We start from the raw sequence: 64,284 nt of genomic DNA on the forward strand, positions 1-64,284 counted from the left end.
AACCAAAAAAATCAAACTACGAAACTTGAAAATACTTGCAAAATAAGGTAAATTCATATAAATGAACGTGCATCCATAAAATATACGAAAAAAATTAAAAAATAGGTAAAGTTGAAAAAAAAAAATCTTCCACCCAAGAATCGAACTTGTATTATATAAAAATAGAAAAATCAAACTACGAAATTTGAAAATACTTGCAAAATAAGGTAAAACGAACATGCATCCACAAAATATACAGGCAAATTCAAAAATTGGTAAAGTTGAAAAAAAATAAAATCAAATAAATCTTCAAAACTTACAATTTGTAACCCCCAGATACAGTTAACTTGAATTTTGCCATGAAAAAAGGGATTCAAATATGGAGGATATATCGGGTGTGTAGTGGGAGCATATGGGGGAGTAGAATACGGAAGACAAAACCCTGTTGTGAGATGTATAATGTTTAAGAGAGAGAAAGTTGAAATGAAAGGGATTTATGTAAATAGTTTGGGATATGTGTAAATACTTTACCAAATTGGTATATAATGTAATAAGGTAACTTTAGTTAGTATATATATGTAAATTTTAGTATAAAAATTTGTTGATGTCCGTTTACTTGTGTTGATGTCAGTTTACTTGTGTTGTCTATTTCAAGCCCAAATAAAAATGAGAGTTGCAATAGATCAACATCAACATAAAAAATTGTTACTTTATGATGAATCTTCATAACATAGTGATATTCATATGCTCTTAAATGATGAAATGAAAATTTCTATAGCATATCTCAAATTATTTTAGATTGACCCGAAGTATCATTGGGTCGGACTGTTGCCTAATTAAACACTTTCAAGTTCAAAAGATGAGAGTGACAGAAATGAGAATGTTGAGGTGAATATATACAAGGATAAAATTAGAGTATCATTTGTGGTGGACAAGACGAAGGAAGCGAGACTGAAATAATTTGAGCATTTGAAAAATATGAGCGCCACCCAGTGAGAAGGTGTGAGATTTGGCCATAATGACTTTTAGGAGAGGTATATGTAGGCCCAAAAATTATTAGAGAGAGGTGACTAAACAAGGAATAACATAATTTTACTTTTTGGAGGACATGACCTTAGATAGACTGAGGATATGGAGGTCGCGAATTAAAGTAAAAGGTTCGTACGTAGTTGAGCGTTGTTTAGGCTTAGTGATGAATTGGTGCATTGTACTTTTTGATACCAGTATCAATGATTTTTTCTCGTAGTTACTTCTTTTACAGCTTCTGTTATTCCTCGTTAGTTACTGTGCTTCAGTTATCACATTAGTTGGTTATTGTTATTCCTCCTCTTTTGAATATTACGTTATGTTTTTCTTATTATATTTTACGTCGACTTTACTTTTTGTATTTTTCTCTTCAGTTTTCACTGCTCTGATATTTATTACTCAAGCTGAAGGTCTTCCAAAAACAATCTCTCTTTCTTACATCTGCATACACTTTAATCAACTTATAAGGCTAGACTGAAATTGTTATTGTTGGATGTAACTGGTAAGATAACTCATTCTTTTTTAAAATATTATTTTTAATTTTTATTTATTAAATAAATTTAAAAATAATTTCTACCTTTTCCTTTTACCCAAAAGACCAGGGGAAGTTTGGCAAAAGTCCACTTCCCAAACATTTTTTGACATTTATCCACCAAGTTTTTTTAATTTGAAGAATGGACACTTTTATGGGACCACAAAAATAAAATGCAAATCTAACACTCAACTTACAAAATCTACACTTTAGCCCCCTTTCCTATTTCAGCCCTAATTTTGTTAAAACTACACTTTAGTCCATCTTGAAAAATATAAATATTGGATAAATAATTTAAAAAAAAATCCCAAATCTTCTCAACCAATCCACTAGCAACCACCCTATTTTGACATCATTTCCTATTTTGACATCATTTCCTCAATTTTTCGACCATTTTTCGGCCATTTTTCGGCGAATTTTCTGGCATCCATTGGAAAATGACATTATCTCCATTGTTATAAGCCTTTTTCGATTATTTTTAGCTCCAATTTTTCTTCCATTTTCATATAAAAAGCTCGAAATTCAGTCCCACATTTCGAAATCGATTCTTGGGTCAATAGCAAATTTCAATACTCCTTAGGTTGTTTGTAAGCTGAAATTCGTCGGATTATTCCAGTGGTCGTCGGAAAAGGTCAATCGTGCACTGTACGGCCAGCAGGTAGGAAGAAGACGACTTCAGTCTATTAAGTCTAGGCGCATAAACCACTATTCAAGTCTATTGAATACTATTATCGAGGTATATTATGTCTATTATAGATTACATGGTTGTTGGTGGTATATTTTCTGGTGAATGGGAGGAGAGTCCTAAATGTTGGGTTTGAAAAATCGCGTCTAAGGAGACAGTGTACATTGCCCTTCGTCGCAATGATTCATACGCCGACATAGTTAAAAGCGTAATGGAGAGTGGTGAATTAAGTTGTGATCAAAGCGAGCTGTTAATTAGTTACTTGATGAACGGGAGGGAGAAAATCCATCCAACATTCATAAGAAATGATAGACACATAGAATTATATATGCTTTGCATTGATTCTGATAACTCCAGACTTATATTGCGGGTTAAAGTTTTTAAAAGATCCCGAAAAGAAGCTTCCACATCAGCCCCACCCTCACCCTCACCCTCACCCCTACCCCTACCCCCAAATATAATGATACATCAACGGAATACGATTTCATGGGTTGTAATGAATGGGATAATAGTGAAGATTATGAAGAAGAGGAGTGTGAAGGAGGTGAGAACGGGCAGCTCAAACCACAAAGAAGCCACTCTTTCTCAGACGGCACCAATCTTTTTTTAGGACAAACATTCAAGGATAAGAAAACATTAAAACTTTTGTTGAAGCAGGCGTCGGTGAAAATGTCGTTAAATTACACAACTCTGAAGAGTAATAAGAAATACTTGAGGGTGAGGTGCGTAGATCGTACTTGTCGGTGGATGGTGCGCATGTGCTATCGGAGAATCGGGTTGGTTTCACGTCCACAAGTACATGGGAGAGCATACTTGTGGCGTTGATCATGTCATCGGAAAGCACAAGAATGTCACCGTGGAGGTCATTGCCTCACTTATTTTGAACTTTTTCGTCAACAACAAAGGTTCAAGCCCAAAAAAAATCGAGAGGATCGTATTTAGGGAGCTACATTACAGGCTAAGCTATTAGAAGTGTTGGATGGTAGGCATCATTGCGAAGAACATAGTTCGAGGTACGCTCGAGCATGGATATGCAGTGTTTCCCGTATTTTCATATATTTTCAACGGCCTCAACCCCAGGTCTATTAATTCCCTCAGGGTCGATGAAGAGTCTGGCAGGTTTATTTACTACTTTATGGCATTTGGGGCTTCCGTCTGTGGATATACACACATAAGAAAGGTCGTTGCCATTAATGGCACGCATTTTTCTGGCAAATACGAGGGCATGCTGTTGTACGCTGTCGCTCAAGATACGCAGAATCATATCTATCCCTCACCGTATTGTCTGGTGGATAAGGAGAACGATACGTTGTAGGGCTTCTTCTTCGAGAAGTTTAAGGCCTTTGTCGTCGATGAACCAGAGTTGTGTGTTATCTCCGACAGACACGTAAGCATAGCCAACGGCCTCGCAAGGCATTATCCACTTGCGCATCACGGTGTTTGTATGAGGTATCTCGATAAAAATCTTTGAATAAATCACCATTGTTCCGATTCTATCTATTTGTACTACCATGCGACCAAGGCGTACACATTGGAAGAATTTGATGACTACTTCAACGCCCTTAAAGAAAGATGCCCCAGCGCAGCAGCTTGCCTCCAGCATGAAGTAGGATTTGAAAAGTAGAGCCGGGCTCACTTTCCAGGTAATCGATTCAACGTCATGACCTCAAACATCGCTGAGTCGCTCAACTCAATGTTGCGCAAAGAAATAGAGTATCCAGTGGTGACCATTTTCAATTTAATTGCACATAGATTTGGATAAATATTCAGGAAGAGGTATGCGGAGGTGGACAATTCAAAGACAACCTTCGTTCTCGTAGCCGAGATGATCTTGTGGGAAAACATGACCGAGGGGGACAAATAATATGAGAACAACATAATGGAAGCACCGACGAACTCACCGTGCTTAGCTACGGTCGTTCCGCAAAAGTTAATTTTTTGAGACGGTCATGTTCTTTCAGAAAGAAAGACTTGGTGAAATTTCCATGTGCTCATGCAATGGCAGTGTTGCGTTTGAAGCACGGGAACGAATACGGCACTAGCATTTACAACTACTCTTCGCAAATATATTCGAAAGAATCATACCTCTTTGCATATTTGGAACCTATTTGTGTAGCACCACTTGAGTTGGAGTGGAGTGTGGCGCGAGAGTATCTTGAAATGCAAGTTCTTCCACCAGACTTCGATCCCAAACTCGGACGGAGGAAGGTGAAACACGTTAAGGGTGTGTTGGAGCCTTCAAGGTACAAGAAAAGAAATAAGTGCTCCAAGTGCAAAAGGCTGGGACATAAGAGAACAACATGCAGCCTTAACGTAGGATAATATAATTGGCATTGTATTGAATGTTTTTGTTTGTTGAAATGCACTAGACAGTATATGTAATGTGTATTCTGTTTTGAAAACCACTGAACTGCAATTAAAATTGACTTTCTTTGTTGTGCATTATCGATTCCTGTTCATATATTATATACTACGTACTTAATAGATTCTAGACTTAAATAATCAACAAGACTCATAATATATAATATATCAGTGTTTGGTCTACTAAATAAATGTTTAGTACGTAGTGTATAATAAACCTACCTGGTTGTCTATTGAACAAACCCTTTTCTTCATACAATGTTGAATTAGAAATAATTACGACGCATTGGAATGGGTGGCAATTCGAAAACTGTCTTTTCAAGTTTTGAAATCGACTATACACATTACACATCAACTAGACTTAAAATATATAATACATCGATGCATTGTCTAGGGGGTATAGTGTAAAATACATAGTTTATCATCAATCATTCGTGTAGTCTATTACAGAAACCCTATTCCTCATACACTGAACCTTTTAATGTAATTATTACACTTTGGAAAACGGCAGGATTTTAAATGCCTCGACTGCCACAACCACCGCAACTTTTCATTTCTTATTCTCACACGCCTTCTCCCCTTCAATCAACACGCGTAAAGCTTCTATTGGTCGATTTTCTCATAGTCTGGTCTATTTAAAGAGACCATGGTCGATTTTGAACATAATTTCAGAAGAAAAAAGACTTAGGGGAGAAAAAAATGGCTAGGAGGACGCACCCACTATGGCCATTGCACAAGAATGTCAACAATAAACAACATAGAGTTGCTAAGGCTTCGGAGTGACCTGGATTTCCTTTTCGAGGGTATTGCCGTAAATCAATGACGACTGGATAGAGAGCTTCACCGGATGGCTCATTTTTTTTGGTCCATAGCCGAGAGGCTCAACCTGGACCCCCGTGAACTCATCACCACCCCCTTCGTCCCCCTAGTGTAGTGTTGGTTTTTTTTTGTTTGGTTTGTAGTTCATTGCTTAATGACGCTTTCATGGTAGGATTATGTAAATGAAAGCTTTCATTGTTAGTGTTTCTTCAGTAGTCCCTGTTTTAAGATTTGCAAACTTTATTTACACTCTGAGTACAGTAGGAATAAATAATCGACTACGGTAAATACACATTCTATAATCGACTATGTCACGGGTGAATTATAGAATGAAATCAGTGCTCATGATCCTGTATATTGAGAGATTATCGAATTATAAACGAGTCTATTAGTGACCACTCATATAGTCTATGATCAACTTACTGAATATATTGACGGCTTAAAATAATGGGAAAAAAGGAGAAATTAAATTAAATTAAATTACAGTATGTCAATTAACACCATTAAAACATTGTAAAGAAATTTTGATGCATCAATTGTGACCCTATCACTTTTGGATGTGATCAAGTGTTATCTTAGACACGATGTAGTCATAGATCATTGAGATGACATAAAAAGGAGAAGAAATAAAATAAAATAAATACTAATCATCCAAGCACTAATGAACGACCACTTATCATGACAAGAGATTAGACTTGTGTGATGACCATAGGATGAGTGGTGGTTGTTACTTGTGAGTGTTCAATGGACAAGTAGTGTATGAGAACAAGGAGTCCTTCTCAACAGAGACGCTTGTTCTAGGTAATTGGTTGTTACTACCATTGCCCTCCCCTATACCCATTTGATCGAGTGTCCATTTAATTTGTAATCTTATATTATGATATTTAGTCATTTTACATTGCGTGAGTGATGTTAATTTAGTTTATTTTATATTATTTCTCCCTTTTTTTAATCTCACCTCTTTTGAAAATAGACTTGTTATGATATCTTGAGTATATTATAGATAAATAGCTTTATCTATACCAGACTTTATTATTAGTCATGTATCGACCAAAGAAGTCTATTTTCAAAGGATATGAGATTAAAAAAAAGGAGAAATAAAATAAAATAAAATAAATTAACATCACTCACGCAATGTAAAATGACTAAATATTATAATATAAGATTACAAATCAAATGGACACTCGATCAAATGGGTATAGGGGAGGACAGTGGTAGTAACAACCAATTACCTAGAACAAGCGTCTCTGTAGAGAAGGACTCCTTGTTCTCATACACTACTTGTCCATTGAACACTCACAAGTAACAACCACCACTCATCCTTATGGTCATCACACAAGTCTAATCTCTTGTCATGATAAGTGGTCGTTCATTAGTGCTTGGATGATTAATATTTATTTTATTTTATTTTATTTCTTCTCCTTTTTATGTCATCTCAATGATCTAAGACTACTTCATGTCTAAGATAACACTTGATCACGTCCAAAAGTGATTGAGAGTCACAATTGATGCATCAAAATTTCTTTACAATGTTTTAATGGTGTTAATTGACATACTCTAATTTTATTTTATTTAATTCCTTCTTTTTTTTTTTCCATTATTTTAAGTCGTTCATATATTTAGCAAGTTGATCATAGACAGTATCAAAGGTCTATGATCAACCGTAGTCTTAATCGATAATATTCTAATACACATGATAATCAACACTGACATCAGTATATAAGTCATAAGTCACCCAGTCGATAATAGAAGACATATACATTCGTTAGAGAACCTTTGAAGTAAAATATAATCCATTTAAATTTTCTCCAACAGTACAATTCTAACGGGTAGAATTTTTCAATGGTCAGATTTTAATAGTCTTACTATATTAATTAAAGGGACCCTTTTGGACTCCTCCATGTTCATTTATTCATGACTTTCAAGTTTTGCATCAACAATAACAATGTCGTTGTCATCTCAAACTTCCAAAAGTTCTTATATTTGCTATTGTGGTAATCCTGCGGTGTTGAAAATATCACGCACCGACAGAAATTCGGGGTAAAAATTCAACAATTGTGCGGTTGGAAAGGTTTGTTTTAGTTTAAATAAAAATTTATTTGTGTTCATCTTATAATTCAATTTACTAATTTATCCTCGTTATTTTAGGATAATGGTGGATGCTCTTATTTCAAGTGGATTTCATCCGATTCCGAGGTGTAAATATTTTAAGGCATTGCAAAGTTTGAAATGTTTTAAAGGCTTAGAAATTCCGAAGAAAATAGGGATCTTCTAATAATATTATATAGAGAATCGGAACACAAGATTGATCACTTAAAGGGATTGTTGAATGATATCGAAATTGAGAGGGATGAACTTAAGCATAAGTTGGCTATGGCTGAAGAAAAAGAAAAGGGCATGAAATTTATGGTCTTTGGTTTAGTATTAGTTTTAACTTTTTGGAAAGGTGTAATGGGGGTGTAGTGGGATTGAATGTATTCTAAATGTTTTATTAATCGACTACTTGTTACTTATATTATAAATGGTTTACCTTTTTCATTCATCGACTACACATCACTCTACTCTATATGCTTTACCTTTTAATCAGAGTCTATAATCAACGATGACAATTCATGTAAAAGCAATGATACGTTGATTATATAAAATAAAAAAATATTTATCATAAACAATAAAGGCAGTTTAGAAAACAAAATTGTTCAGTTCTACGCATCCCGAGCTGAAAGTTAGAAGTTAACATTATATAGTCAAATAAAAATAATCATCAGCCACAAAAATTTAATAATTGTCTAAAGATTCAACATTTTCGGTTTTCACCATCATCTTGTCGATTTCCTGACAAACTTCATTAAGAAATTCATCCGATTTTGGAAATTCATTCTTGTTATCCTTCTCCGCGATGCCTTCTCTTTCTGGTGCATCACTTTTTCCTTCTTCTTTATGCTATTCTTTCTCTACTTCCTGTGCATTCTTCTCTTCTGTTTTCTCTCCATCTCCTTCATTATTTTCTTCTTTACAACCATTTTTTTCATTTTTATCATCTTCATCCTGTCCGCCTTCGTCATGATCCTCCTTCTCCACACCAGCTGATTCATCAACTTTGTTTTCTTCTTCACAAACAACTTTTTCATTTTTTTCTTCTTCTTTCTCTTCATCACCTTCATCCAGATTTTCCTTCTCTACAACAGCTGCAACCTCAGGGATCATCACCTCATTAGCATTGATGGAGGCATGTTCCAAAGCTGCTACCGCAATGAGGGCTTCTTTGATATCGTTGTCATCACGATGAGCGGCCAGCCCTCGCCGCTGAATGCCGACTTTACACCTGCACACCTGAATTTTCAAGTATTTACCCACACCCCGAGTGACATGCTTTGAAACAATATTTTCACCTATATCTCGGTCATCATCCCCATCCTCACCATTCTTCGATGAGGTGATGACAGTCACACCCTCCAGAAAGGCCTTCAAGCCATCGATGAATGCTTTGTTCAGTTCGTCTGTAAATGTTTTGAACTTTTTCATGTAGTGCTGCTTTATTTCACGGACTATGGAGATAAGGTACGGGTGCACTTTCTACAGATAAATAGGCAAATATGATTGATTAGCAACACAATATTGGTAAAATTATTCATCAGAAGAAATGTTTCCAACCTTTGTGCTCCATCCGTTCAAATATGGATCACCTTCGATTAGTTTATCGCCTTTTGAGGTGTGCCATCTGAGCAATCAGGGAATGGGCTGCGGGTCTTCAGTTGATTTACCATTTCCCCTGTCGAGCGCGGGAAAGGCTTCGTACATCCAAATTTGTGATCAAAAGAAAAAACAAAAACATAAAACTGAGAGTAAGTATATTATAGACACCATAAATGAATTACAGTATATAATAAAATACTTCAATGGTTTATAATCAAATACCATAAATGCCCAGGAAAATCCGTAGAGCGCGTACGATGAAACTCCTTTTATCTCAAATGTCTTCTTCTGTCTGTTGAAGTCTATCTGCTTCTTTAGATAGTCTAGAGTCAAGGAAAATGACTCCTTACCCCAAGGGTATTTCTCAAAGAAGCCCAAGTTATCCACCATCTTGATGGTGTCTATGTCCATGATTTTTGACAAGTCCCATGCAAGCAATATGCAGTGTACGAACCAAACCAAGCAGCATTTGAACTTGTCCTCCTTGTCCAGCCTCCCACCTCTAATAAGCTTCAACAATCTCTTTGCGTTTACACTCCTTGCTTCCACAATCTTTTTGAAAAAAGCTTCACCCTCCTCCATCGCTTTGACATATCTGGAATCACGGGGATAACGCCCACAATTTAAACCAGTGATTAGCGCAAAGTCCTTCAGGCCAAAACATGCAGGTCTGTCATTGATGTTGAACCACATTTTATACAGCTTATTGTCTGGTTTGACTCGGCGCAGAAGTGTATAGTGGACAAGCTGTCCGTTGAACTTCATATGTTCTGGCAGGTCCCATAAACCACCAAAACAGGAATTCTTAAACCTTGACTTCAGACGTTAATCAACCACGACTTGTTTGAATTCATTAAACATCTTCAAATGGGACCTAACGGATATCTTAGCCGAAAATGATCCGACATCATCCAGGACTGTGGCGAGGTCGTACCTCTCAGCCAAAACAAACCTTGCACAGTGGGGCAAGATCAGTGCTTCCTCATCTATCCTAGCCTCGAGAGGATCTATTTTCTCTGAATTATCTCGAACCGAAGCTTCAACTGCTTCCTCGCTGCAATTTCTATTCTCCAATTGATCGACTGCTCGTTTTTTTCTTCTCTCACACCTATCACCTTCTTCAGCCTTGCGTTTATTACCTCTAGCCATTTGTATGATCTACAGACAAAAACTACTATTTTTCAGCTATAACAGCAACTACAATACCTAATCGACCTAGCAGTCTATTAACATGGCAGCAGTTGCAGCACCAAAAATTCTAATTTACAGAATAAGTTTCTTCGAAAACAACCTCATCACCCACAAGAACATGCAACTAAATCACCGATTTTAAGCATGCAAATCGAGAAAAATTCACATAAAAACTCAATGCAATCGTCGAGGAAAGTTAAATCCAATGAGAACAATGCACAAACAAATCAAATACCAACTTAAAAACACAAATTATAAGTAAAATCAATCCCTATTTTTTCAAAAAAAAAATTCAATTGACAGCAGATACAATACCTAATCGACCTAGCAGTCTATTAACATGGAAGTAGTTGCAGCACCAACTCAATGCAGCAGTTACAAAAAAAATTAATTTACAGCACATTTTTATCACGCAAATCGACAAAAAGTGGTAAAAAAAAATCTCAATGCAAGCGTCGAGGAAAGTTAAAATTCAACACAAACAATGCACAAACAAACCGAATATCAACTTAAAAACACAAATTATAAGTAAAATCAAGCCCCATTTTAAAAAAAAAAATTCAACTTTTCGAGTCTAATTATCAAATACGCAGTGAAGAAATCCCCAACATGAACATAGTTCTACAACACCCTTACATTGGAGAAAAGTTTTAACAAAAATCACATATCTTGCCACATTCCGACGAAATTAGTGAAGAAATTTCAACATGCAATCACAAAGGATAATCAATACACACCAATTATCCATAAAAAATAAGTAAATACCAACTAAAAACAACCACTTTCACTGAAATCAAGCCCCATTTTCAAAAAAAAAAATCAATTTATTTGAACTCCAACGACTTCACCCGCCACAAATGAGTACGAAAAAAAATGAAAAAAAAAAACCCATCAATATGGAGCACAAATTAACCGGAACAATAATATAGCTTACCTGAAGTTGAAGATCGAAGTTGGAGCTGATTTACACGAGCTCAAAATTGAAAATGGTGGAAAGGGAGAAGAAGCGGTTTTGGTAAAGAGAGAGAAGATGAGAGAATTTTTTATTTTTGTATTTAATGGAAGAGTAGGGCTAAGTATGTATTTAATAAATACATAAAGGGTTCCAAAAGATTTTAAAAATACATAAGGGATGCCAAAATGTTTTTTTCTTTTACACTTAAGCACATGGCCCACCAAACCCTAAAAAATTAGGGTTTGCCAAAATGAGTGTCCATTTGTTAAAATAAGTTTTCAAAGTGGACCAACAACTAAATCCACCCGCCCCCCCCGCCCCACGGACCCCACCATTCTTCTTCTTCAAACACCCCTCCCCCTACCTGTCACCCCTCTTCCGCCCTACCCCACCCCCACCCCGCCAGTTTTTTCGTCAAATAGCCCACCCACGCTGCCACCCCCACCCTACCAATCTTCTTCCCTTCTTTATCTTCTGCAAAGACCCCACACCCCAGTCATCTTTAATTTTTTTCATCGATTTTGCTTTGATTTTTATTTTTTCTTCATTGATTTTACTTAATTTTTAGATTTTCTTCATGAATTTAGCTTCATTTTTTTTTCAAGTTTGCTTCATCTATTTTGCTTCAATTTTTAATTTTTTTAATTAATTTTGTTTGATTTTAATTTTTCTTCACGGATTTAGATTTATTTTAAATTTTTTTTCATCTATTTTGCTTCAATTTTTAATTTTTTTAATTAATTTTGTTTGATTTTAATTTTTCTTCACGGATTTAGATTTATTTTAAATTTTTTTCATCGATTTTGCTTCAATTTTTAATTTTTCTTCAGTGATTTTTCTTGTCTTTTATGCATTGATTTTAAATTATTTTGTTTGATTTCAATTTTTCTTCACTGATTTAACCTTATTTTTCATTTTTTCTTCATCGATTTTGTTTGATTTTTAGTTTTTCTTTGTTGATGTTGCTTATTTTTTATTTTTCTTCATCAATTTTGTCCTTAATAATTTAAAAAAAGGTGCTTATTATTTAATCTTCACGAACCTTTAAATGCGTATATAAATTTCTCTCAATAATTCTTACCGTTAAATAAATTAAGATTGACAAAACTAACAGATAAAAATGTGAAAGAAGTATAAATTAGTGAGCATTGAGTTAATATATTATTTTTGCCAAGACGAACTCCTAAATGCATATATAAATTTTAAATCACTCCCAATAATTTTCACCATTAAATTAGCTTAAGATTAACAAAAATAATAGATAAAAATGAGAAAAAAGGTATAAATTAATGAAAATGAGTTAATATATTGTTGGTGGACTAAATTGGATGCCACATCAGCCAAAAAGGGCTTTCACGCGCCTTCATGAAGGTGTAATACACGCACCTTGCCAACTCAGCAAAAGGTGTCAAGATGACACACTTTATGGCTACTTGAGGTGCCAAAAGTGAGCGACGTCTACTTGAGGTGCCTAAGTGAAAGATGACGCATATTTAAGGAGTTTGACGATGGATTTTGCCTATTAAATAATTATGTTGTGCCTGTTTAAAAAAGAAATGAATTTTAAGTGCATGTAAGCTTTTGGAACATGCTATATTTTATGATAAATTTGTTTACTTCCAATCTGGGTTGGAAGTAATGATGAATTCTATGCAAGAAAATATCAGATTACAAATACACAGAGAGAGAATGGAATATATCTAAAAGGAAGCAAAAAAAATACGTGCCTATGGAGCTGCACATGTTTAAAGACACGTTGCACACGAAACCTTATAAAAAGTCTAAAATGCCCTTAGTATACAATTTTCTGACATATAAGGTATCATGTCGAAACTCGCATTTTAATCAATGTAAGAAAAAGTTCACATATCTTCCAACACTTTCCAAATGAGCAATATTCATGCTATGTTTGTGGTTGTGTCTTTGACTTTCCCTTCCCTCTAAGTCAATATGTTCAGTTTTGAATTATAACAAATATGATCAAACCAAGTTGCATCCTCAGAAAGCCAAAGCACAAGAGTCTATTGTACACAACCTCAACTTACATTTCTGTAAGGAATTATTTTCACAGCTTTAGACCCATGACCTCCTAACTACGTGATTACAACTTTATCAGTTACTCCAAGGCTCCCCTTCAATCATCCCGAAACCAATGTGATCATAAATTCCAAATGACTAACATGCTCTTTGGAAACAAAAGCAGGAAACAAAGTTTAGCTGCCCTACTTCTCATAAAAGAAGCATATTCTTGTTTAATAATCTTATCCACATTACAGAAGCTTTACAGTTGGTAAATCTGTGGTCACAAAAGTGTCTGCACTCTACCTATGTAGTCACAACAAGAGAAGCAATATTACTAAAATAAGAATTGTAAGATCTATGTTTTAATAGCACGATGACCAAATATTACTCTAGTTCAGCTGATTCTTAACAAATATACCAAATTATCCAACTTCTCTTCATGTTCACTTAACTCCTCCTTTCGTTTTAATTTTTTGTCTTATTTTCTTTTTTAGTTAGCTTCAAAGAGAACGTTTCAACCCTTTTTTGACAAACTCTTTAATTTCAATTTTTCACACGATATGTTTAAGATCACAAAATTAAAAGATATTTTGATACATTTTACATATTTATAATTTAAGACCAAAAGATTCTAAAGTTTTCTTTACTTTCTTAAACTCCGTGTCAAGCCAAAATCAGACAAACAAATTGAAACAGAAGGAGTGTACCTTTCTGATGTATTAGTGATATCGTTTGTGTTTCTCCAGCTGTTACATAACTTTCCACCCCACAATGCCGAATGCACGTCGCCCCTACAAAAAAGGCATTTAGAATCATTACATTAATGTAAAGATGAGAGAAGGAAACCACATGAGCATTTATTAGGGAAGAAGCTGTCACCGTTCATAAAGGTTAAAGTAGATGGGCCTTCCAACATTCATTATAGCTCTCTTCATGAGGGTACCTACAGAAGAAAGGATCCCCATCAACAAAAGAAGTTTGATAGACAACTAAAGGAATCTATCCCATATGATTTCATGAGTTGATCAGAAACCAGATATTTAATGCAAAATTGGTTTTGTTCCATCATGGTTGCAATTTTCATACTTCAAGTAATCAATACCCGGAAGGAAAATATCATTATTAACAACTATGTTCCAGTTGTTTTTATGATCAATTCTTTAGATTTATCGAGAGACTTATACTTGCCCATGCTGAATTTTTGGCACCTTGTTCCTCGTGACCAAGTGAACCAGGCATTTTCTCGCTACAAGTATAATACCTGTAGATTCCTTAAATGATGAATATCGAAATCAGCAATATCTTTTGAAGACGAATTTCATGTACAGGTTCAAGTTACCCTACATCGGAGTAGATTCCTAGCTTAAGTCCTTTACTATGAACATAATCAGCTAGAGCTTTAATTCCACAAGGGAATGTGGAATTTTTAGCTTCAAAATTTCACTGAAATTTGGATTTCATATAAAAAGATAAAATTAGTAACGAAGATACTGAATAAATTTATAAACACAGATTCCAATTGGGTCAAAAGTACCTGATCATCGCATTGAGGTTCAGCCTAGCACATCTAAAAAGAAAGTGTCAAACACATGATTAATAACTATCAGTTTCAATTTTAGTGATAACTAAGGAAGGTGTCCCGTGCTCAGAAGCATAACTCCTATTTTTATTCCATCAAGAATTGAGCAACAATGGGTTGTAACTGTATAGCGGTATCTGAAAATGTATCTTGAGGACGCCTTAAAGTGTTCATGGCAACATTATGAATATACAAACCGAAACTGTAGCTGCAAATGGGTTGTAATTGTATACGGATATCTGAAAACATATCTTGAAGACGCCCTAAAGCGTTCATGGCATTATTACGCATATACAAACCCAAACTGTAGCTTCTAGGATACTCGAAGCATATGTTTACATTCTCTTCTAGCCGTGGGTGCTAGTGCACATTCTTATCTATGTATATAAGATCTAAAGGAAAATCCTAAAAACTGTGCTCTTAAGAGATTCACACACTGTCTCTACATTCTACATCGACATTTAGTCAAAGAAAAACGTACCTATGTTGACATACTGATATCCAAGCTTATTAAGACCGGTTGAAACCAAGGCATCAACTATCAATCAAAAGAACACTCAATAATATACAGTTGAATATGATGGCATAATTGTTAAATCTAGGATTAGATTACATAAAACAGACAAAAATCAATTCATTTACCAGTTTCTCTTATGACTAAAAACAAGCACATGTTCAATCTATAGTACTTAAATAGATCATAAAATTAATTTTGAACTATCTAGTTATCTACTTACGTTGAAAATAGGCGACCAAATCCAATTTGGCGTCGATGGGTCTTCTTCTTCTGGTTGAATCAGAAAACCTCAAAAAAGCAGTTTAATTTGCATATCATATTAGGTCCTCTCTTCTGTTAGACTAAGAAACCCCAAACGAAATTCAAAATAAGCAATTTATTTAACACATCAAATTAGCTCTTCTTCTTCTTCTACTACTTCTTCCATTAGGAATCAAAAAACTATACCTGATTCAACAACAATAGAGGCAGGAAAAGGCAAAAACAGAACAACTTTTTCTTGCTATTTTAGTATGATTTTGACAGAGAAGAATCTAAAAAAAAACCAACATTTTTCCTCTAAATTCATAAAATTGAACTTCAATCTTTCAAATTGAACCCAACCCAAAAAGAAAAAACTACCTCGGTGTTGTTCTCTGATGGTTTAAAAAACCAAACTGATGTTTTTGATGAGAGAAAATTTTAGATTACAACATACACAGACAGACAATGAAATATATCTAAAGGAAGCAAAAGAAATACGTGGCTATGCAGGTGCACGTTGAAAGACACGTTGCAGTAGAAATTTTACCAAAAGTCAAAAATACCCTTAGTTGGACCACTTTTGACGTGTGGTACCATGTCGAAGAAGGTTGGAAGAATGATGATGTGGCACCTCTTATATGCAAGGAAGCCTATTTATCATTTTTCTTAAATTTTTGAGGTTTTTCTCTCTTTTACTTTCCTCAAAATGTTTTGTTAGAAATAATAATATATTTAATAATTATTCTCTAATTATTTATATCATTATTCAATTAAAAACAACAAGAATTTAAGAATATTAAACGATCATTAGTTTAAAACCTTTCCTCACTCTAATAATTTATTTTAATTAAATTTATTTTTAAAGATTAAAAGGGGGAAGGAAAAAACTGTTACTTATCAAACTTCCAAAGCATGAAATAAAAACGTTCAAATGAAAATTCAAAAGTCACACTAGAAAAAAAATATTTTATGATATTAATTAACATTAATAATTAAAACTTAACAATCAATCAATATATATATATATATATATATGAGAGGATGATGTGGCACCTCTCTATGGCCTCCAATACTATTTATCTTTTTACTCCTTTTATTGAATTTTTTTCATCATTCTTTTTATTAATTAATTTGTTTATAAATTAAAAAAATTATATCATATTTACTACATTTAATTATATCTCATGAGTTATAAGAAAACCTCCAACTATTTGTATTTTCTATTTAATAAAATATCTTCTCAACTACTTGATCGATCTATAAATAACAATAATCTATAAAGTTTTTTTATGCTCATTTCCATTTCTCCTCCTTCTTTTTTGATAGTATATATTTTTTTCTTCTTTTCAAACTTTTTTTTCATTGTTTTCATCAATCATGTGTTCAATAACCAAAAGAGAGGGCATTGAAAACGTGATTCACAATATGGCTACTATGATGAAGATTATAGATATATTATTAAAGTTTCTTCTTGTGTAATAAGAACCAAACACAAGTTCACCAAGGATGAAAAAGGAAGTTTGATGGCGGTAAAAAATTCATCAAAGAAAGAATGATCAAATTAATTTCGTGTAAGTTTATCGTCAAGATGAAGAAGAATGTATAATGCATCTAGAGAGATGACCAAATTAGTTTAGAAAAATAGAAATTTTTTAATGATTTATTAATAATAGAGATACACGAATTTGTGGTTATTGTAAATTTGTCGAAGAACTATTTCGCCAAATACAAGATGTATTATTCAACAAAAAAAATTATTATAAAGTTTTACACTTTGTTTATATTAATTATTTTGTTTCTAACATAAAACTTAATTGATATATTATTATATAAGTGTTTGTCTTTAAATATGCAATCTTTATTTATATATAAATGTGGTTTATTAGAAGATGATGTATATAGTTCTTTGACCAAAAATTTATATTTTGTGGCTTTTTTTTTTTTTCTGCTTTTCAATTTTATTTTATTTTAAAGGAAATTTTGTCTTCTCAAATTTTATTTTTTATTTTATGCTTCATTGAAATTTCAAGAACTACTTTGTTAATCCTCTTAATTACACCTCATCTTTTCCTTTTCTCTTTATTGATCCATTTTAATAATATTTTTGTACGATCATAATAATAATCATCTTAACAATAATTTTCTATCATCATGTATTTCAGGTACAAAAAGAGGAAGGAAAGTTTCCTACCAATTGGTCTATAAATTTGTGATAAAAGAGTTTAATTTTATATTTTTTTATTTTTTCTGATTTCTTTTTTAAAAAAATTTTAGATTTAGATTTTAAAGAAGATGAAAGTTATGAAAGTATTAAAAAATCAAAGTTAAATACTTATAAACATCTAAAATAAGGTGATGTAGTATATACCTTTTTATCGCTTAAAAGATCTTGTTTTTTTCTTTTTGGATGTTTTTCTTTGTTTTATTAAATAATAATAATCTCCTAACTATTTGAATTAAAAAATACGTCATCTTAACATTTAATTAAGCAAAAAGTATATATTGCATTGTCGTGACTTGTAATAATTCGGCTAATAAACACTTAGGTTACAATTATAATCATTGCGAATAATTTTATGTAGGCTTCCCTATAATGAATGTCAAGTGCATTTATGCTTTTGAAACTTTTTAACTTAAACTCTCTTAATTACTATTCTTTATCTTCCTCTCCTGTCGGTTATTATTGTAGTTAAAAGAGAAAATGAAGAGTTTTGAAGACTATTAATAATTACTATTAAAGATTTGAAGTAAATAAAGAAAATGAATAATCATAGCAATTAAGTAGTCATTTTACAGACTTGCCCACATGAATAAATAGTTCAAAAACATTCGGTTGGTTTTCATTGAAATCAACATTGTTATTTAATTGAAATTACTTTCAAATTTCAATCTCAATTATGATGTTTAAAAAAAAACTGTATTTATTGAATTTCTGTTATTGTTGAAGGAATTTGAATATTCAAGATTTATGTCAAAAAAAGACTTTAAATATTTTGAACTTTTAAATTTAATTAGATGTTAAAAAAATTAATTCATAAATTTAATGAAGTCTTTTATGACTGCATGAAGCATAAATAATTTTATGACCACGCGAAGCACGACTAACTTCACTGGTATATATATATATATATATATATATATATATATATGTGGCATGTCTTAGAGGCCTCCAATACTATTAATCTTTTTTGTGGTTTTTTTTGGCCATTTTCCCCTTACATTTGAATATTTTTCTTCTTTTTATATTTAATGTCTTTAATAAAGATAATTATGTATAACTCACACCTTCAATTATACTCTTAATAATATCAATAAATCCTACCTTTTAATCTTCATAACCCCAAAATTTAATTTATAAGTTTATGGCACCTTATGGTATTCCTCCATTTTGCCTATATAAATTCATAGTTTGTTTCATGAAAATTTCATTCAAGATTATCCTTTCTCTTCTCCATCACCACATCAAGTTATGCTTAACAAACCATCACCACATCAAGTTATGCTTAACAAAGTTGTTGTTCCAGTTGTTGCTTTCATCAAGTAACTTTCGACGGTCCTTGTATATATTTACCTTATTAGCCTGATAATAGTATGTCTTATAGGTTCATAGTATTATAGACGTGTAGTTTTTCTTGTAAATCATGTCTCCATCTTTTAAAGTTGTTTTAGTTTTCTTACTTTCCGCTCCCCTGTCTTTTTCGGGTTTATTGTTATTTTGATATTAGCCATTAGATAGGATGGGGCTGCTAGATGAAGAGTTTGTTTTATGCTTCTGACTTAGGAGGTTCAATTCTGTGTTTTCTTACCAGATATTGCTATACATGTATATGTAATGCTCACTGTTTAATTCCATTCATATGATTCTAATTAGTATGTGTATTTAAGCTTGAAAAACACAAGTAATCACATTTTGAAAGTAAATAAGTAACTTACACATCTGAAATATGGAAAGTAATGGGTATATAGTCCCTTTTAGAACTGCTAATTAAATTTTAGTTGGCATTGCAAATTGAAACCTAAAGAAGATATCTTTAAATTCAAAAGAGCTATTATAACTAAAAGAATATATTTCGTTTGTGATAGTTATTTTGAACTCCACGAATTTTTTTTGGATTTTAACGTTTAAAAAGTTTACACTAATTTGTAATAAATGGTTGGCTGGGGCTGTCAGCTAAGTTTTACGGCAGGTTTCTTCGCAAGTCAACTCTCACAGCCGGAATGCAGTGGCATTATTTCTTAAAAACATCAAATCCCATGAATTGTTTTGGTGTTTGAATCAACAAAAATATTGAATTTCATGAATTGTTTTTGAAATTTGAATTAATAAAAATTTAAACTTCTGGATTTGTTCCTAAACATTGCAATCCGGAATCATATTGAAGTTTCACTTATTAAACTTTCAAATTCAAGTAAAATTGTATCCTTTTTAAGTTAGAGATATATATTTGTCCAAATTTTATTTTAGAAACAGAGGGTCACTTAATATTCATGTCATGAGGCTAGCCCAACCCTCAAGGTGAGTTGTTCCATGAAGTTCTTGATGCAGTAATAATAGGGAGTTACGGGTTGCCATTTATTATCTTACTATTTATCTTTTTTGTGATATTTTTATTTATTTTTTCTTTATATTTGAATTTTTTTTCTTTTTATATTAAATATATTTAATAAAAATTATTTATAACTCACATCTTGTTATAAATGTATTTACATTATAGTGAATGTATATCAAGATCTAGCTGATATCTATCGGGATTTGATGTATTTGTCTTTTAGTGTGAAACTAGGAACAAATTCCCCCTATAAATAGAAGGACTTTTTTCATTGTAAATTATCCCTCAAGAGAAGAAATAAGAATCACCCTCTCTATTCTCTCTACTCTCTTTCTTTATTCTTTCTTGTTTTATAACACGTTATCAGCACGAGTCTCTATACTCTATCATATTAGGGTAGATGAAAGGTAAGTAGCTTTATTTGATCACTCATGAAGGGTCTGTGTGTGTGAAAGCTCTAATTGAAACCGAATTCCTAATTCTACATACTAAAGCAATAATAAGTTGTCAAATATGTATTTACAATATTAGAATATGTAGTTGTGATGCATTATTCTGATCTCAATTCTAAGTTTTTCATCTATTTTATCTTCTAATTTCCTCTCCATGTCCCCTCTATGTCTGTGTGTTTAGCAACCTGTAGCATCATCATTCATTTCTTTTTGCTTGTGCTTTATACCATGTCAAGTCTCAGAGGCTTTTCTGAACTTCCTCGTTCCAATTATAGTATGGAGCTAAGTTTACTTAATCGAAAATCATCAATAATTACCTTTAATGGTCTGTAAATAATGCATGACAAACAAGGTGAGATTACAAATCTAAAGCTAATTTCAAGGTTAGTAAATCCTTATATTATTGTCTTTTGCTACTAATAATATAATTATTGTTGGATTTGAGACTAATAATATAATTATTATTGGATTTGAGGAAAAATAATTGGTTTGGAACCATTTACGTTTAAAATTTATTCCTCAAGAACAATATTATCAAAAAAAATGATAATATGTTGGGTTCAAGTCCCATCGATTCATGCCTAAAACGCTTTTATATGAATAAGATGTTGAGTTTGAATCTCAATACACCATATTGATGATATTATGATGGCTAAGGCAAAATAATGGGTGTTTAATGAAAATTCATGAAATTTGACCCATTGAATATGCTCCATTCCATGAAGTAAATGTGGTAGCAATATATGATAAGTCTGAAATATGATAACTTACTTCATTCTTGAGGTGTATGTGGTAGCAGTGTATAATATGTCTGAAAGAAGACAAGTGATTGAATGCACGAATATACGCGTGGAGGGAAAATATGATAATGATCATCAAAAGTGATGATATTTTCATACACTTATATGATTATAAGATATACTAGAGAAAAATTCTCTACATTATATGTATGCCTCGATTTGCTTCCGAAGTAGCAAAATCTTGAAAGAGGCTATAAGCTATCATAATTTGATAGGCTTAAGGAACGATTATATTCCTTTCCTGGGGAATGAGAAACTTATTAATGCAAACGTGCACTTGATTGTGATTGTATCACAACTCATCTCTGAAAGAGGTTGAATTATTTTGAAATCTACTTCTGAAGTAGTAAATCTAAAATTTATTCATATAATAGTAAATCTGAAATTTGCTAAAGCAAAAACACATATCATGGTAAACTTGGAGTTTACTAGATTAAAAGTTCATAAGTTGACATAAACGATTGCGATATCCCAAAGATGTGCATACTGAGTATTGAACATATATTGAAGAATTGAAAAATTCTTCATGAACTTTAATGTTGCTTGTTTTCATGATAAGTTGGTTGGACCAACTAATTTTGGGATTGGATCCCTCAAAATCTGAAAAGAATAAAAGGTAAATAAGGGCTCGTTCACCTATCATGTGATATATTGAAAAGATGCATCAATAAGATGATCACATGTACATTCATTGTCAACTTGCGTTTGACATTCATAAAGTTGCTTTTTCAATAAAATTGAGTTAAGAACATAACTTTCAGATTGTGCAATCAAGACAATTTATCTTGATGATGATGGTTTGTCATTGAATACCTTCAATAAATAGTTAAATCATTGTTAATGAGAACAAAGCTTCATGTGTTGGTTTGAAATACGATATGTTGCATACAATAGCACTTGTATACATTAGACCAATAAATTATGATTATTTCTTCCCTCTCAATTGGTTCAAGGCCAGGAACCAACTATTCCATCTAATAATTTTAATGTGATGTACAAAGATGGATTCCTCAAAGAAGATAGAGGATATATGTTAGCTTTCCTAACATAAGGAGGAGATTATACGCAACTATGAAATATTTTAGGAATTATCATCGGATCCTCATTCAAAAGATAATTCAAGTCAAATGCCGAAAGCATCTCATATTTAGCTGCAAGTGCTCCTATTTTGTGTCCTTAAAGGATAAAGTCTATGCATGCGTGAAGCATGATAGACCAATCGGTTCCAAATAAAATAATCCTTGAAAAGGATAAGGAGCAAATAATCATCATAAGAAGGCAATGTGCTCTTGAAGAGCCTACAACATAACACTTCATGAAACCTTATGAGAGGTTTAGGTACCTGAAAATAATGAGGTGATGAGATCTCAAAATATTATGTCACATTGTGAACCAATACAAAATAAGAAATCGTCGACGATATCTTTGATACAATATTGGCGCAATATTGTAAAAGATTATGAGGATCCGAATTCTACGTTAATTTAAGCATGCTAATGTAGAAATATTTATCAAGTGACCTGAAAGGATGCATTTTGATAAGAGTAAAACCTATTTGATTTGCAGTCCAGACATTTGAAGATGTCACACTTGACATGTTGGATATTGTTACTTGACAAACATCCATATGAAAATCCCTAAAGGATTCAAAATGCCTGAAGCATATAAAGTTTTTGGGAAACTTTTTATTATACTCATAAGATATAATTTGATGATTTGACTATCATTGAAACTCTTGGAGAGTTTTCAAAAACAATAGAGTATTTGTTTAAATGAGAAACATGCAAAAATTGAATAAGGATCCATTCCGACCTCAAGAAAAGAACGAGGAACTCCTTGGTTATGAAGTATCATATCTTAGTGCAATTGATGCACTAATATATCTTGCAAATACTACAAGGCCTGATATAGCCTTGTTTTAGTTAATTTGTTAGCAAGTTTGCAGTCCCGATCTTATTGGTCATACTAATTTTGGGTACTTATCTGACCTACATAAAGCTCGGTCTCAAATAGGCTATGTGCTCATATGTGGTGGTACTGCAATATCTTGGAGATATATAAAGCAGTCTATCATAGTCACTTCATCGAATCACGTTGAGATTATAGCTATTCATGAAGCAAGCTGAGAGTGTGTGTGGTTGAGGTCCATAATACATCTCATCGAGAAAAATATGGCTTAAAATGTGACAAAATACCCACAATTTTATATGAAGATAGTGCAGCAGGCATAGCACAACTGAAAGGTGGATTCATAAAAGGATATAGAACGAAACATATTTTGCCAAAGTTCTTCTATACATATGAGCTCCAAAAGATTGGTGATATTGACGTACAACAGATTCGTTCAAGTGACAATGTGACTGATTTATTCACCAAGTCTCTTCCAACTTCAACTTTCAAGAAGATGATGCACAAGATCGAAATGCAAAGGTTCAAGAAAGTTCTTATTAGAGGGAGCTAATATGCGTTGTACTCTTTTTCCCTTACAACGTTTTGTCCCACTGGTTTTTCCTTGTAAGGTTTTTAATGAGGCAACCGATATGCGTATTGTTAGAAATGTGTACTATTTTTCCTTCACTAGATTTTTTTTTCTATTGGGTTTTTTCTAGTAAGGTTTTAACAAGACACATTATCTATCTAGACATTCAAGGGGGAGTGTTATAAATGTATTTACATTATAGTGAATGTTTATCAAGATCTAATAAGATCTAGTTGATATCTATCAGGATTTGATGTATTTGTCTTTTAGTGTGAAACTAGGGGCAAATTTCCTCTATAAATATAAGGACTTCCTTCATTGTAAATCATCCTTCAAGAGAAGAAATAAGAATTACTCTCTCCATTCTCTCTACTCTTTTTCTCTATTCTTTCTTGTTTTATAACACATCTTCAATTATACTCTCAATAATATCAATAAATTCAATCTTTTCATCTCCATAACCCCCAAATTTAATTTATAAGGTTATGACACCTTATGATATTCCCCTATTTTGCCTGTATAAATTCATAGTTTGTTTCATGAATTTTTTTATTCAAGATTATCCTTTCTCTCCTCCATCACCATATAACTTGGGAATAAACCAAAGTGTGAAAGAAAAGACAAAATAAAGGTAAGAAAATTTTCATTTTCAGGATATTTCTTTTCATCTTTTATGTGTTTGGTCACATTTTTTTTAGTATACTTATATCATGGATAATATTAACTTTGCATCACTTTTTATTAAAGATAGTAAAGCTAGTAATAGTACAAAGTAGATCCGCATCAAAGTACATGTTAAAAGAAATGGTCTAACTCGATTGTTTTATTTTGTGAGATGTTATTCAAAATTTTCAGGTGATCGGGGTTACCACATGCTCAACTAAATTGGCCTACTCGTGTTAAAATTATCTAGAAAAAAATGTGATTACAATACTTGTGAGCACTCAAGAAATAATAAATTTTGATTATTAGTTACGATCAAAAGAATAATTGGTAGAATCATGTATAGATCGAATTACTTCTTTTTTTTCTAATAGTTACTTTGGTTAGTATAAGTGTAATAGAAATATTATAAATATTAAACATAGAACTTGATATTATATTAATAATTATCTAAAGGAAAGAAGAAGAAAAAATTATTTGAATTTTTATGTGAATAATACTTTTTCTTTTTATGTATTTAAGTTATTTTAACTAACTAATTTATTTTATCTGTATATTATATGTTAACAAATTTTCTTCAACTGGTTAAGAAATATATATATATATATATATATATATATATATATATATATATATATATGCAACCTACAAAATTAAGAATTTGTGAAGACAATAAAGATATGTTGTGATATCTTTTCTTTTTTCTCTTAATTAATTTTATTAATGTGTAATAATGTGCAAAAGATGGTAGATAAAAAGATAATAATGATTAATCTATGTGTTATATTTAGCTATTCATATGATAATCTACAATAATGTATCATAACACCAAAATTATTACTTTTCCTATATATAAACTTCTATTGCCATTTCACTTCTACTTGATAATAATCTATGATTTAAAAATTGTGAAAATTAATTATGATTGAAAAATATTTAGGATTCAAAAGAATATATAAAATAACAAGAAGCAAACCAACGAGACTGATTAACAGGTTTGAGATAAATTAGAATTAAGATTGTTGACATTGCAACATCACATAAGTAATCATGAATTTTTTATCTTTGCCTTTTTTCAATTGAAAATATGAATGAATATATATCATTAAGCGATCAATATCCTCAAATTCAAAATACACATATAAATTAACATTATAATTATTATTATATATTTTTTTGTAATTACCATTTTTTTAAAATACAAAATAATGAAATACACTTTTGTGATTATTATAGTATTTAGAAAACTGAACAAAAATTATATTATAAATTTAAAAAAAACTCAATGATCGCGCGTAGCGCGAAAAAGTTCTCTAGTTAATGATAAAAGAAATAAGAATAGTCATACTTGACAAACTGCATCTATATAATGGATATTGGGTATTTGTGTTTGGTACTCATCTTTCTCTATTTGTCTCTATACTTTTCATATGTTGAAATCTTAAATTCTCCTATTGGGTCATAATATAATATTTCTATAATTGTCTTTAAATCAGATTTTTTTTCAAATATATACTTATTGATATTTCTCTCCTTTACTTTTTTTCCTTTTCAGGTTACTAAGAAAAGATTGAGTCTATGAAACTTTCAAACTACAAGCTTTCGAGAAACAAGAGGAAAAGGGAGTGGGAGTATAATACCCCGAGATTCTAACCAATAGTGCAACCATGACTTAAGCTCGTGAAAAATAAATTATAGTGTTTTGGTTGTTTTTGGTCAAGGGTGATGTGTATTAACGCCTTAAAGATGTCCTAGTGATTGAGCAAATCAAAACATTCCTTACTAATTGAATTCTTGAGAAGGATTTTGGCACAGTCAACTTCAAATAAGCATATCTCTCGTTATAGTACTAATTATTGAGCTCATGACCTACCAAAAGATAGATAATTGAATTAGCTTATCAACGATATCAATTTTATCTAAATCCGGTATCGGAGCAAAGAATTATGCCCATTTTACTCCAGCATGTCAGGCTGGGAAACTAAGTGACGACATTCGTGATAAGCTGTCACGAGCGTGATGACCTATCACCAATGTCATCAGCCCTGGGCAGATTTTTGACCCTTGTGACGATATTTTGTGGTAAGCCGTCACGCCCGTGATGCCTTATCACCAATGTCGTCAACCTTAGGCAGAAAATCATAATTTTACCCTTTTGTGACAACATTTCGTGACGACATATCACCGGCTTGACGGCTTGTCACGGATGTCGTCAGCTAATTTTTTTCAGCAACTAAGGGACGTTTTTGCCAAAGTATTTTAGTCTTTTCCATCCCTTTTTAACCTCTATATATATCCTAGTAGAGGAGAAACCCTTCATTCTCTCTCATTTTCTTTCAAGAAAATTTTTTTAGAAACTAGCGTTTTCTTCCAAAATCCTAAATCAAATCTTCTCCAAAAAATTCAAGAATCTTTTAAAGATTTAACCAAGTTGTTCAAGAATCAAATTCTCCAAGTCAAAGGCATCAAGAAACTTAGCTTAAAAGTGTGAAGAAGAGTTTCCAATCAAGCTTGTTCATCTTAAAATCATAATCCAAGGTATGTGGGGTTTTGAACAAGAGCAATTCTTTTGTTCTTGTGCCCAAAGCTTTGATTTTTATTATGGATTTATATGATTTTTCAAGTGGATTTATACCCAAATTACTGCATCATGAGATTATGAGAATATAAATTATTCAAGCTTTGTTATACATGATTATTTTACAATTTCCAAGTTATGACTTGATACTTAATATTGTGAATTTCATGTTTCTACCATGAGTTGGTATTTCAAGTGCTTTCAAGATATGTGTCAAGCTTTAAGCTTCCTTATGACAAATTGGATTATTGATTATATTGATTCATGATAATTGAGTTGTTACAATGAGTCTTGATATTTCCTCAAAGTTTTTATGTTGCCATGACTTAATGAATTGATACATATTGATATTGAGAAAGATTGATTTGAATTGAGTCGAGTTAGGAATCCACAAATTGATTATGATTTGATAAATGAGAAAGAGATTTGATTTGGTCTTTATGATAGACCCTTGTGATGTTTGTAGTGGATTTTCTAATGCGTTCTGAGCTTGTGTTTGGTAGTAGTATTTAGCACCGAGCGGGAAATGTGGTATTTCCCCCGAAACTATGTGCCACCGTAGGATTGATATTGATAATTGTGGGCCAAATGCCGAGTATGAGATTGTGATCACTAAATTTAGGTAGTACTCCCTGGTAAGAGCACGACGCTCTCGCCAATGTGGAGTTCTCTCCTTAGGAAGGCAAAACGTTGGACTCCATGTAGCTCACATGGTTTATGTCGATTATAAAAACCTCTCATGTCTATAAGAGTCGAGTTCCTTGAATTACAGCACTCCGAGTCTTGAGTTGAAGAGTTGAGTTGTTTATGATGATTTATGAGGTTTTTATCATATGATTTATTTACAATGAGATCATGAAAAGTATGTTTCAATCTAACTCAAGCCAAGTGAGCCACCATTGTACATATGCATCTTTTCATGAAATTGATGATGATATTTACATTTTTACATGCACCCCCACATACTCAGTACATTCCAAAGTGTTGGCTCACATATTTTCCTATGGGCTACATTTTCTATTAATGTAGGTTCAGGTACTCAGCCGCAGCCGCAGCCACATTAGCGATATTCGGGTGCCTCTTTTAGTCTTATCAATGGTGAGTCCTCATGGTTCGAGGACCGTGTCTATATTTTTGTGATACCGTTTTGTTGTTATGGCTTTCAGTACTGTTTGAGTCAGTTGGGGGTTTGTCCCAATGTCTCCTTGATTTTGATGTATAGAGGCTTTGTCAGACTAAAGGGTTGGTATGTACAGAATTTCAGTATTTTGATTGTACAGGCTAGTTCCTTATCTTATTCCAGTATGTTCATGATATGTCATTCTCTCTTATTTTAGCATGACTATTGTCAAAGTGAGCTCTAGAAGTGACGACGAGCTTAGAGGGTTAGCTTGAGGCCGCGTGTGGCCTTAAGCATTGTGTGACGTCTCGGGATGAGATCTTGAGGCGTTACAGGGAGTTAGAGGAGAAGGTCTCCTACACAAATTTGATATTTGAATACGTTCGACCATTTGAAAAGGAGTAACATATGTCCATAACTGGAGCTTGGGCGAGATATAACTTTTATCTATGTGTCTTTTTTTTTTTCCTTTCTATTCAATTTTTTATATGTATGATAGCTTTAAACATCTTTTAAGTACTGTTGTTCTTTTGTTTAATCTATTAATTAATATAAAATTATTTTTTATTGATTTGGGGCAGTTCGCAGATGCAAAATTTGAAAAGATTTTAGGAAAACTTAGAATCGATTATTTTAGACACTTAGATCCATTTGTTTTTACTTTTTTCCTTTCATCTACTTCTTTATTTGATTTATTCTCTTCCTTTTTCGTTTCATCTTATTTTATTTTTTTAATTAAATGACAATTTTTTTTGTAAACCTACATATATTGATTTTTGATATATGAATATTTTGGTTGAGATAGAATATGATATAAATAATAAAGAAAAAAATTATTATAGATAATGAAACATGGTTCAATGAATAAACACTATTTTTTTCTAATTTTTCATGCGGTGTTTGATATTAGCATTGAAAATTCATTTAATCCAAATTCATTTCGAATAGACTTATGAAAAGGGATTTTTTATTCTCAAGTCTATAAAAAGTAGTTGATCTAGAAAAAGAAAATAATATATGTTTGATTAATTAAAGTTTCATAACAATTAAATTATCCAGACAATATTTGAGATATAAATTATTCTGAAAGTGCATAAAACATTCAAGAGATTATTGCCGAAAAATGAAAAAAGCATGAAAAACGATAGTTTCAATTTTTAAAAGGTGATCTTTTGATTTTTTTTTTCTTTTAGCTTAGTAGATAATTTTTAAAAATGAAGAAAATCCCCAAAAATCGAGAAAAAAGATAAATAACAATACTTGCTTGTGACTTATTTCAATTCAAGAAATTAGTCATTAGTAATTAAAAAAGAATTAGTTACTTTCTTTTATCTGTCATATAAAATTGGGCTTAGTGTAGGTAATGTGAAAATTTTCTATGATCGATAATAATATTTTATTTTAATTTATTTTGTTAATTTTATTTTTTTACTCATATTTGGTGAATGTTTTGTCTTTTTTGACTTGAAATTTATTTTTATGTTGTAATCCGTCGTTACAATCTTCTCATGTTTCATATTTTTTATTCCACTTTAATGGAGGAGCATAATTTCATTATTAATTTTTTTTCTACTCATTTAAAGGTGTCATAATTAGGAGTTCATGAAAATTTCTACAATATCAAGTACTACCAAATAAAATTTGTTGCCTAAATTTTTTTCAACCGTCTTAATATATCGTGAGAAAAAAAATTGAAAACACAAAAATATAGAACTGGAAGATATAGGTCTATATAATTGGTGGTTTGATGATGAGCAAATTAAATATCCTACGCTTCAAGAAAAATTGAAGATCTACAATAAAAATCTTTTTTCTTTTATTTGAAGACTTTGTCCCCGAATAAACATCGTAATTTACAATATCACTTAATATAATATTTCTCATTTTTCTTCATTTCACAAATTTTATATTTTTTGTGTAATGTTTTTTTTTTTATCTAAATATAATTTATTTTAAAGAGAAAAAGTTTTCTATCTCATAACTCTCTTCCTTTTCATTAGAGTCGTTAAAAAAATAATTGGGAGTATAATTTAATTAATATATCAGACCCCTCTTTGTTTTATAATAAGTAATGTTAAAAATAAAGTCTACGAAAAAAATTAATTCTTTCTTGATTTTTTGATTTGACAAGTACTTAAATATGACAACTTTTAATATATGTACAAGTGCAAATTCCTATAGAAAATATAATATGTATTAGTCAAAGAAGAATAAGGTACACGGAATAACAAACACCATAGACTCATACATACATGAGTAAAAGTAAGTATTTCTTTTTTGAATTTAAACAAAAAGGAGAACTTTTTCTTAAAAGATCTTTTTCCGAAAGCGTAAAACTTAATTACAAAAAAAATTAAATATCATCTTTCTAAGATTTGACTATGTCAAAAACATTCGTAAGTAGAAATAACTTTTTAAATTTTTGTATATGAAATTAATCTCTTCTGTCTTTTATTAATTAAGCTAGTTTAGGTGTACACGCCTCACGCGTGTACCTCACTTTATTGAGTTCAAACGTTAGGATATTTGTTTAAATAAGAAAGGTGAATACAATAATTAAATTGAACATCTTTTGAAAAATTTATTTAATTATACCTAACCTTTACCAAAAAAAATTCTCAAAGCCGATCGACATTCATCTAGCACCTATAAACTGCAACAAAACAATACGATGATAGAGACATCAAAACAATATAATTAAATCTAACCTCTACACAAAAATTTCCTCAAAGCCGTCTATCATCTGTAAACTATAACAAAATAATACAACAATAGAGATATCAAAATAATACAACTAAACTTTACCTTTACACCAAAAAAATTCTCAAAACAGAGATATAAAAATAATACAATTAAACCTAACCTTTACCTAAAAAAATTCTTCAAAATCGACCGACATTCTTCTACCACATGTAAATTCATCTACGATCTGTAAACTACAACAAAATAATACAATAGTGATCACAAAGCTTCATTTTTTATGAAAATAATTCTTGTTTGAGCGAAAATTTTGACACTAAAGAATGATTTGAATGAAACAAAGAAGATATATATATACACACGTTAAATTTTATTATGTTGACAAAAATAGTGAAGAAGTCGAGAGTTAGAAATTAAGCATCCATCAATCTAGACATGCAACCAAATCAATTTAAATGAGCATCAATCATATTTTCCCAATAAGTAAATCAGTTTCTTCTCTAATTTAACATGCATCTCAATATTTATAGAAGTATTTCCTTAATAAAATCCCATTTTAGGATTATTTTTCTATCCTATTTTTGGAGCATTTTTCTAATTGAATAGTACAAAGAAAAATATTAATTGACTTTCCTTTCATATATTTTAGGAGTCTAGTTAATATAATAAAAATAATAAAATAAAAAAAATAGTGAAAAGATAGTTTTGTCTAAAGGAGAGTCTTTTGATGAAGGACAAAAATTTTAAATCACTTTTCTAAGGGTCGTCACACTTTTAATATATTATAGATATAGATTATAGATTGATTATAGATAATAGAGAAAATGGTCAAATATCCCCAACCTTTACCCTAAATCTCAACTACACACTTATACTTTGAGAGAGTCCTATGACCCCCCTAAACTATTTTAAAATAAAATTATTACCCCCGAATTATTTTAAAGTGGAATATATACCCCTCTAAAAACTCATACACAAATTTTATTTTGATTTGTGGTCTACACACGCTACCACGTGTCATGCCACATAATTCCACGCCATATATCATTTTTTACTATAAAAAATTAATTCTACGTCATGCCATGTCGTCATCATCATCATCATCATCTTCTTCTTCTTCTGCCGAAAAATTCAAAATTCCGGTGACTTTATTTTCCAATCTAAATTGATTCAACATTCTCACGTAATTCGAGTTCTTGGATGCCATTGAAGAAGAAGAAGAAAAAAAATTAATTGTCATTGATGGGTTCTTGGATGCCATTGAAGAAGAAGAAGAAGAATTGAAGAAGAAGAAAAGTAATTAATTGTCATTGATGGGTTCTTGGATGCCATTGAAGAAGAAGAACATGAAAAAAAAAAATTAATTACCATTCTTGGATGTCATTGAAGAAGAAGAAGAATTGGAGAAGAAGAATAATGAAAGAAGAAGAAATGAAGAAGAAGAATAAGAAGAATAAGAAGAAAGAAAAATAACAATTAAAATTATATATATTTATTTAAAGAAATAATTTTTTAATAAAATATTTTCGTAAAGAGAGTGAAAGACACTCTCTTGCCATGTCAGTGTTGGAGGGGTAATAATTTCATTTTAAAATAATTTAGAGGGTTATAGGACCTTCTCAAAGTATAAGTGTGTAGTTGAGATTTAGGGTAAAGGTTGGGGGGCTATTTGACCATTTTCTCTAGATAATATAAAATCAGTTCATCCTCAAATTCTATTTATTATTTCCAACAATACTATTATCATTTTTTTTTTAAAAAAAATTCTTTTTATTTTGAAATACATAGCATCTTTACATATACATATTAGCTAATTTAATTTTTTTGATGCCCCTGTGTCCTCAAAATCAGGTTGTTTCATTAACTTATAACCTTTTTTGTATGTATTATATAAGAAATTATTTAAAATTTTCTATCTCAACTATATTTTTAGATAAATTATTTCAATTATTATTATTTATGATTGTGCGAAGCTCGACAAAATTCACTAGTACTTAATAAGAGAGTGTTTGAATATGTTGAATGTTGTATTCAAAAGTGTAACGTAAAATACCCAATAAGCATTAGCTCTCCTTGAAAAGAAGGTGATCCAACTGCACCCTCCAGTACAACTACCTTGTTACGATTTCACTTCAGTCAATACAGAATGAAAACTTCATTCTCGATTCTACGAGAATTTTTATGAAAGCCTTAATGGTCAATGAAGTTGCATGGACATCACAATCACATAAAAAAATATGTTAAAGAGTATTAAATTCAAATATGTATTTAGATAAAGTAAAGTTTGTGTGAAATTTAGATGCCTCCGCGAAAATTCTTGGTCAGTGAATTTAGGCCTAAAAGGGATTTGTCGACATTGGTTCCCTGTCTTGATAATAGATAAAACGTCAAATCCTATGTCTCTAACTTTAATATACAAGTAAAAATCATTGGTCCAAAATCTTCGTTTTTTTTTTTTTCATAAAAGAAAAAGCTAAAACTAGATAAAGAAATAAAAAAAAAAAATCAACAAGCTTTTCTCCTTTTTTTTTTTTTTTCTGTCATGTCTCTCACTCTGTACTTCCACTAATACATGGAGTATTACTATTTCTTGATTCTTTGATATCGTTGGGTGTTTTTTATGGATAATCTTTATGAAGCAATGTAATTTATTTAACAAAGGTAACAAATTCTCATGTCGGGCTCTCAGTTTTGAAGTGTATTTTCACCTTGGTTAAGGAATCTTGGTGAAATATGTACTCTTGATACTGTATAGTATTGTGTATTTTTGCAACCCTTTTTGCTCTAGTGGGAATATCAGTGCACCCCAGATGATAAAGTTTGGATTTTTATTTGGGTTCTTGAAGCTATGATTCTAGTGCTACTTTTGTATACTGTTGTGTTGCTCTGGGTGGATTCAAGATTGTTTTGGTACTTATAATTTGTGTATTGCAACCCCTTTTTTGCTCTACTGGGAATATCATTGAAACCCAGATGATAAAGTTTGGGTTTTTGAAGGTGTGTTTGTAGTTTTGTTTTTTTGCTATTGTTGTGTAGCTCTGTGTGGATTCAGGAGTTTCTTGGTACTGTATAATTTTGTGTATTGGCAAACACCTTTTTGCTTTACTGGGAAAAGAAATGAACCCCAGATGATAAAGTTTAGGTTTTTGGAGGTGTGTTTGTAGTTTTGTTTTTTTGCTATTGTTGTGTAGCTCTGTGTGGATTCAGGAGTTTCTTGGTACTGTATTTTTTTCTGTATTTGCAAACATCCTTTTGCTCTATTGGGAAAAGGAGTGAACCCCAGATAAAGTTTGGGTTTTTATTTGGGTTCTTGAAGCTATAATTGTATTGTTATTTTTTTCCTAGTGTTGTGCAACTATGGTGGGTTGAGGAGTTTAGTGGATTGTCTTGGTACTGTATAATTTGGTGTATTGCTCCCCCTTTTACTCTTCTGGGAACATCAATGAACCCCAGATGATAAAGTTTGGGTTTTTGAAGCTCAGATTCTAGTGCTGCTTCTTTCTGTTGTGGTGTAGCTCTGGGTGGATTTAGGAGTTCAGTGGTTGTCTTGGTACTGTATAATTTGGCGTATTACACCCCCCCTTTTACTCAACTGGCAACAGCGACGAATCCCAGATAAAGTTTGGATTTTTGAAGCTCTGATTGTTGTTTTTCTTTTTCCTATTGTTGTGTAGGTCTGGGAGGATTGAGGAGTTTAGTGAATTGACCTGGTATTCTAATTTGATATATTGCAGCCCGTTTTACTCGACTGGAACAGTGATGAACCCCACATAAATTTTATGGTTCTTTTATTTGGGATTTTGAAGTTCTGATTGTAGTTTTTGTGTAGCTCTGGGTGGATTCAGGAGTTTAGTGAACTGTCTTGGTACTGTATAGTTTGGTGTATTGGAAACCCGTCTTATCCTCTGGAACAGCAATAATCGCCAGATAAAGTTTGGATTTTCTTATTTGGGTTCGTGAAGCTCTGATTCTAGTGCTACTTTTGTCTATTGTTATGTTGCTCTGGGTGGATTCAGGAGTTTAGTGAATTTATTTGGAAGTACTTGAATAAATTTAAATGCTTTTGTGAAGTAATGGCAGCGGAGTCTAATACAGGGTTTCACCAGCAAGCGTTATCATTTCAATCAGGGGTAATTGGGAACTCATCGTCTCAGATGATGTTGATGGGTGATTACTATAGTCATCTTGGAATGAATTTCGATGTAAATAATAGTGGTTTAGGAGGAGGAGGAGGGATGTTGTATTCAGGGAATCCAACCATGATGACAAACAATTGCACCAGTAGCAGTAGTCCAAGAACTAGTCAGTATGGAAGTTGTTCAGGTTCTTTTCTTATAGATACAGTGCCAGGGCTCAAGCATGATACGGGCCTTGCAGTTGAATGGACGATCGAGGAGCTGTACAAATTGGAGGAAGGACTTATCAAGTAGGTAGATTTATTTTGGATCTTTGAATGAATATAGGTGTTGAGATATTTTTGTGTCTATACATGTTTGTGACAAGAATATATATCCTTATGTATGTATTTGACCTTCAAGCCTTTTTGTAATAGGTATGCCAATGAACCACGTATAATGAAATACATTAAGATTGCAGCCACACTTCGCGATAAAAATGTACGTGATGTTGCACTGAGATGTAGGTGGATCACGGTGAGCTATCTAGGCTGTTTAATATCTCTCAGTCGCTTGACTGCATCTATCTCTATCCTTCATCTCTTTTTTAGAAGCTATTTCTGATGACTCCATTCATTTGTCTGAAACATTTCTTGTCTTAGCCAATGCATGTTGAGAAAGACCTGCTTACATCTTTAGTTACTGTTTGTCAGAGAAAGCGAAGGAAACAGGAAGACTATAGTTTGGGGAAGAAAATGAAAGATATGAAGGTGTGTCATCATTTACTTTACTCTTTACTTCCTTGTATCCTTTTCCTACCTTCACTTTATCTCGAATGGTATTACGAATCACTTTGGTCTGCTAGTCTAGACTAATCAGACATAGTGAGTTATTTATTTATCCAATTTCTTGAATCTGTTTTTTCTTAGGAACTGTTGACTGTAACTTTTATGTTCATAAATTCTTTAGTCATGGACTCATGGTAGTTTAAAGATATATGCATGCTTTCAAATGTAATTTTACTGTTCTGACCAAGTACTATAGCTTATCTGCAATTTTTGACATCTTTATTTCCAGCTAAGCAGAGAGAAAGCTTGATAATATTAGGAGAGAATTTTTATGTGAAGGAGATACAGAGGATAAGACTTTCCATGCAGCGAAATGGAGCAAAGTAACTAAGATAAAGGAGGGGAGTTAGAGATAAAAGTTTGATATTGCAAGCACAAGTGTAATTGTATTACTGGTTTTAGAGATATTGCTGGGTTCCAATGACCTTTAGGAGGTGATCCCAATTAAATATGTAAAGCTGATCCTTGGTGCAGTAACCAATAATATTCACATGGAGTTGTATTATGGAAGAATGTGAGGAAACTTTGGGAGGAAAAAGAGTTCTTCAACTTTAGTTCTGGCATGATGCATAGATAGCACATATTCGCCTTAACGTTGAATTTGCACTATTGTTCAGTTTTACTGGAAAACTAATGCTATTGCATAGTAGAAAACAGATCATGCTGGGAGATAACTTTCAGATGGAACTGTGAGGATTGGGAAGTTGAGAAGATGGCCCAGTTTCCTACTAACTGGAAGGCACAAATGTTTTACTAGAAGGGACGGATACTCTGAGGTGGAAACACCAAAAGGATGGGAGGTTCATTGCAACACTGGGTATAGGGTTCTTTCTTACAAGTTATCTCTTCTTCAAATATCTCCTCAATTAATTTGCATTGGATGATTGTCTGGAAGAATAAAGCACTTGTTGAGTTGGTTGGGTTTTTTTGGATTGTCATATTTGATGCTTATTTGGCACAATTAACTCCACAGAGGATAAGATTTTAATGTGTAGTAGGTGCTATAAGTGTGAGTTTTATATTGAAGATACAAGCACATCTTGAGTTGGTTGGGTTTTGTTGGATTGTCATATTTGATGCTTATTTGGCACAATCAACTCTGCAGAAGATGGGGTTTTAATGTGTAGTAGGTGCTATAAGTGTGAGATTTATATTGAAGATACAAGCCATCTGTTGCGACACAGTTAGTGTCTAGGTAGGCAGCTAGGGAGTTGTTTCTGCACGTTGATGGGCTGATTGTTTAAAAAGACGAGTGATAGGATTCCTAGGACTGAAGGAGGCTTTCTTAATCTATAGAAGAAAGAAAGAGAGAGAACAAAGAAGGAGCATATATTGTTAACACTGGCCTGGACGATACGGTTATCAATATATATATATATATATATATATTATTAGCACGCCAGCTTGCCCTTTTTCGGGTGATTTGGAAGGAGAGAAACAGAGGTATTTGAAGACAAACATAAATTACGATGCCTGTACTCACTTGGCCTTTTGGTGTAACTTGTTAAATGCACATGAATTAGATATTCTTATAGGTTTCCCGCCTCTTTCAAGATTAATTGGGAGTGAGTTTTTGCAATGGTACATTTTCATCGGTTACTTGGTGCTGGCTTTTAATGAATAGATTCTGTCAAATGAAATCCACTAGATATGTGTCTTATCATATGTTAAATGTTCTTGTCGAGCTATTTTATCTACCTGTTGAGTCCATATAGTTACTCACTCACACCCAACTGTTAAGCATTTAATTCTCTTTCTCGAAAGTTAACTAAACTTGTTAATGAAGAGGAAGAGGATGAAATCTTTATTACCTGAAATTAGTAGCTATTGACAATGCCTACTTCAATCTCCCTGAATCTGTAGAGTGTGATTCAACATTAGACTACTTAATCATTTAGCCAAAAAGAACTTTTCAACTATTATAATCATTCTACTGTTGCTAGACCGAAGAAAGTTCTTCCTTGCTTATGCCTATCCAAGCATTTCAATGTTTGAATCGAGGTTTCAAACGGTAAGTTCATATGTTCTTCCCTAGTTTCAGTTTGTCATGACATTAGTCTCTAGTCATCTCTTTATGCATGTCTATTGGTATGTCTCTATCTACATGCATCTTTCCTTATGCATATTTTATCACAGAGAAGAAAAACATTATGTTTTTCATGCTTCTTCAGGATAAATTAGCAGAAATGTCCTCAATGAGTAGTGCATCTGCTTCACTTATGAGCTTGGCTCCATATTCTCTCTCCATGTACCATCATGGCCCCAGTGATGCTTTGTCATCAGGAGGTTAGTCTTACCTATTTATCAATCGGAACCTATTCTTCTCCATTTTCTTTCTTGCCAGAAAACAAAGTTGTGCTATGATCTCTCAAAATAAATAGCTGTTTCCTGAAATTGACTTAAATGATGTTATTTCAATTATCTTGTAACTGATAATTACTTACCTAATGATACCTTATGCAACTAGATAATGTTTCTGGTTAGAAGTGCGTTATTCATTGTGGTATCTGATGAACAGCGATCTGCTACAGGGAAAATATATAAGTATCATTTTTATTAAGCTTTGTTTTTTATTCTGTGATAAAATCTAATGACAACATATTCAATTCGTTATTTAGCTTCAACTAGGGAAAGAGAATCAAAGTAATAACGCATTCCTTGTCGGGAAGAGATTAGGATGATTCTTTTTTGTTAATATGTTTGAGGTCGGTAGCAAGAACAATATTAGTGACCCTTATTTTGATACGCCTATACTATACTTGATAAACCTCACGTTATTTGTTATTACAAATGAAAAAAGTTCTCCATTGTGTACTTGGTTCCTATATTTTCATATGAGAAGCTCTCAAGTGCACAAAGCACGTTGCCTATGAATTCCTTGGTCCTTTTGTTAATAATAACAGAGACATGTTATCAGCTCATGTACCTCCAAAATTCCCAGATTTTTATACTCTAGACAGCCTATAAACTCAGAAGTCCCGCCCATACCCCATAATGTAACCATATACATCAACTTAAGGCCCAGAATAACTCTATATGCGACTTTAACCATAACAAGGTTCAAGCAGCTTTTCTTAATCTCTTTCTTTATCCATCATACTTCCCTTAGAGTTGACACCGTGCTCAATTCTTTAATATTACACCACTGTTCAATTTTTTCCCTTGCTTTCGCTATCCATTCGATGCTGTGATTTCCTTTTGTGTCCAGTATCAATTGTTTACTTAGCTGTCCAAAACATTGAGGACTTCCGGCTGGTTTATTGCGTTTTAGTGCCTTTGATGATGCAATCTTCGTTTGTTTCCATGATCCACTGAATTGTTATGCTTTTGATTCTGAGATCATCGTACAACATCTCAGCTGTCCCACGAATCTTGAGTAATTCAAGCTGGTTTATTGCATACATCCCTTGTTTCAAGTTAGTGTTGTCTCAGCATATCTTTCTTATTTCCGTTAGCATTTGTTTGCGAGAAAATGATAAGTTCTTAAGGAAGTCTTTTGTCAAGATTTCTTTTCCCTTAGGCACTTTCAAGTCCTTGATGCCTTCTATAAGAAGAAATGTCATGAGCATTGCATTTTTGGAGTCCTATATAAAAGCTGTGCGCGCTACCTTCTAAGAGGCCTTTTTTTACTTTTGGCCTTTCAAGAAAGTAAAGGTCCTCAAACGCACTGTCCCTAGCACCTACTTTTCTTGGATAATTCACAACGCTTGGTTTGGAAATCACTATCCTGATAAAGTGAAGGAGATGGAAAAATGTTTTGTTGCGTCTTTTGTTTGAATGGGAAAGGGAAGTTCAAAATAAGAAGAATTGGGATGTTACAAATTGATCATATTTGCTAGTGTTTGTGTGGGTTGCACAACTTTCTTGTAACCTAATTTAGGGAAACAGGATTTGTAGGATAAATAGAGGCAGGGAGTGAGTGTGATCTTTTACTTTCTCCGAATGCAAGTATACAACCGTCAAAATGTTTAATTGAAGGAAATGCAGACTAATCTAGAGCTATTCGATATATTATGTATGCAAGCACCTCAAGATGTTGAGTGATGCAATGTTAGAGGTTCTCCCCACGTTACCAACATATGCTGTTTGACCAGTTTATGCATGCAAACACTGAAATATGTCATATATCATAATCTATTAAACTCTTGCTGAAATTACTGATCGATCTTATTCTTCTGCTAATGTATTGTGAAATATGTGTTTTTGGTTTTGTATCTTGAGTTGTTTCATGCAGCATTTTCTCTAATTGTCTAACTGGTTTTGTGGTGCTTAGCAGCGTTACTTGGAACAAGGCATCTGTTGGAAGAAAATAATCAGGCCCTTAATAAAATTTCGGCTAACCTCTCAACGTTCAAGGTATTAGTCTCAACCCCTTCTTTACAGAATGAAACTTAGGCAATAATTGGAGGTAGAATCAGAAAAACAAGATGCGAATTCTTGTTGAAGGACACAAATAGTTTTCTTGAAATGGAAGATCACTGGCAGAAAATTTACTAGGGGTGATATTTATTAATAGCCATATCCCAATAAAGAAAAACAAACATTTGCTCTGTTAATACTGACAAGAAAAGAGCTGGACATGTCTTGTGTCACACCCCTATTTTTACCGCCCCAACCCCGCTAGGGAGCTGGTTTTTGAGAAAATGGGTTTTTCCAATTAAAGAGACGTTTTGAAAAGGGATTATTAATTTTGCAGAGCTGCCACTTGAAATTGAGTTTGGGTATTGCAAGTCACCTAATTGAATCTCTATTCAAAAGGAAATGAATCTTAATTTTTGGTCTGCGATCTAGAAATTCGGATAAGGAATTCTATTGATCGAGGGGAAGGTTCACAAACACCCCCCTCGAGTCCCGTGGTTCTAACACGGTCGCTTTAATGACTTATGTATGGCTTAAATTAATCTCTTGGATATATAATATTTATTAGCCTAAACGTGACTTCTATCCCGCTTTTATTTATTTTTGAATATATTTAAAACTGTATTGATGCGTGGCTTACCGATTGTAGTACTTTTCGGCCTTACCATGAGTTTTGGTATATTTCTCGCGTAGATCGCTCCCACTTTTTTTTTTTTTTTTTTTTAAATCTAAGTGAACACCTAACATGTTTAGAATCTACCCAACCCAATGAGATCGGCTTCAAATGGTACATTAATTTTATTATAATGAATGGGCAGTTGCAGTGCTTTCCGACTTCATCATTGATTATCACTTACATGTTAAACTTTTAATTTTCTTCTGATAAAAACCAAAACTTATTTTGTTGTAACTTAAATAATCAAATGTAACCTGATTCTACGTTATAAGAGTTATTCTACGATAACATATTTGATCACATCAACAATACAAATAAATCATCTAAACATAAATATGTGCAAGTTGAAAGTAAGGAACAAGCAAAGTAAGTTACTACCAGAGATGACCATTCAAGATTCCTTTTTTTTCTAAACCTAGTTTTATTAATAAGAATTCAACCATCATATTTATTAGCAAGATTCATGCATCAAACAAGAAGCTTTATATTTGCAGTAATTTCATCGTCTCAACTACTTCATATTATTACAAAACAACATAAATAAGTTGAACACATACTAATTTGTGCATCTTCATAATATTTTATTGAAATCAAGTATTACATAATCACAATACCAAACTATACAAGAAAAATTGAATGATGCCTTTTGAGAAAGATCAATTCACAATAATAAAATCATCACAATCTACCGATTTTAAAAGTCACGAACTTAAAACCGTGAGCAAAATTCAAAATTTAGGACGTGAGGAATTTTTGATTGTTGTCATTGCAAATGTTGTTCATTCGCTGGAAACTGTAAAGAGGGAGTAATAATTTTTTTCATTCTTGTCCTACTTCTTTTCCTTTTTCTTCCAGTTTCTCTAAGCTTTTTTCTATATTTTTTTTTTGGGGTATCTTCTTCTTTTCTATTCGAAGTTCTTTTTTTTTTTTTTTACTTTGCATGCATGCGTTTGTGTTTCTTTCTCTTTTTCTTGGTTTCTCTTTTTATTTTCCTACTTTTGTTTCTACTGTTTTTCCTCCTCTTTGCGTTACTTTTTTTTTTCAATCTCGTATTTTCCAGTTTTGCTCTATGTTTCTCTCCATCTACCTTCCTTTCATCTTTCTATATAGTTGATAGAAATGACGTATGTTAACCCATATACTCAAGATTTAACGATATAAAAATTATGATGCACATGCTATAAATATTAGTAATAGATTAGACATATATGAAACTTGAGCAACTTTATTGTATTGAAACCAAGCCCCGTATAATGGCGGCGTTACATAATGTGAAGAAGGATTGAGAGTTACCTCTTGCGAATATTAGTTTACAAAATCGATATAATTTTCTGATTAAGAAGCCACGAACTTGAAACCGCGAATGAATTCTCGATACTTCCACTTTTCCTCTCTCGTGAACCCTTTTTTTCTGGTTTTTACTCCCTTTTCTCGTGTGTTGTATTTCTTTGCTCTCTTTTGTTGTCTTCTGTTTCTTTTCTTTGTTTTTTGCAATTTTCTTTTCCCTTACTTCCGTCTTTTTTATGTTGTGTTGTGTGTGTTAATATATAATAGTGCATATGTGTAGGTGTGTCGTGTGTGTGTTCTAGGAAAAAGTGGGACGTGGGAAAGGTTAGTTGAGGGAAATATGGGGGAGTTGGGTATTTAGGATAGGATTTCCTTTTTTTTTTTTTTTAATGTTTTAAATAAATAAGTAAAAACAAAAATGATAAAATTTATTTATAACTAATAAAATACAGGTAAGCTAAATAGCTGGTCTTAGAAATATGATTTAAAAAAAATATTAATATCATTAGATTATTTATTAAAAGTTAAAAAAGAAAACAAATATAATTTAGAATTTTTTTTTCTAAAAATAAATAATAAAATAAAAGCTTATTTAAAATGTGACTCTATTTTTGTAGTTTTCAAAACTTTTAAATCAACTTTGTAAAAATAGGATGAAATAGAAATATAAAACATGTGCATTAAACATCAAAAAATGGCGTAAAATATTCGGGTTTGGTCAAGAATTAGGTGTCATCTTGCTCTTTGTGTGGCAATTTTTGTGATTCTGCAGCGTTGTTTCTGATCCGTTAGTGCTAACATAAGTTTCATTCACGCAACATTATAAGCTTTTCTAAAACGACACGTGTGATCACATAACTTGTTTAATGAAAGAAGAGCTGCATGAAGATGGAAAAATTGAGAGGTAGATTTTTTTTCCCTCCGGGCAAGAAATCTTTCGAAATCGTTAAGCCCAACTAGGCAGAAGTGTTATTGTTTTAATTGATTGAATTGATATAACGATTGTGTAAATAGAGTGATAATCAACCAGTGAAGTTTCAGATGATGTTGCCAAATCCTATAAAGGGCATAATCATCATATGCAAGAAAATGAGTAAGTTGGCCAAGATCTGTGAGTTTTGCTTAGTACCAAAGATTGGTATCAATGGTCATTTTGGATGTATAGAAGCATGAAGATGAATGAGGAAGTCGTGATTCACATCTGTATATGGGCAGCCCGGTGCACTAAAGCTACCACTATGCGCGGTGTCCGGGGCAGGGCCCCACCACAAGGGTGTATTGTACGCAACCTTACCTTGCATTTCTGCAAGAGACTGTTTCCAAGACTTGAACCCATGACCTCCTGGTCACATGACAACAATTTTACCAATTACTCCAAGGCGGCTCCCCTTCATTTCACATCTGTATATGTTTCTTCCAAATTGATGATGAAACAAGGGATCATTATTAGGTATGATGGATGAAGATATGCTTGGGATCAGGAAGAAGCCTTTGTCAGCAACTATCAAGGCACAAATGGGAGAATAGAATTACTCAATACTGGTATGACAAGAGTCAAACATGGTGGAAATCATGCTCTGGATCCGAAAAGGATGGAATTTCACTTGGCCAAACAGGTATAGAAAACGTAATAAGGCCATGTTGCGATGGGTTGGATAATGTCTGCGGTGAGATGAGAAATATCATCAAATATCATCTTAGTAAATGGGAATAGTTGATTAAGTCAATGCCTCTTGCAGAAATACAGGGTAAGGATGCGTACAATAGACCCTTGTAATCCGGCCCTTGCCGGACCCCACACACAATGGGAGCTTCAGTGCACCAGGCTGTCCTTCTAGTTGATCAAGCCAATAAATAAATGAGGTTTTGTTGTCAAAAACCTTTCAAAGCACAATACTGATTGTTGAGTATGTGGCAGGAAAAATAGACTAATACGTATCAATAGGGAGGTAGTTGCACAAGAGCGGTGGTGGTGCTCGAAAACAGTTGCGACATCACATGGTGTAGGTTTCTGAATAAAAACTTAAGGCAGCTAGAGGTGTTCGAAAATATATTAGATCTAAAGCTGCGAACGGAATGTAAAATTTTGTACAGATTGTTAGTTAGGTATGTTTAAAAAGGGCAGCCCAGTGCACTAAAGCTCCCACTATGCGCAGGGTCCGTGGAAGGACCCCACCACAAGGGTGTATTGTACACAACCTTACCTTGCATTGCTGCCAGAGGCTGTTTCCAAAAGTTAGGTATATTGGGGGAGAATTTTTTTAATGCATCCAGGTTTGCCTCTTTACCGGGGGCTGTGATTGGATAGAACATCTCCTCCTCGGAACATCTCCATAGGGAATGACAATTGCTGGGACAGGAATTTTTCAAGAGCTTGTAATGACTGGAAGGTGTCAGTAGTACTAGTAGCTAGTAAGTCAGTTATGTCAATAAATCATGGGTTTGATTGTATAGGCCCTGATACGCGTGGATGAGGAAATTTTTTGAAATATTCACTGTTAAATTGTTCTATTTCCTAGCGGTCACATGCCTGGCAAATGGTCAGAAGTTCCGACGAAAATTAAATAGAACCTATGCGCCCCCTGGAGGTTGTTGGTTGAACAACAGTGCTGGAAGCAGTCCTTAGTTTGGATAACCACGAAAGAAAGAAGAGGAGTTGTGCCATAGATATTTCATGTGTGGGTGGGATGGTGAATAAGTCAACTAGCTCTTTCTATTGGTAGCAGAGGAAGTTTGGTGTAGATCTTTTTTCATGTTCAAGGTGGAATGGTCATGCCAAAGCCAGTGATGTATTTTTGATGTGTTGCAAGAAAATGTTTGGGCCAACTAGAAGATTTTGGCCCAGAGAAGGAAAGGAATAGGAGGTGCTTTGGGGGGCATGCTCCAGCAATAAATGCTTAAAAAATTTAATTGTTTGAGAGACTTTTGTTTTTGGTGTAATCAATGTTATCCAATAACACCAAACAACATACCTACTGTAATCCCACAAGTGGGGTCTGAGAAGGGTGGGGTGTACGCAGCCTTACCCCTACCTTATGAAGGTAGAGAGTCTGTTTCTGATAGACCCTCGGCTCAAGTAAAGTATATCAAACAATGTTATCTAAATGACATGTAGACTATATGGATTTTCTGAACACTCAAGGAAGGAACTGTTAACTTCGTTAAGTTTTGCACCCCGACTTAGCACCTCAAATGGCTCTTGCTACCTTATGTAATAAAGAAAAGCACCTCAAATGGGTGCTATTTATTAAAACAATAAGAAATACTAACAAGAAAAGAAATAAGGCTCATTAATATCAGATTACAGGTATACAACGACAAAAGATTAGGCCAATTTAATAGTAAGTACTTTTAAACCACCCTTCTAAAATGAAATTAAGATAATTCTGAATTCTTGTGTATGTATACACATACCAAAGGGCACATTTAAGTTGCTGATTCCTTGTAACCATATCCAACTTTAGCCCTGTGTATGGACATCACCTTTGAATGAGTCTGATACTTCGACAGCAATAGCAATTACCATGACTTGAGAGTGTGTATAGCATAGGTCATAAAAAAGATCGGTGACATTGTCATTGGTCGTCCTTTCTGTGTCAGGTCTGGTAGTGCTTTTAATTAGAGTAGAAAGAGAATGGCGATACTCGTTATTTACTGTTAAAATAATAGAACTAAGTATATCTCAAGTTCAAATTCTAGCAGAGACAAAAGGTACTAGGTGGACAGAGTTACCAGTACCTGTTGTTGGTGGGAGGTGGCAAGTATCCCGTGGAATTAGTCGAGGTGCGTGAAAGATATAGCCTGGATACCTTGGTTCCAAAAGAAAAAAAAAAAAGTAAGAAAATTAATGTGGGAATTGAGTGACGTGTATAAAATCCTTGGAAAAGTAAAAATAAAGAATGTGGAATCATTTAATTACTTCTTATGGATTATAGTCTCTTTTTTTGTATTTATTCTGTTCCTGTTGGGTCTTCGGGAGGGCGACCGGCAGATGTTCCTCATCTTACAAATTTCTGTTTTGCATATCTGATGTCAATATGTAAATGAGCAGTTGCAGGACAATGTTGATCTCTTTTTCCAGACGAAGAACAACTTAATTGCGATTTTAAATAAGTAATTCTACTATCCTTTTCATTTGCCACCATGCTGACTTTTAGTTGTCCTGCAATTCACATAATACAACTATTGTTTGTCATTTCAGTATGAAAAATATGCCAGGGATTATGAGCCAAATGCCACCACTTCCAGTCTTCTTAAATGAGGAGCTTGCTAGTAGTCTTTCGCCTAGTTCAGCTCAGGTGATCTTGCTTTTTGCACCCTTTTTTAGACGCATTCTCAATTCTTATGCCATATCACTAGGGTGGTTTGTCAGGTTGCTATTGTATTTTTTCATGACATCTTCATTTGCGTTTTTTTTTTTTGAGCGGAGGGTACAGCCTCTCTACCAAGTAGGGGTCAGCTTTGTATACACTTTACCCTCTCCGGACCCTACTTTGTGGGATTACAGTGGGTATGTTGTTGACAGAAAGGCTTATTGAATTGGTTCTTGAAATTCCACCATATCACTAGAATTACCCCGTTATAACTGTAACGAGATAGAACTTCTTTCTGATCGTCTCAAATAAGCTCCGTGTTCATCTATGTTAAACAAGATTTCTTGCAACATGTCATGATGCTGATGGATCCTTCTGTTTTCCCAGCCTATGATGTTTGGCTGCAGAAGCGGCATCCAGTTGAAACAGGAACCAGCTTGTTGATAGAGAATGCTCGGTGCTCAGTTTTGGATTATTCATTAAGTACACATTTTTTAGTGTAAATGCATCAAAAGCTGGCGGTACTTACACGATCAAGTCGATGAGAAAAATATTTTTGACCCATTTTCGGAAGCTGAATATCCGAGCAAGAAGTACAGGAAATAACAGCTTTTTCGTGATGCCAAATCAAGCGAAATCTGTTTCAGATAATGCACAGAGAAGTTTAAGGTCATGTGTCGCCTTTCTGTGTGTAAATTCGAGAAATACAACTTTTGAATTCATCCTTTAGTTTTGTAATGTGTTAACCTTTTGCAGATTCTTGCATTGTTTTTTCTAATTTGCTGTAAAAAAAACGAACTAATGAGTATTGGATTGAAATGAACTCAAATGGAGCAGAATGGCTATAAATGATTTATATAGTAGTTTGCAATTGTATTGTGGTTGTTTATAGAAAAGGGTGAACTGCTAATCTCAATTCGCCCTAAAAAGTCCCACTCTAGGGGTTATGTTCTTCATACTGAAGACGATTTCATTTCTAGGTTCAACTTGACCTTTTACCAATAAGAGGAAGTACACATTCAAGTACCTATCTACAGTGAAGGAGTATGCCATGGGGCGCCTAAGTGGCATGATGACATGGTGGGTCGTCAAACCCTCCCCCACTTGATGTTGTGATGACTCTGGTACACTGATGCTGCATAAACTCTCAAATCCTCATATCGATCTTGTGTGGCTTCCTCTGGTTATTGCCCCTTCCGGTGGATGAGGAACAGGGCAGTGGCTTTTTGCCCGGAGGAAGCCACATGGGAGCGATATGAGGACTTGTGGCCATTCAAAGATGACCCGAGAGTGTATGCAGATGGGCAGCGTACGTGAAGTTCATCGCTCATGCTTTAGATTCCCAACCTTACAGGTGAAAACATGTTATTCCACTTCCTGGACAGGCTGAAAAGTTGGGCCACGACAAGTTGGTACTATTGATGAACCCATTGCACAAGCTGAAACTTTGACGGACTTAAAAGAGTTATTGTAGCAACAATGTGCCGCAGTTGCTGCAATATCAAGTGGGGGAGAGTGTGATGACCCTCCATGGCATCATGCCACTTAGGCTCTACGTGCCACAACGTAGAGAAAAAGGGAGATTTTTCATGGAAGATCGTAGAATTCGTTTGATTTGTATGGAAGGTCATTGGGACTTTCTAACACTGTAGATTTTTTTTTAAAAGAAAAAGATTATCTTGTAAGTTGTGAAATGAGCGATCTGTATAATAATTATTATTGTATTTTAGCTACTAAGTGAGTTGTATAAGTAGAGAGACATTTGTTTGTGAAGACATCAAACAAATTTTACAAGTCTTTAATTAGCGATATAAAAGTTTCCTTTCACAATTCTCGTGTGTACTCTTTTTTCAAATTAGCATTTCATTAGCAATTTAGTGTAAAAAAACTTACCTGAGCTTGCAAGAAGTTGAAGATTCGTAAGCGAGTTGTCAAGTACCTTAATCTGTAACGAGAGGTGTTGCTTATGAATAATTTTAAGTTATTTATTTATTTGCTGCACGAAAAGATAACAAACCATACAGCATATTCAACCACTCATTTTGAAAGCGAAGGCAAGGACTAATGGGATATTTGGCTTTTGTTCCTTTTGAATCCATCTTTTTCTCTCGTCTTGTCAAATGGGCCACATTTCACATTCATTGCGCTTAACTTTTCTTGATCATTTTCCACATTGTTGTTGACATATTGGACATTCATTAATTCCTTTTTCCACAAATCACATGGTAATGTCTCAGATTTTTATCCACATTTTGTCACCATAATATTTGTTTTAACTCTCAGATTCAGTTACTTCAACTTGATATTTGTTCTAAATTTTATCTATACAGCTTCTATATCTGATTAAAGTGAATATGGTTGATGCCGCCTTTGTGTCGTTTGCAGTTCAAAAACTGGGTGAGTTCCTCATACAGGAAGTTAACCTGCGTTTAAGTCTGAGAGAAGATGTGAAGTGGCTCAGAAATGAGTTACTTTTCATGCAATCTTTCCTCAAACATGCAGAGGAAAAGCAAAGCGAAGACCAAAGAGTTCAACAATGGGTGTTTGAGATCAACTCTGTTGCTAATGATGCTGTTGCTATACTCGAGACTTACAGCTTCGAGGCTAGTAAAGGCGATGACGATAGAATTGCTAGACGTCTGAAGGCTTGCATTTGCATCTGTTGGAAGGAGACAAAATTCTACCAAGTTGGCAAGGAGATCCAATCACTCAAGCAGCGAATCATGGATATCTCTCGCAAACGAGAGACTTATGGTATTATAGATATAAATAATGCAGGAGAAGGACCAAGTAATCGGTCAAACAACCAGTCTTCCCTGGCTAGAACATTGAGGAGAACTACCTCATATGTAGATGATGATCAGATTTTTGTTGGCTTTCAGGATGTTGTACAACGATTTCTAGCTGAACTTCTCAAACCTGATCCTCGTCGAAGTGCCATCTCCATTTATGGTATGGGCGGATTAGGCAAGACAACTCTTGCGAGAAACCTATACACCAGTCCTAACATAGTTTCTAGCTTCCCAATACGCGCTTGGATATGTGTTTCTCAAGAATACAATACCATGGATCTTCTTAGGAACATCATCAAATCTATCCAAGGACGGACCAAGGAAAATCTAGATATGTTGGAAAAGATGACTGAGACAGATCTAGAAAGTTACCTCCGTGATCTATTAAAAGAACGCAAATACCTTGTGGTGGTTGATGATGTATGGCATAGAGAAGCTTGGGAAAGTTTGAAAAGAGCGTTTCCAGATAGCAAGGATGGAAGCAGAGTTATTATTACCACACGCAAAGAGGATGTCGCTGAAAGAGCAGACGACAAAGGTTATGTCTATAAACTCCGGTACCTAACCCAAGAGGAGAGTTGGGACCTCTTCTGCAAGAAACTGCTTGATGTCCAAACAATGGTTCCAGAAATGGAAAGGTTAGCTAGAGGTATGGTGGATAAATGTGGAGGCTTACCTCTTGCAATTGTTGTATTAAGCGGACTACTTTCACATAAAAGGGGGCTAGAAGAATGGCAAAAGGTGAAGGACCACCTTTGGAAGATCATTAAAGATGACTCAATTGAAATCTCGTACATACTATCAATGAGCTACAATGACTTGCCAACTGTGCTCAAGCAGTGTTTTCTATACTTTGGTATTTTTCCAGAGGATCGTGAGATCCGCGCTGATCAAATCACGCAGTTGTGGATGGCAGAGGGTTTCATCCCAAGAGAAGAAGAAAGAATGGAGGATGTTGCTGAAGGTTTCTTGAATGAGCTGATAAGACGAAGCTTGATACAAGTGGTAAGTACATTTTGGGAAAAAGTTGTTAAATGTAGGATTCATGATCTACTTCGGGATCTTGCCATGCAAAAGGCATTGGAGGTAAACTTTTTTGATATTTATGATCCAAGAAAGCATTCCATATCCTCCTTTTGTCTCAGACATGCCATTCATGGTCAAGCACAAAGGTACCTCTCACTAGATCTTTTTAACTTGAAGTTAAGGTCAGTTCTGTTCTTTGATCCCGACTTTCGCAAGCTAGGTCTTATAAACTTCCGTATTAAGTTCCATCATATATATGTGTTGCAATTGGAGATTCAATCTGGCACAAAACTACCTGATTCCATAGGGAGTTTGTACCACCTCAAGTTCTTAAGATTGAAAGGCATCCATGAATTTTCTTCCTCCATTGGCAATCTCAAGAATTTACAGACGCTTCGTGTCTCCAATGACCACGGACAGTTATGCCAACTACCTCCCGAGACAGCTGACCTAATAAATCTAAGACATTTAGTTGCTGATTATTCAAAACCTCTGAAGCATATAAGCAAACTCACAAGTCTTCAACTTCTTAGTGGCCTTTCTTGTGATCAATGGAGAGATGTCAACCCTGTTGATTTAGTCAATCTTGGAGAATTACGCATGTTTGATATTGCCAAAACTTACTCCCTGAATAACATTGGCAACTTGAAACACCTTCACACTCTCTTCTTGGGTTGTAAATATAAATCATTCCCGCCCCTAGAATTTCTTAATTCTTGTCAAATGCTCCACAAATTGTGGTTAAAAGGGAGAATAGAGAACCTGCCTCTGCCGGACACATTTCCACATTCCATCACAATGATAATCCTTTGGGACTCAAAACTCATAGAAGATCCGATGCCTATGTTGGGAATGCTGCCAAACCTAAGGTATCTCGATTTAGTTGCAGCTTACGAAGGAAAGGAAATTAGTTGCAGTGATAACAACTTCGGTCAACTGGAGTTCCTTCGTCTTGATAGTCTTTGGAACCTAGAAAGATGGCATTCAACCACAAGTGCCATGCCTCTGATTAAAGGTCTTGGTATCCATTACTGTCCACAGTTGAATGAGATTCCAAAGAAGATGAATGGCGTGGAGAAGTTGAAGAGATGTGGTTTTTTATTATCGTAGAGGTAATAAATCTCAATCCCCAATTACCATTTCTTCAAAACGAATAATGATATTTGAAAACTAGACTATTAGAGTTGTATTAATAATCGTATTTGGGCATAAGTACAAGTTGGTGGTGTTGTTTTTTTTTGAGTAATTTGGAGTGAAAATAATTTTTTTTGATGTTTCTAGAATTTTTAAAAAATTCGAAATTCAACTCGAGTTCAATTTCGGAATTTTATAGCCAAATATGTTTTCCACAGTTCATATTCAAAATTAAGTAATAGAAAAATAATCCTCGACAAACACCTCCTAATTCCTTTTACTCACTCTATCACAGATTTATTTAATTTTATACCATAACAATTTATTTTATTTACATTGTCAACTTATTAAAAAATTCAATTACAAATGATTTTCTATAAGTAAATTAATTATGGCTGATATTTTGTCCTGTATGACATAAATGATTTATTTTGAGTAAATTAATTATGGCTGATATTTTGTCCTGTATGACATAAATGATTTATTTTGATTTACATGGAAATAGTTTCGTAAAAAAATATGTTATCGATGTTTAAACGGTGAGTGAAAAATACTCTTGAAAACATATACATTACAAATTAATAATGAAATTACCATACTGGAGAGTTTCTTGATGAAATTTTGAGTAGAGATAATACATAAATACAACCCTAAACTTGACATCAAATTATAACTTCGACCTTAAACTTTGATAGTGCACAATAAGACCTTTAACTATTCAAAATCTGAACAAATATGACCTCCGATTGTGTAACCCCCATGCGTGAGTTTCACTCGCGCTTATGTGGAAAGGTAATTCAATCACATGGTGCCACGTCGTTAAAAGGGCTGACTTGGATGGAGGTCATATTTGTGCAGTTTTGAATAGTTAAAGGTCATATTTGTGCATTGTCAAAGTTTTATTTTTTGTGTTAAAGCGTTGTCGTTTTTATTATTATTATTATTATTATTATTTATTTATTTATTTATTTATTTATTTGGGGATCGAACCCGCGCGGTAGGCTGAAGGAAGCACCCAAGAAGAGCAAATAACACCATTGGACTATCTAAGTGCCTTGTTTCATGTGGTTCAACATTAATATACGTACATAAATATAAATTTTCTACCTTATATATACAACGTAATTTTTTTTACCGAGGGGGTTCGGGTAAACCCATTGGCAACCACGTAGGTTCGTTCCTGCGTTAATTTAATAACGTTTTAATAACGTTAATTTAATAACATTTTAATAACGTTAGTTTAATATACTACTACTACTATCCTTAATAACGTTAATTTAATAACGCTTTATTAAAACTATAGTTTTTTTTATTATTAGTATAGTTTCATCTTTAATTTAATAGTTAAATAAATTATATTTAGATATATTATATAACTTAAATTCACCCTCTCCTTTATAATATATATACATACCTGCGTGATTTTTTCATATGAGGCTGACCCACCTAATTAATAAATCTTCAATATTGCTCTTTTTCCGCAATGACAAAAGAAATTAGATGTCATTTTAAACTTTGAGCCGAAAATAATGAAAAAATAATAGTGAAAAGTCATTTAAAGGTTATATTTGTGCAGTTTTGAATAGTTAAAGATCATATTTGTGCACTGTCAAAGTTTAAGGTCAAAGTTATAATTTGGTGTCAAGTTTAGGGTCATATTTATGTATTTTGCCCTTAGATTTTAAGCTGGACGCTCCCAGTTTTACGTATTGAACACGCATTTTGCTACGTCGGATCGGAGGTCATATCTGTGCAGTTTTAAATAGTTAAAGGTCATATTTATGCACTATCAAAGTTATAATTTGATGTCAAATTTAGAATCATATTTATGTATTATCTCTTTTGAGTACTATCTATTTGTTGGAGCATTATCTCTTTTGAGTACTATCTAGTAGTTGGAGCACCTATTGTGATGTTAAGTGAGAGTCATTTTTCCTAGTTCGATGAAAAATATTTGGGTAAGCAAATATTGGAAAATGACTTCCTCATCATAAATATTTTTTCTCGAAAATGACTTTCTTCATATAAAAACACATCAAGTTTTATTGACAATCTATAATTTGGTTGACACTTGATATTATGTTGAACATCACAATTGATACAAGGATGACCAAGAACACAAGAAAATATACATCAAAACAGTCCACAAATTGAGGAAACTCGAGACTATTTTGGTGACCACTCTCGGATTCGCTAATTATAAAAAAAATAGAGAGAACAACGAGTGTTAAAACCTCAAAACAGCCAACCAACAAGTTATATTAGCACAATATAATGAAGAACAACAGGGCTACAACAACTACAACCTACGGGTTCTACAACAATACAAGGGAAATTCGAAACTAGAACAAGAAACAAAGATTGATAGTTAGACACAGTGAAGTTGTAATCTTAAGAACCCAAGAATGGTAACTCTTGGACCCTTAACACCACACTCAACACGCACCTAACTCTTACAATGACACAAGAGGGCGTCCACCTCTCAAGCACCAAGGTATCAAGCTTTGCAACACACAAGATAATCCACCCTTATGCTATGCCCTAATTTCCGTTTGGAGCTCTCTCTCACAAGAGGAGTGTTCTTACAATATCAAACATAAATCAAGTAAATGAATCCTACATTGTTCTATTTATACAACATTACAAACAAATAGAGAAATGACAAAAGAGTCCTTCAATAAATGGGCTCCAAAAACCACCCCGTAAGTGTACCAAAAGGATGACTTTGGGCCTCCTTTACACTTGGGCTTGTGCACTCCTTTAAGTGGTCTTAAAAAATGCTCAAAAAGTGTCCATGAACATGATCATACTTGTATCAACAATTAATCATTAATTTAGGTAATTAATAGATCTTTTATTGAATACTAGTTATTATATTAAATAGTACCCCTTACGATTTGAGTTAAACAAGAGAACCAATTGTTAATGGATATAGTTGATTTATACAGTTTATCGTAACTAATTTGCAAAGAAACATTCTATAAATCTCAATTCGCTATGGAAAGTCTCAATTCAAAAGTTAAGTAATTCATACTAAAAATGATTTTATTATCAGGTTCAACTTGGCCTTTTTACCAATACTAGATAGGTATGCTCGTACTTTGCACAGGCCCAACGTGTAATTTAAACTTGAAGTTAAGGTTAGTTCTATTCTTTTTACCAATCAAGCACAAAGGTACCTCTCACTAGATATTTTTAACTTGAAGTTAAGGTCAGTTCTATTCGTTGATCCCTTTCATAAGCTCGATCTTATAAACTTCCGTAATAAGTTCCAACATATATATGTGTTGCAATTGGATATTTAATCTGCACAAAACTACCTGATTCCATAGGGAGTTTGTACCACCTCAAGTTCTTAAGATTGAAAGGCATCCATGAATTTCCTTCTTCCATTGGCAATCTCAAGAATTTACAGACGCTTTGTGTCTCCAATGACCACAGACAGTTATGTCAACTACCTCCTAAGACAGCTGACCTAATAAATTTAGACATTTAGTTGCTGATTATTCAAAACCTCTGAAGCATATAAGCAAACTCACACGTCTTCAACTTCTTAGTGGCCTTTCTTGTGATCAATGGAGAGATGTCAACCCTGTTGATTTAGTCAATCTTGGAGAATTACGCGTGTTTGATATTGCCAAAACTTACTCCCTGAATAACATTGGCAACTTGAAACACCTTCACACTCTCTTCTTGGGTTGTAAATATAAATCATTCCCACGCCTAGAATTTCTTATTTCTTGTCACATGCTCCACAAATTGTGGTTAAAAGGGAGAATAGAGAAACTGTCTCCGCCGGACACATTTCCATATTCCATCACACTGATGATCCTTTGGGACTCAAAACTCATAGAAGATCCGATGCCTATTTTGGGAATGTTGCCAAACCTAAGGTATCTCGATTTAGTTGCAGCTTATGAAGGAAAGGAAATTAGCTACAGTGATAACAAATTTGGTCAACTGGAGTTCCTTCATCTTGATAGTCTTTGGAACCTAGAAAGATGGCATTTAGCCACAAGTGCCATGCCTCTGATTAAAGGTCTTGGTATCCATTACTGTCCACAGTTGAATGAGACTCCAGAGAAGATGAATGGCGTGGAGTAGTTGAAGAGATGTGGTTTTTTATTATCGTAGAGTTAATAAATCTCAATCCCCAATTACCATTTCTTCAAAGTGAATAATGATATTAGATTATTAGAGTTGTATTTGGGCATAAGTACATATTAATGTTATTTTTGAATTTTTCTGAGTAGTGTGGAGTGAAAATAGTTTTTTGATATTTCCAGAATTTTTGAAAAATTCAAAATTCAAAATTCAACTCGAGTTCAATTTCGGAATTTTATAGCGAAATGTGTTTTTCACAGTTCATATTCAAAATCTATATATACTAAATAGCAAGAAAGTCTTGCATAGATTGTTGTCAAGTGGCAGGGTAGGAGACTTCCATCTAGCATATTTTAGGACAAATTAGTTAGATTAGGTAACATTTGTTATTGTTTTTGAATTTAAAATTAAAAATAATTAAATATTTTCTACTTCAAATAAAAAATTTGGGAAGTTACAACTTAGTAAAAACATGCAGTCATTATTTCTGGAATTTATAAATACTTTTTTTCATTATTTAGAAGTCATCAGATTTTTATATCAATTATTAAACTTAAAAATAAATTTAAATTGAATTAACATATTTGAATTTAATTTATATCTTTATCATTCTAGAACAAACATTAATTTAAAATTTAATCTTAAATTAGTTAAACAATACATAAAATCACATTTACTATAAAAATAATAATTTAATTTTTATTTAGTAAATATTTTGAGAAAAAATAATAATTAATTAAGAATTTATAAAAAAATTAGAAAAAATTGTAGAATTTTTTAATTTTTAGATTCAAATTTGAGAATTATTTGAATCATAGATAAAAACATTAAATAAGAAGAAAATATATAATATCATATTTGGATAAAATGTAGAATGAGAAAACAATAGATTTTTTGAGGCTATTTATATTTTTTAAAATTTAATTTGGAAATAAAAATAAAGGAGAAGTAACTTGAGTTGCTTATGATTTATAGTACTAATTATTAATTATTAAAATATTGTTAGAAATTATGATTAAATAATGAAAAAACTTTTCTATTTGTACTATGAACGAATTTAATATCAGATATTACACTATTTTGATAAACATAAATGAAAAAAATAATAAAAATATAATATTACATAAAGGTTTCAAACAAATAAAGAAGAAATGTTTTTGAATTAAGATATAAAAAGCTATCCACGTAAGGCTTTGGTTTGTAAGTTGTAACAGGAGAATTAACCTCCATTATCCACGTCTTCCAAAATCCTTGAACTCCCTCTCAGCCACGTTTTCTTATTTTGATATTTTAAAAAACAAAATCAAAATTATCTTCTCATACTGCAGTGAAACTGTGTTCTCTGAGAATGAAATCCCACAACTGAAATTCTTATGCATTATAGGATAGGTGTCTTGAGAGCAATTACTTATTTTTGTGATGTGTATTTTCTCTAATTTCTATTTTTGTTTTTAATTTTGAGATGTTTCTAGATAAGGATAATTTGCTTCTTTTTGAACTCTTTTCGACGAGAACGTTTTCTATTTAATATGAGGATTGAAATTTGTATTCTGGGATTTGGTTAAGACAATTTTTTAATTTGTGTATACTTTAGTTGGGTAATTTTATTTGAAATATGCTTTTGCAGAAAAGCATTTAGTTCTTTTTCAACAGATTTGGACTTTGGAATGACAATTTACCAGAAAAATTTACTTTAATCAGAGAAACTGAAATACCAATTATAAGTTGTTCGGACTCTTAAAAATATTGCCATACCCGTATCGGATCCTTCAGAAATACACTATTTTTGGAGGATTTGACACTATTTTTGGAGGATTCGACAGCACTGGTAGAAATTTTTGAATAGTCCGGGAAACTTATATATTATAACTTTATTGAAAGGTATATGGTTACTGCATTGTCATTTTGAAGCGCTAAAGGTTGATAGTCTGCCGAAACTTTGCTTATCAGTGAATCCAATATGCCTCCACTTTATACCATGCTTCATGAGGGAAGGTGAAACAGTGTCTGATGTCCGATCGTGACACTATATGAAATTGTTGGATTTTCAAGGTTTGAAATTTGATCTTTTGGCCAGTAATGTGTTAGCTTTAGCTCGAGGAATCAAACACAATTAGTGGACTTCCCTGCTCGGTTGATCCAACCTCAAGATGATTTCCTTGAGGTTCTCTTGGCTCACGAGTTTCATCTAACTGCAAGTATCTGCAGCATTTTTTGCTTGGTGTATCTATCTGGTCTCAATTTTTGTGTGATGCTTTAGGATCATAAATATAGTAATGTGGGTTAGGATTTTGTTTAATTTTAACTTTAAGCACGAGCGTAAGTCTCTGTCTGTCTTTTATTTATGTAGAATTGTCCATGTTAGTATAGAAGGTTGACTTTTGGTAGAGAACCATATTTAAGTAAAGACCATCTAATTTTAGTGCAATGCTGCATATTGAAGTTCTTCACATCAATTAAATTACATAGCTTACGAAAAGAAAAATGAACTAATCATACCTCCTATTCTAATACTTACAATATTTCAAAATTGTTCAACTGTATAATTAGCTATTTATGTTCTTCTAATGTTAAGAGTATACAAATTTCAGCAACTACAGTGTTTTGTCCGACAAATAATTACAATGGCAGAGTATATCTAAGAGTTTCATACAGTTTTCCACTGCTACAAAAGTTTACTTCAGATATATTATTATTGGGCTGCTTTTAGGTACATATTACTTTAGTTATTACTTTAGTTTAGCGATTAAATTTTTCTCATTCTTATAACTCTAATAATAGTTCATCGGAGAGTTTGGACATGGAGACCATAACTCCTCGAACGGTTTGATTCCTAAAGACATGGTTGACAAAGTTAAAAATATTAGACTTATTATAGAAATACCGGTATTATGCTTAATAAGAGTGTCTTTTACAAAGATAAATTACAACTTTATTTATTATTGCAATTAGCGGGAATAATATCAGGTACCTAATTTGCATAGTACTTTGCTTTGTAGAGCAAAGTTGCTCCATCAAGATTTAAGGATTTGTGAAAGCAAATGCCTTGAGGTAGCTCCTTAAAGCTCCAATATATAAGCAGAATACACAATTGTTGAATTATGAACGACTGTGCATTTTTTTAGTTTGTTAACTTTCTTTCATATGTACAATTTCCACAGGTAAACATAAGAGATTTTCAAAATGCAACCGCAAACTTTCACAAGAAAGATAATATAAGTTTCAGTCCAATTCATAATCACTGTGTATTACATGACTTTGGCAATTTGATTAAGAAAAAGTTATCTACTTACAGAAATCTTTGAATGTTCAATAGGTAGTATCAAACTTGGCCGTGATACAAGAACTATTAATGATATCTTTGGCGGTTCGCTAAGCAAGACATATCGAGTTTAATCTTTTGGTACATATCTCTTTATCTATGTTATAGTCTATAAATTTTATATTGAATAGCTTCATATGTTTTAAGCTTCCAAATAACTTATAAAGGATTCATATAGGAGTATGAGTAGTTGATTAATCGATTCATTGTTATTATTTTGAGTTCACGATTTCTACTTTATGAAATATTAATATTTTAGTGTGGAACTATGGAACTCCTGGCGCCATAATGAAAATATGTCAATTCAATTTCATTTTAGAGTATTGTTCTACTTTCTAGCATGTAGATCTTATTTTGCTACATCTTTTTCCAAATTAATGAGTTTAGGACCACAACTAAGGTGTAATTTGATACTATTTTATCATCTTTTTGAGCTATTGTAATTCAATCTTTAGATTAGACTGTGAGTCAATTGTTCGCATTGACTTAGTTTCAAAACATTGGTTTAATAGATAGGATTATAGGAAGGGTAATGGATCAAGAAAGGTCACGGATGATTCTTATGGGCATAATGGTTCTTTGGCTTGCTGCAACTTCTTGTGAACTTCTTATTGGCTTTTCTCCCAAGGGTCAATACTTTTAAACAATTAGACAACGTACAATTCTGAAAACATTCTTCATCCATTGATCTATCTACATCTAGCATTATGTATTCTGCAAGCAAAATGATTAGTTTTAAATTTAGCATTTTTGTCATTCCAATGGAATCAAGATAAGACGCGATTCTACACATCCCTCTATATCTAGAATTCTGGAATTCTTTCTTAGGATGTTGGAGGTTCGGTTGTGGTCCCCTCGAGTTGTACGTCATAGAAAATTCAATGTAATTTTATCCTTGGCAACATTGCTTTATAGACGACCGTTACATTTTCTTTAAACTAACAGAACTGAAAATGAGAATGTCTCTAATTATTTGAAATTCACATGAATATATAGAAAATTGTTGTAGTATTCATTAAATATTCATCTGATCAACTAATTTTATCTCTATGTTATGGTAGATTCCGAATTAAGGAAAGGGTGGCGACTCAACATAGTACAATAGAAATGCAAAAAGTCAAATAGCTACTTCCTTTTGGATAATCCGTAGTAAGGATATCCTTTAATTTGATGCATATTACTCAGTATAGTGGATGAGAAGATCAAAGAAAATTGTAATGTTTGAATTTTAGCATGTTCACGAGTTTATGGGTGTAATTATTTCGGATCCGAATGGCATTAGTAACCATTTGCTAAGGTTGGTTTGAAAAAACTATAGAGTGTGAATTTCATTAATGAAGTTGGTGTAAATGAAGCTATTTATTGACGAGAATGGTTGTTTAAGTTGCCTTACCTATATGTATGGATCATACCTTATTTACCTTATATGGGTGAACGGTCAACATTACTGCTTACGAGCTTCTTGATGCAACTAAAAATTAATTATTGTTCCTAACTTGCCAGAGTGACAGCGGGTAGTATGGTGAGTTATTCCTATGATGAAACTTTCAGGTCAATAATGTTGTCAAGCTATTCAACAATGAGTTGAGGGTGTATTCTGCTTGGGTTTCGCATAATTATATATTTATTGGGAGTGGATTTAGCATTTCTTTGATTGTTATCCGGCACATTAAAATATGATTGAATCATCATGATGCTGCTCTTCGGGTAGTGTTCTGATATTGTATGAGTGTTGATTATGGATAGTATATTTGATGTTGTCAAATGCAAGTATAGTGATACTAAAAATTCATCACAAGGAAAGCTTTCATTTCAGAAATAATACAAAACTAATTGTGAGAAAGAGTCTTTAAGAAAGTTTTGAGTGTTTGTTATTTTTCAAGAATACTATTTTTTATGATCACCTTTTCTTAAAATTGTCCGTGCAGGATCGTATGCTAGTTAAGTAAAGAAAAGAAATCCTCGCCAAATACCTCCTAATTCCTTTTACTCACTCTATCACAAATTTGTTTAATTTTTATAGCATAACAATTTATTTTATTTACATTGTCAACTTACTAAAAAAATTAAATTACAAATGATTTTCTGTAAGTAAATAAATTATGGCTGATATTTTGTTTTGTATGGCATAAATGATTTCCATTGATAAGGTCTCCCCCACCGGAGTCATAACAATATATGACACAACAAGAGTCTCAATCATTCTTTCTAAGAATAAAGTAAAAGATGGAGACACATACGAGTATGTAGAACCAGGATTAATAAGAGAATATGCCCCATGAGAATTTACAGTGATAATACCTGTGACTACTGCATTAGATGCCTCTATGTCCTGTCTAGCTGTAGCAAATAATTTCGGTGGTCCACCTGCCGTCTGGGAACCATGAGCACCCTGTCGACCCTGTCCACGAGCACCCTGTGGAGCAATCCTAGCTGGCTGAGTGTGGGCATGAGTACCTGCTACATCTCTCTGCATTTGAGGAGTAGCTTGACTAGATCCAGAATCTCCCTTAGGACAAAACTTAGCAAAGTGTCCTCTTTCACCACAAGTATAACAAAGACCGCCAACTCTAAAACAACGTCCACTATGATTCCTGCCACAATTAGAACATTTTGAACGATGCCCGTATTGAAAGAAACCGCTACCCTTCCCATGTATCTGCTGTTGCGGTCCTTATCTAGATGGATAACTATTCCTTGAAGATTGGCCCACTGACTCTGACTGCGTAAGCCTAGAATGTCCATGATCAAAATTACGCTTGCTCCCAGATGGAGAACCACTAATCCCACCTGAGTTACATGCCTTCTTATTTTCTCGATTAACCCTTTCCATCTCCTAATAGGACTCAGAACGGAGAACAGTGTCAAACACCTCAGAATAGGATCCATTAGACATCGCGTATCACTAGACCATGATAACTAGCCTCAAGTCCATCCATAAATTGTCTTACTTTCTCCCTCTGATCTGCAACTAAAGATGGAACATACCTGAACAACTTAGTAAACTTATCTTTGTACTCGGTGACTATCACGGATCCCTGTTGTAACTCATTAAACTGGCATCTCATGTCATCTTGTTTTCTCAATGGAATAAATCTATCCAAGAACATAGCTGAAAACTCTGACTAAGTAATTGGTGGTAGCCCTGCTTGTCTGCACCTCAAAACGGAAGTCCACCAAACCTCGGGAGACCCTAATAATAGAAAAGTAGTAAATTCTACACCACGAGTCTCCTTCTATCCCAAAGTAATCAGTATCTTCTCGCAGCGATCTAAAAAATTTTGAGGCCTAGTTGGATGAGGCCCAACTCGACCACCACCACGCGTAAGATCCTGTCTGTCACGCCCCATTTTCCTCGTGTAAAGCGGGATTCGACGCGACAACTTTTTTAAGGTCCACAAAGGTGGTTCCCAACCGAATTCGTACTTTACGTGAGGATTCTATGTGATCAAATAAAGACCTCTTCTTTTCTTAACTTAAATGTTAACTAAGTGATAACGTAATTAATAAACAAATACAAGCTATTTTTGTCATTTCTAATTATTAATTATCTAAGCGATAAAATTGATAAAAATATGTAAATAAGACAAGTGAGGAAAAAGAAGTGACATAAATCATAACAAAAATTATCAAGCAAAGGAAAAATTTTAAACTACGCCACATAAGTAAAGAAATAAGAAAAATGCACAGTAACTAACTTATTTTGATAGAGGAATAATATTCAAAACTTAAAAAAATATAAGAGAGTTTTTTGTTTCTTAAAAAAAATATTTGTTGCTTTATAGAAACGATGTCACGATATCATTAATCGCGCTCGTTCAACTTAGCAACAATTTTAATTGGAGGTCGGTTTTAAGTGAAAATAATAACATTATAATTTTTAAAGACAAGTGAAAAATAAAAAAAATATTTGTGTATGTATGCATAGTCTCTGCTTTTTAAACTTTTGGTACGTGGTACTCCCGAAAATGTATCAAATTAATTAAAAATATGAAAATCAGAACTCGTGATTCTTTTTACTTTTCCTCTAACTATAGATTAGGAGATAGTACAAAGAGTAAAATGTCATGTCTAGTTTAAATTGTGAAAGTCAAAAACCACACCATGACTTTGATAGAGAAATAAAAAGTCATTTTTTTTAATACGTAGTAGCTGACAATTGTTTCACTAAGCATAAATTAATGAAATATACGGAAAGAAAAATAGGAAGGCTGAAAATTATTTATCGATACCTTGGGCCCTTAATCTTCTTGGTTTCACGATACCTTGGGCCCTCAATCCTTCAAATATGTCTGCCAAGGGCTCAGTCAAGGGAGTAAAAGCTCGAGACCTCACTCTTTCCAATTGATGGAAAGTATTGTGTACTGGATAAGGTCCTTGTTGAAAGTTGGGTAGTGTTCGAGAAGCTTCATTTTGAGAACCTTTCTGGATAGAGTAGGGTTGGATCTAAAAAGCCTTGTTTTGAAAATCTTGTGAGTCATAAGGTTCAATATGTATCCCACGAGAATAAAAAATGGCATGAATTCCTTAGTTATTTGGGTAGACTTGTGTTTGAGGTATGAAAGGTGATGAATCCTCTTCTCCCTCCTCGGATGGACACTTTGGTTGAAAAGTGGCCAACTTTGCAGAATCATCAATAATTTTCCCCACTCAAATTTTGTATTCTAATTTCTTTCCAATCGAAATTAGACTAGCAAAACTGTGGCCGATTAGGAAGAACATTTTCTAAAAGTATATTCCGTCTAGTGATTTGAGGAAAATTTGGACCAACTCTTCTTCAGGCACAGAAGGACGTATCTTAGAAGCTTCCAATCGCCATCGTATTGTATATTCCTCAAAAGATTCATGGTCCATTCTTTTTACCTCAAGTAAATTCCACATTATTGGACTACTGTTGATGTTAAAATTATATTGCCTTACAAAATCTTGAGCTAGTTCTTCCCAATTGTGCCATTTGTCGAAATCTTATTGCGCGAACCATGTGAGTGCCATCCCTGATAGGCTTTGAACAAATAATCTCATCAGAAGAGCCTCATTATGTCCTATGCTTACTAGTTTTCCACAGTAGTCCGTTAGATGTATGATTGGATCTCCACGCCCATCAAACATGTTAAACTTTGGAACTATGTATCTTGGAGGTAAATTAACTTTTGGAAGTAGACGCAGTTTCTCATACCTCAAGTCGTAAATGCCTTTAGAACGCAGTTTCTCATCCAACATTTTCTCTAGGTCATGAAGCCTTTGACGACGTGCATCAAAATCAATTCTCTCGTGGGTAGAAGGAAATTGTTTTTCAGGGAGTGTGCGTAAGGCGAGAGTAAGGAGGCACAATGTTTTATTTTGGGCGGGAAGAAGGAGGGCTTG

General features: G+C 33.2%; 2 protein-coding genes across 10 annotated transcripts; both read left to right on the plus strand.

Moving 5' to 3' along the window:
* The first annotated feature begins 33,353 nt into the window (after positions 1 to 33,353).
* LOC107870422 lies at positions 33,354 to 47,416 on the plus strand. Of its 8 annotated transcripts, none has more exons than XM_016716955.2 (9): positions 33,354 to 33,605; positions 34,619 to 35,370; positions 35,497 to 35,596; positions 35,773 to 35,829; positions 38,079 to 38,193; positions 40,184 to 40,263; positions 46,281 to 46,342; positions 46,431 to 46,527; positions 46,930 to 47,416. In XM_016716955.2, the coding sequence occupies exons 2-9, from the start codon at positions 35,018 to 35,020 to the stop codon at positions 46,984 to 46,986; spliced, it is 921 nt and encodes a 306-aa protein (XP_016572441.1). In that variant the 5' UTR covers positions 33,354 to 33,605; positions 34,619 to 35,017; the 3' UTR covers positions 46,987 to 47,416. The 8 variants fall into 8 exon arrangements, with proteins under 8 accessions (XP_016572441.1, XP_016572438.1, XP_047268570.1 ...); XM_016716952.2 differs by having other exon boundaries at positions 33,367 to 33,605; positions 40,181 to 40,263; XM_047412614.1 differs by having other exon boundaries at positions 33,398 to 33,605; positions 34,679 to 35,370; positions 40,181 to 40,263.
* A 1,206-nt stretch (positions 47,417 to 48,622) lies between these two features.
* On the plus strand, positions 48,623 to 60,435 carry LOC107870423 (disease resistance protein RPP13). 2 transcript variants are annotated; one of them, XR_007055460.1, is made up of 3 exons: positions 48,623 to 51,472; positions 58,915 to 59,001; positions 59,982 to 60,435. XR_007055460.1 is itself a non-coding variant. In XM_016716956.2 (2 exons), exon 1 carries the CDS (start codon positions 48,897 to 48,899, stop codon positions 51,468 to 51,470), a length of 2,574 nt encoding a protein of 857 aa, XP_016572442.2. In that variant the 5' UTR covers positions 48,623 to 48,896; the 3' UTR covers positions 51,471 to 51,472; positions 58,915 to 59,897. The 2 variants fall into 2 exon arrangements, 1 of the variants encoding a protein (XP_016572442.2); XM_016716956.2 differs by lacking the exon at positions 59,982 to 60,435 and having other exon boundaries at positions 58,915 to 59,897.
* The last annotated feature ends 3,849 nt before the right edge of the window (positions 60,436 to 64,284 follow it).

The sequence above is a fragment of the Capsicum annuum genome, chromosome 5, assembly GCF_002878395.1.
Source record: "Capsicum annuum cultivar UCD-10X-F1 chromosome 5, UCD10Xv1.1, whole genome shotgun sequence".
Taxonomy (NCBI): domain Eukaryota; kingdom Viridiplantae; phylum Streptophyta; class Magnoliopsida; order Solanales; family Solanaceae; genus Capsicum; species Capsicum annuum.

Coding starts and splice junctions, on each gene's coding strand:
- LOC107870423 (XM_016716956.2), top strand. CDS start 48,897: ATGGTTGATGCCGCCTTTGTGTCGTTTGCAGTTCAAAAACTGGGTGAG.
- LOC107870422 (XM_016716952.2), top strand. CDS start 35,018: ATGGCAGCGGAGTCTAATACAGGGTTTCACCAGCAAGCGTTATCATTT. Junction 35,371..35,496: donor TTGGAGGAAGGACTTATCAA/GTAGGTAGATTT, acceptor TTTTTGTAATAG/GTATGCCAATGAACCACGTA. Junction 46,343..46,430: donor TTAATTGCGATTTTAAATAA/GTAATTCTACTA, acceptor TTGTCATTTCAG/TATGAAAAATATGCCAGGGA.